Below are 72,089 nucleotides of genomic sequence, written 5' to 3'. Positions count from 1 at the left end.
CAAACAAATGCTGCACTACTCAAATGCACTATATGGAAAGTATATTATAGGCATATAACAACCCTGCTTCAATCACTTTTTTGGGGGGGCAACTGGTATATCACACCAGTAGAAATTATTTGTTCCAATGGCGTTTGTGACTTTGTGTAGTTGAGGTAACGCAGCCAAACCGCAAACAAATGCTGCAGAATACAAATGCACTATAATATACTTTCTATGTTAGAAAGTATATTATACGTATCACACCCCTCAGTATGTCACACCTATCGATAGCACACCTATACCAGTCCAAGGACTTTTGTGGCCCTATTAGCTAGCGTTTGGTGTCCCTAACAGGCTGTCCTTGCTCCACACAGCAACCTCTCCCTACACTGGCAAAAGACTGAATGTAAAATGGCAGCCAGATCAGGTTTATTTATAAGGTAGGTCCTGTACCACCTGATGGATGTGTCATGGGTCAAAGGTCTTCACAATGTAAAAGAAACCGCAAGGCCATCTTTACTTCTGAGATACCGCACCTGTTGGAACAACAAATTTCAACTGGTGTGATATACCAGTTGCCCCCCAAAAAAACTGATTGAGGCAGAGGTGTGATATACCTATAATATAATTTCTATATAGTGCATTTGTATTGTGCAGCAGTTGTGTGCGGTTCTGCTGAGATACCGCAGCTATACAGAGGGACAAATGCTATTGGAACAACCAATTTCAACTGGTATGATATACCAGTAGAGATGGTGTAACGGATCTCCTGGCACCCCGACCGGGTACCTCCGTTGATAAATGCTCCCAGTGCCTCCCGAGGACTCCAAGCACTCCGCTCGACACCGATACCACCACAGGAACCAGGAACAGGAACAGCTCTTACAAGAGCTAGGAGTAATAGCCAGGGGAGTATACAAGTATAGCAATCCCCACACACATGAGACGAGGCTCTATGTTGAGTGTAAAACAGGAACTCTTTATTGAGGGCTACCCGCTCGTATTTATGCAGGTCCCCATCTGGTGTACACGCCCCTAGGGGACCATAAGGAAGACTGTGACACAGGCCAGATACGTAGCACTCAGGATACACAGACACAACACATCCCCACAATGCATCATGGTTTCCTCCTCTCTGCCCTGGAGACACCCGATTAGCAATTCAATTATCACTCAGGAAATCACCAATACACATGTGGGAACAACAGGACAGGAATCACCACCCAAACACACAATGTCACACCCTCACAGCAAACACAGACATTTAACATATTCCCAGATAGCTCAAGTCTGAGTGCATAATATTAGGTGAATGGCACTCAGACAACATGAATACAATAAAATGAGCTATCGGGGTACCCTCACATAACATACAATACAATTACACAGACAGATGGTTCTGTCACACACCTCAAAACCCCACATGTCCCCATATGGCTTGGATCTGAGTGCTCAGATGCCACAAACACAGTCAAATCGCCATGGGGTTTAACCATCTCCGGACCGCTGTACGCACAGACGCGTCCTGGAGGTGGTTGATTCATTCCTCCTGGACGCGCCGGCGCGTCCTCTCGCGAGACGCGAGATTTCCTGTGAACGCGCGCACACAGGCGCGCGCGCTCACAGGAACGGAAGGTAAGAGAGTTGATCTCCAGCCTGCCAGCGGCGATCGTTCGCTGGCAGGCTGGAGATGTGTTTTTTTTAACCCCTAACAGGTATATTAGACGCTGTTTTGATAACAGCGTCTAATATACCTGCTACCTGGTCCTCTGGTGGTCCCATTTGTTTGGATCGACCACCAGAGGACACAGGTAGCTCAGTAAAGTCCCACCAAGCACCACTACACTACACTACACCCCCCCCCCCGTCACTTATTAACCCCTTATTAGCCCCTGATCACCCCTGATCACCCCATATAGACTCCCTGATCACCCCCCTGTCATTGATTACCCCCCTGTCATTGATCAACCCCCTGTAAAGCTCCATTCAGATGTCCGCATGATTTTTACGGATCCACTGATAGATGGATCGGATCCGCAAAACGCATCCGGACGTCTGAATGAAGCCTTACAGGGGCATGATCAATGACTGTGGTTATCACCCCATATAGACTCCCTGATCACCCCCCTGTCATTGATCACCCCCCTGTCATTGATTACCCCCCTGTAAAGCTCCATTCAGACGTCCGCATGATTTTTACGGATCCACTGATAGATGGATCGGATCCGCAAAACGCATCCGGACGTCTGAATGAAGCCTTACAGGGGCATGATCAATGACTGTGGTGATCACCCCATATAGACTCCCTGATCACCCCCCTGTAAAGCTCCATTCAGATGTCCGCATGATTTTTACGGATCCACTGATAGATGGATCGGATCCGCAAAACGCATCCGGACGTCTGAATGAAGCCTTACAGGGGCATGATCAATGACTGTGGTTATCACCCCATATAGACTCCCTGATCACCCCCCTGTCATTGATCACCCCCCTGTCATTGATTACCCCCCTGTAAAGCTCCATTCAGACGTCCGCATGATTTTTACGGATCCACTGATAGATGGATCGGATCCGCAAAACGCATCCGGACGTCTGAATGAAGCCTTACAGGGGCATGATCAATGACTGTGGTTATCACCCCATATAGACTCCCTGATCACCCCCCTGTCATTGATTACCCCCCTGTAAAGCTCCATTCAGACGTCCGCATGATTTTTACGGATCCACTGATAGATGGATCGGATCCGCAAAACGCATCCGGACGTCTGAATGAAGCCTTACAGGGGCATGATCAATGACTGTGGTGATCACCCCATATAGACTCCCTGATCACCCCCCTGTCATTGATTACCCCCCTGTCATTGATCACCCCCCTGTAAAGCTCCATTCAGACGTCCGCATGATTTTTACGGATCCACTGATAGATGGATCGGATCCGCAAAACGCATCCGGACGTCTGAATGAAGCCTTACACGGGCGTGATCAATGACTGTGGTTATCACCCCATATAGACTCCCTGATCACCCCCCTGTCATTGATCACCACCCCTGTCATTGATCACCCCCCCTGTCATTGATCACCCCCCCTGTCATTGATCACCCCCCTGTCATTGATCACCCCCCTGTCATTGATCACCCCCCTGTCATTGATCAACCCCCTGTCATTGATCACCCCCCCTGTCATTGATCACCCCCCCTGTCATTGATCACCCCCCTGTCATTGATCACCCCCCTGTAAGGCTCCATTCAGACATTTTTTTGGCCCAAGTTAGCGGAATTATTTTTTTTTTTTCTTACAAAGTCTCATATTCCACTAACTTGTGACAAAAAATTAAATCTCACATGAACTCACCATACCCCTCACGGAATCCAAATGCGTAAAATTTTTTAGACATTTATATTCCAGACTTCTTCTCACGCTTTAGGGCCCCTAGAATGCCAGGGCAGTATAAATACCCCACATGTGACCCCATTTCGGAAAGAAGACACCCCCAGGTATTCCGTGAGGGGCATATTGAGTCCATGAAAGATTGAAATTTTTGTCCCAAGTTAGCGGAACGGGAGACTTTGTGAGAAAAAAATAAAAAATATCAATTTCCGCTAACTTGTGCCAAAAAAAAAAAATTTCTATGAACTCGCCATGCCCCTCATTGAATACCTTGGGGTGTCTTCTTTCCAAAATGGGGTCACATGTGGGGTATTTATACTGCCCTGGCATTCTAGGGGCCCCAAAGCGTGAGAAGAAGTCTGGTATCCAAATGTCTAAAAATGCCCTCCTAAAAGGAATTTGGGCCCCTTTGCGCATCTAGGCTGCAAAAAAGTGTCACACATCTGGTATCGCCGTACTCAGGAGAAGTTGGGGAATGTGTTTTGGGGTGTCATTTTACATATACCCATGCTGGGTGAGATAAATATCTTGGTCAAATGCCAACTTTGTATAAAAAAATGGGAAAAGTTGTCTTTTGCCAAGATATTTCTCTCACCCAGCATGGGTATATGTAAAAAGACACCCCAAAACACATTCCCCAACTTCTCCCGAGTACGGAGATACCACATGTGTGGCACTTTTTTGCAGCCTAGGTGGGCAAAGGTGCCCATATTCCAAAGAGCACCTTTCGGATTTCACTGGTCATTTACCTACTTACCACACATTAGGGCCCCTGGAAAATGCCAGGGCAGTATAACTACCCCACAATTGACCCCATTTTGGAAAGAAGACAACCCAAGGTATTCCGTGAGGGGCATGGCGAGTTCCTAGAATTTTTTATTTTTTGTCACAAGTTAGTGGAAAATGATGATTTTTTTTATATATTTTTTTTTTTCATACAAAGTCTCATATTCCACTAACTTGTGACAAAAAATAAAAACTTCCATGAACTCACTATGCCCATCAGCGAATACCTTGGGGTCTCTTCTTTCCAAAATGGGGTCACTTGTGGGGTAGTTATACTGCCCTGGCATTCTAGGGGCCCAAATGTGTGGTAAGGAGTTTGAAATCAAATTCTGTAAAAAATGACGAGTGAAATCCGAAAGGTGCTCTTTGGAATATGGGCCCCTTTGCCCACCTAGGCTGCAAAAAAGTGTCACACATCTGGTATCTCCGTATTCAGGAGAAGTTGGGGAATGTGTTTTGGGGTGTCTTTTTACATATACCCATGCTGGGTGAGAGAAATATCTTGGCAAAAGACAACTTTTCCCATTTTTTTATACAAAGTTGGCATTTGACCAAGATATTTATCTCACCCAGCATGGGTATATGTAAAATGACACCCCAAAACACATTCCCCAACTTCTACTGAATACGGAGATACCAGATGTGTGACACTTTTTTGCAGCCTAGGTGGGCAAAGGGGCCCACATTCCAAAGAGCACCTTTCGGATTTCACTGGTCAGTTTTTACAGAATTTGATTTCAAACTCCTTACCACACATTTGGGCCCCTAGAATGCCAGGGCAGTATAACTACCCCACAAGTGACCCCATTTTGGAAAGAAGAGACCCCAAGGTATTTCGTGATGGGCATAGTGAGTTCATGGAAGTTTTTATTTTTTGTCACAAGTTAGTGGAATATGAGACTTTGTAAGGAAAAAAAAAAAAAAAAAAAAAAAAATCATCATTTTCCGCTAACTTGTGACAAAAAATAAAAAGTTCTATGAACTCACTATGCCCATCAGCGAATACCTTAGGGTGTGTACTTTCCGAAATGGGGTCATTTGTGGGGTGTTTGTACTGTCTGGGCATTGTAGAACCTCAGGAAACATGACAGGTGCTCAGAAAGTCAGAGCTGCTTCAAAAAGCGGAAATTCACATTTTTGTACCATAGTTTGTAAACGCTATAACTTTTACCCAAACCATTTTTTTTTTACCCAAACATTTTTTTTTTATCAAAGACATGTAGAACAATAAATTTAGAGCAAAATTTATATATGGATGTCATTTTTTTTGCAAAATTTGACAACTGAAAGTGAAAAATGTCATTTTTTTGCAAAAAAAATCGTTAAATTTCGATTAATAACAAAAAAAGTAAAAATGTCAGCAGCAATGAAATACCACCAAATGAAAGCTCTATTAGTGAGAAGAAAAGGAGGTAAAATTCATTTGGGTGGTAAGTTGCATGACCGAGCAATAAATGGTGAAAGTAGTGTAGGTCAGAAGTGTAAAAAGTGGCCTGGTCTTTCAGGGTGTTTAAGCACTGGGGGCTGAGGTGGTTAAGTTTTGCATGGGCTGATGAGAGGGCCCATAATCCTGGGTCAAGAGGCTGGCAACCAGGCCCCTCCAAAACCCAGTGGCGAGGTTATTTTCGCCACACATCTCCCCCTCCCAGGGAAGACTAACCAGATACCTGACCTCACGCCGGTCAGTACCTGAGTTAGTCTGGCAGCCCACCCACAACCAAATACTGGACCTGTTGAATTTGGTAGCCTGTCTCTGTCCAGTGATTCCACCAAGGTTATATTGGTAGCTGGTACTCCCGGTCTCTGTGTTGCTCCCTGGCTTGGAGTGGAGGTTGCTTTTATGGGCAGGGATCAGCGGTACTCTGCCCTGGTGCCAGCGTTACCATGGAAGAAGCCTGGTTGGAGCCTGGTTGTTGGAGGGGGAGACCGACTGTCTCCCCTTTGGATACCCAGCTCTGCTGCTGGAGGGGGAGACCGACTGTCCCTACCCCCTGTGCTGTAAGTGCAGAGACCACGGTCCCATCTGCACTGTTGTGGGGCTTACTGTCTCCCCCTGGTGCGTTAAGCTGCCACTGGGGAGAGGGGGTAACAAGCTCCTCTCCCATACATACTTCCAGCCACTGGGGAGGGCGACCGACCGTCTCTGCTCCCAATACAGTGTCCTGCTGCTGGGGAAAGGAGACTGGGCTCTCTATTCCCTGCTGGACACTCTGCTGCTGGGGGACAGGACCGACTGTCTCTGCCCCCTGTAACTCCGCCTGCCGCTGGGGAATGGAGACTGGGCTCCCAATTCCCAATAAATCACACGGCCGCTGGGGAATGGAGACTGGGCTCCCAATTCCCTGTAAATCACCCAGCCGCTGGGGAATGGAGACTGGGCTCCCAATTCCCTGCAATTCACACTGCCAATAGGGAGAGGGGGTAACAAGCTCCTCTCCCATACATACTTCCAGCCTCTGGGGAGGGAGACCGACTGTTTCCGCTCCCAATACAGTGTCCTGTTGCTGGGGAAAGGAGACTGGACTCTCTGTTCCCTGTAGGACACTCTGCCGCTGGGGGACAGGACTGACTGTCTCTGCCCCCTGTAACTCAGCCTGCCACTGGGGAATGGAGACTGGGCTCCCAATTCCCTGCAGGAGCAGTGGCGAGACCTCGGTCCCATCTCCACCGGCCACCTGGGGTTCTTCCCAGTAAACATACACAATATCCTCCCAGCTGAAGGGCTCTGGACCTGGGTATGACACTCTGCTCTCCTGCTGAGCCTTCTCACTGGAGTGGAACAGCTGCTGGTAGCCCTGTTCCAGTTCCATCTCCCGGGTCACCAGGTGGACCAAATCCTGCTCAATCTCATGAGTGTCGTCCCAGTCATACCTGCTCTCCCGCCACTCAAAGAGGTCCCTGAACCGGGCTTGTGTAGGGCTCCCAAACTCCAGCTCTGAAAAAGTCTCCCATAACAAGCCAGGACCATCAAACTCCTCTCCCTCTGGCTTGTCATGCTCAGCTGTCCTGGGTAGGTACTGTGCCCCATACCACCAGAGCGCCTGGTAGGCATCTTCCAGCCACAGCTACTGCCATGCTAGGAGTTCCAATTCCTTTACCCATTCCTCCCGGGGCTGCTCTCCCAGGAAGGGCATCCGCAGGGCTACTCGCTTCTGCAACCGCTGGTCTTCCGTGGGGAGTCTCTCGTCCCGCATATACTCCACAATACCCAGTACCTGGTACCATTTCTAAAAATTAATGAGGCATGGATCTCTGAGGAATTCAACACATGTGACGAGTCGACCACGTTTGATTGAATTTCCTCATGACAGCCCACAAATATCCCCCACCACCCATAACAAATCATGGTCCCTGTCTTAGGTATATACAGCGGCATAAAAGGCCTTTTATGTCTGTTGCATGCCTAATTTTTGGGGCCTGTACTGGCTGACAGTTACATTTTTATCCTGTGACCGCCTAATGTACCTCCAGCCACAGAATCCAAAGTTCTTTGCTGTCAGGTGAATGCCTATTGGCTAATTTTTGGGGCCTGTACTAGCCAACAGTTAAATTTTTATCCTGTGAACGCCTAATTTACCTCTTCCTAATGTACCTCCATTTACCTGCTGTTATGTGTCGGCCTTATACTACAGCGTTACCATTTAACTGTTGCTGCCTGAGGTGTTTAACTTTATTTTAGGTGTTGCCCCGGTCTGGTCGTGGACTATTCCTGGGAACACATTCTTGCTAAGAACCAGCTGTTGTCTGTTCCTGCTGAGTTTTGTGGAGTTTTGTGTAGGCCTTATACTCAACTGTTACCTTTACCTGCTGCTGCTGTCTGTCCTGATCCTGATGAGTTTGCCCTGGACTACTGTAACCTTATTGTTTAAAATTACACCAAAACATAACAATATTTAAAAAACAAAAGCACACGTTATAAACGAAAAACATTTTTATTAACAATTTAACAAAAATAACATGCCTTTATGGCAATTTTTTAAGTTGGTCCAGCAGTTCTAGCACCTCCTGCATCCCAGTGCGGTTCTGCTCCTCCAACTTTTGCACCCTGCGCAGAAATCTCATGCGCTGCGCCCTCATCTTGCGCTGCAGCGCCTTCAATTTCAGCTCCCGCTGCTCCCGGAGCTCCTTGATTGATTTTTGGTGCTCCTGTTGCAGCTTTTTTTTTATTTTGCCCTTTATATTCTTAATCACTGTTAGGAGGATAAAAAAATATATATAAAAATTGCTTGCAATTCAGATTAAGAGCAAATTAGTGCATTGTGTGAAGTATTGTTTATGTTGTCCCCTCATTGTTGCCCTTTTTAATGTTTATGTACATGTTATGGATACATAATCATATTGCTGTGTGCACATATTTATCTTCCTGGCGGGGGCTGGTAACCACCTCCTCCTCATTCTGGGCTGGGGCGGTGCTGGAGGATCCCGCTGTTTCTGCCTCCGTCTCCAGCACTTCACCAACCTCTGGTGGGGGTGGCGCATCGATATGATGGGAGGGTCTGGCCTGCTCTCCCTCCTCCTCAGAGACCTCCACCACCTCCAACTCCTCGGTGGAAGGCCTGCGGCGTACTGAGGGAAGGGGAACAGCTGTAATCACACAATGTTCAGAAATCATAATTTTAAATATCCCGAAATTTCAATATGGAGGGATATGCATGGGATTAGGATTATCCCAAAGGGGTCTTAGGCTGGTTTTGGCAGTAAATTATCTACCAATACAAGTGGTAAAGATGGCTAAAAATGGCCTGTTACTAGGTAGGATGAGGTAGCAGGGGATTTGTTAGGAAGGTGTCCTATAGTGTTCTGTTGCTGGGTTATTGAAGTTTAGAAGACCCCAGGAACAATTAGGACATTGGATAAGAGGTTATTGGGTGGTGTTATGGTTGGCATATAATTGCAGTGGCTGCCAGCGTTATGCTGTTTGCTAAGCTGCATTTTGAATATCTGCTGCCCACCCACCCTCATTTTTTTGTCACGGTCACTTTATTAGGCGGGGTAAAGTTGCTTGCCGATAGGTGGCGAGCGGACTAGATGTTTTTATGGTATTTTTTAAAAGCCTATGGCTGGTCTATTCAGTGGTTAATATGTTGTATGGAATTTATTCATTTGTTTAACTATTCTTTAACCCTTTCACCCCCGGAGGTTTATATATTTTTTTTGTGTTTTCGTTTTGCTCTTCCTGCCTTCCCAGAGCCATCACTTTTTTATTTGTCTGTTCACATTGCAATATGAGGGCTTTATTTCTGCGGGACAAGTTGTACTTTCCAACGCCACCATTTAATATTGCATATGATGTAGTGGGAAGTGGGAAAAAAAATTCCAAATGGGGTGAAATGAAAAAAAAAAATGCAAGAGTTTTAAGGGCTTTTTATTTATGAAGTTTGATGTACGATAAAACTGACCAGTTATTTTTATTCTACAAGTCAGTACGAATCCGGCGATACCTTTTTTTAGTTCTTATATTTTGGGAAAAGGGGTCTTATTTGAATATTTATAGATTTTTTTACTTTTTTTTTTTAAACGTTTTTTTTATAGTTCCCATAGGGAACTATAACAATCACCCATCTGATTGCTATTAATATAGACTCCAATGCACTTGCATTGGAATCTATGATGATTTTAGTACTTTCCTATTGAATCCTATTACAGGCAATGGCTCCATAGGAATTACTATGCAGCAGCCTCCTGTAATTCACTAAGACAGGGGCTGATTCACACATGCTCCGGCTCCTCCGATTCCACACGGGGAGCCGGAGCACAACCGAAAGTGAAAGCTTTTGGTTTTCAGCTCGCTCAGATGCCGTCGTCCACGGCATCTGAGGGGTTAAATGTACGCGATCGGCATTACTGCCGGTTGCAGACATGAGCCGTGGGTGTTTACTAAAAGAAGCAGACGGCCACCAACGGCTATGGCACCCGCAGCGGGCAGGAGCAGGCGCCATCTTTAAAGAATCGGCCTGATCAGGAAGGGGTTAATAACATTGGCCATGGCCTAATTTATCCATTTACATTATGTGTTCATGTTTCTTATTTTATTATTGGTTTATGAGGTAAAGATATTGGGGTGTGTGTATATATATATATATATATATATATATATATATATATATAAAAAAAAAGTAAAGTCCAGTGGGAGCACCAGCCAAAGTGTGGGTGCAGGTCCAACGAAGGGTAACGGCAATCCCCAATGGTATAGTAAAAGAAGAAGTGGGACTGCACTCCGGAGTAGTGATAAAAATAACCAGTAGTTTATTCACCCATAATATGGCAAATCTTGCGACGTTTCGGGTCTCACAAAAGCCTTCCTCAAGCATGGAAACAGTGAAAGTGAAGGCATATAAAGACATTTATGATCAAAAATCAGTGAATTAAAGCGGTCAGATCTGGGTGTGTCTGCACTCTGGATTATCTGGGGTATAAGCAACATTCAGAGAGAATAATCCTAAAACATAACATTTAATTTTTATGCTGAATAAAATCCTAAATATAGTGTGCAAAAAATCAGATACAGGGGATGAGTATAGGTATAGACCGCTATGTAAAGTGGTCCATGGTCATCCCAGTATCAAAAATAAAAGTGCACGGCGGCACTGAGTAGGTAACCAGTGTGTCCTACCGGTACCCAGGGAAGGTCGTCAGAAGCTCATCAAGAGAATGCCAAGAGTGTGCAAAGCAGTAATCAAAGCAAAAGGTGGCTACTTTGAAGAACCTAGAATATGACATATTTTCAGTTGTTTCACACTTGTTTGTTATGTATATAATTCCACATGTGTTAATTCATAGTTTTGATGCCTTCAGTGTAAATCTACAATTTTCATAGTCATGAAAATAAAGAAAACTCTTTGAATGAGAAGGTGTGTCCAAACTTTTGGTCTGTACTGTAGATTACATATGATGAGGAACAATTCAGATGAAACTTGATGGGATACTCTTTGTTGGTGAATGGATGTATAAAAGATCTAGATCTACAGATATGTTGACAGTTCACGCAACTGAGACATGGATAACATCCAAGACCCGGTTGTGTCAATGTCCGCTGTATACTGATTTTGTTAGGGCCTACATCTGCTCTGACCAAATGGTCTTTAAGATTTTGGTTTTTACGATATGATAGAAGGGGAGGGAGTTTAAATTCTGGTACATCCTTGATGGATCTGCTCAGAATACTCCAGTTGTCTTTAAGGTTACGTCCTATCTCCATACTACACTCAGAGTATGTGGACATAAATGGTATCCTTTGGTTTTTTTTGGAAGTAGTTGGTATTATTCCTGTATTGATGTGTAAGATTTTTTTCTTTTGTTCGTCTAACAATCTACGGGGATAACCCTGTTCCCTAAATTTGCCTGCCATCGTTTCTAGTGTAGCCACCAGCTCAGTGTGGTCCGAGACAATACGTTTCGTACGTAGGAATTGTGAATGTGGGAGGTGTTTAACTAGGCTGTGGGGATGGTTGCTTTCATAGCGCAAAATCGTGTTCCTATCTGTTGACTTAACGTATAAGCCTGTACCAATTGTGCCATCAACCAATTTGACATTAGTGTCCAAAAATGACAATTGTGTTTTTGAGTGGGATATGGTATATTGAAGATCAGAATCAATCTTATTAAGGTATGTATGAAACTCGCTTAGTTGTGATTCCGTACCAGACCACAGGAGGAAGACGTCATCTATGTATCGCCACCACCTGATGACATGTTAAAAGTGGTGGGATACATAGATAACCACCTCCGGACCGCCGAACGCAGCGACGCGTCCTGGAGGTGGTTGATTCATTCCTCCTGGACGCGCCGGCGCGTCCTCTCGCGAGACGCGAGATTTCGGTCACAGCCGGCCCGCGCATGCGCATCGCGGGCCGGCAAAAGTTCGAGGATTATTGCATCAGCAACCTGCCAGCCAATGATCGTTGCTGGCAGGTTGCTGATTTTTAAAAAACCGAATCACAAGCCATATAACAGATCATATTAGTAAATATGATCTGTTATATGGCTTCTCTGCTCCTCTGCTGGTCCTTTTCGTCGGTTGGATCCAGCAGAGGAGCAGACTGAACTGTGAGTACCCACCAAACACTGTCCTTAGCCCCAGATCACCTTCCATCACCCCCATCATCCAAATTAACCTCTTGATCGCCCCCTGTCAATCACTTAGTGAAAGACAAAAAGTGATCAGTGTAAACTGTCACTTTTTTTTTTCACTAGTATTGGCTGTTAGGTTTTAGGATTAGTTTAGGCCCCTTGGTTAGGTAGTTTAGGGATCAGTTAGCGCCCACCGCACCGCAGTCACTTTTATTCGCTGATTAGCGTATCGCTAATCAGCATTTGTACTTTTATAGTATCTGTAAGTGATCAAAACTGATCACGGTCAGATCTATAATTGTATTAGTGTCACCTTAGCTCGCCCTCCACCCAAAACGCAGTGTTTGCCCGATCAGGCCTGATCGGTCGCCCACACGTGCGTTCACCCACACCCGCCCCACCGCAGTGACAAAAAATATATATTTTTTTGATCACTGCACATTCACTTTACACGCACTGCGGCGATAAAAAAATCAGTTTTGATATTTTTTATCAACCGCAGCGGCCTCCGGTACTTGGCTAGCCTCCCCTTTGTAAGACAGGCTTGCTTTTTTTCTTGGGTAGTCTCAGGGAATACCCCTAAATTTAGTTGCCCAAATGTCAAACAGGGGGTATTCTTCTGAAGAGGCCTACAGGATTCTGACCCAGTCGGATGAGGAATGGGAACCCTTATCTGACGAATCTAGCGGGTCAGAATATGAACCTGTAGAAAGCAGTGGCTCTCTGACCCAAAGTTCGGACGAGGAGGTGGAGGTCCCTGATAGAACCAGGCGTACCCGGCCCCGTGTCGCTAGACCACAGGTTGCGCAGGATCCGCTTCAAGAGCAGCAGAGTGGGGCTGGCGCTGCCGGATCACATGGTGAGGCATACACCAGCAGCGCAGCCCTTCCTGGACCTAGTACCAGCACTGCCGTACAACATGGTGAAGTAGCGAGCACCAGAAGGGCAGTTGAAGCTGGTACGGTGGCACGTGCAGTAGTTACCCCGTCGCAGCCACCGCACAGACAGGCCCGTAGAGCCCCTAGAGTCCCTGAGGTGCTGGCAAACCCTGATTTACAGTCACCAACTTCAGCCGCACCTGTAGTTCCCCCTTTCACCGCCCAGTCTGGAGTTCGGGTTGAGACAGCTCAGATCGGTTCGGCCCTGGGATTTTTTGAGCTGTTCTTGACTGCGGAGCTCTTGGACTTAGTCGTGGCAGAAACAAATCGGTATGCCACACAATTTATAACCGCCAACCCGGGAAGCTTTTATGCCCAGCCTTTCCGGTGGAAACCAGTCCAAGTTTCCGAACTTAAATTTTTTCTGGGCCTTCTCCTCAACATGGGTCTAACTAAAAAGCATGAATTGCGGTCATATTGGTCCACGAACCCAATTCATCACATGCCCATGTTCTCTGCTGCTATGTCCAGGGCACGATTTGAGACCATCCTGCGTTTCCTGCATTTTAGCGACAACACCACCTCCCGTCCCAGAGGCCACCCAGCTTTTGACCGGCTCCACAAAATTCGGCCCCTGATAGACCATTTCAACCAGAAATTTGCAGATTTGTATACCCCAGAGAAAAACATCTGCGTAGATGAGTCCCTAATACATTTTACCGGGCGCCTTGGCTTCAAACAATACATCCCAAGCAAGCGTGCCCAGTATGGGGTCAAATTGTATAAGCTCTGTGAAAGGGCCACAGGCTATACCCACAAATTTCGGATCTATGAGGGAAAAGATCAGACCCTGGAGCCGGTCGGTTGCCCTGACTACCTGGGGAGCAGTGGGAAGACAGTTTGGGACTTGGTGTCACCCTTATTCGGCAAGGGGTACCATCTTTATGTGGACAATTTTTACACAAGTGTGGCCCTCTTTAGGCATTTGTTTCTAGAACAGATTTGCGCATGTGGCACCGCGCGAACTAGTCGCGTGGGCTTCCCCCAACGGCTCGTTACCACCCGTCTTGCAAGGGGGGAGAGGGCTGCCTTGTGTAACGAAGAACTGCTCGCGGTGAAATGGAGAGACAAGCGTGACGTTTACATGCTCTCCTCCATTCACGCAGACACGACAATCCAAATTGAAAGGGCAACCCGTGTCATTGAAAAGCCCCTCTGTGTCCACGACTATAATGCGCTCATGGGAGGGGTGGACTTCAATGACCAGATGTTGGCTCCCGATTTAGTTTCCCGACGCACCAGATGCTGGTATAAGAAGGTGTCTGTATATTTAATTCAATTGGCTCTGTATAATAGTTTTGTTCTCTACAGTGAGGCTGGGAGAACACGATCCTTCCTCAAATTTCAGGAAGAGATCATCGAGAACTTCCTGTATCCAGGAGGTTCCGTGGCCCCAACCACCAGTGTAGTTAGCCGTCTACACGAGCGACATTTCCCCAGTGTCGTTCCTGGTACCTCAACCCAACCGCCACCCTGAAAAAAATGTCGTGTCTGTAGCAGGAGTGGAATAAGGCGTGACACCCGCTATTTCTGTCCTGACTGTCCTGACCACCCTGCCCTATGCTTAGGAGAGTGTTTCCGGAAGTACCACAAACAGGTACACTTAGCATAGGGATTGCATCTCACAGGACAGGCACACAGGGCTATTAGGGCCCTTTTTCTCACAGCTGCTGCAAACCTCTCCTTTCACCTGGGATAAAGTGCATAACGTACTTCGCCACATCTTTGGGCGATTTGCGCTTTGCACATTGTCCCATGGGGAAGGAGAGGTTTGTTCTATAAAGGTAAAAAAAAAAAAAAAAATCACCGGTAAGTATAAAAGTTAACGTTAAGTTCAATAAAGTTTATATGTTATGTTCAAAAGTTATTATAAAGTTAATAAATTTATTGCGTTGCGGCCTGGTTTTTTCTTTTTTGTTTTGTTTTTTTTACCTTCCAGGTGGACCAACCGATCGACTAGCTGCAGCACTGATGTGCATTCGGACAGAAGCATTGCGCTGCTGTCAGATTACACACAAGTCGGTGTATGCGGCGCTGCAAGACGAGATTTCTCCTCTGCAGTAAAAGATACGTTTGCCGAGGCATATGAGCTGAGGAGGTGGCGGTGTTCATATACTTTGGCAAACACTTTGTATATAAAAAAAATAAAAAATCCCGGCAATGATTTATTCATTCACATCGATTGATGTGAATGGAGAAATCGGGTTTGCCAGGGCATACGAGCTAAGTGGGTATGGATGTTGGGCGGAGCTCCTATGTCCTGGCAGACGCCTTTCCCCTCCATTTTTTTTTTTAGCAGAGATTTTTTCATCCACATTGATCGATGAGAATGAAGAAATCTGTGCCGTTCATTTTTTCTTTCACCCCAGAGGCTGAACGGAAAAAAAAAATCTCATTACCCGTATGCTCAATATAAGGAGAATAGCAGAAACTCCTAATGCTGGGCATACATGTAATGATTGCGGAGACCCTCAAATGCCAGGGCAGTACAAACACCGCACAAATGACCCCATTTTGGAAAGAAGACACCCCAAGGTATTCGCTGAGGGGCATATTGAGTCCATGAAAGATTGACATTTTTGTCCCAAGTTAGCGGAAAGGGAGACTTTGTGCGAAAAAACAAAAAAAAAAAATCAATTTCCGCTAACTTGTGCCAAAAAAATAAAAATTCTAGGAACTCGCCATGCCTCTCATTGAATACCTTGGAGTGTCTTCTTTCCAAAATGGGGTCACATGTGGGGTATTTATACTGCCCTGGCATTTTAGGGGCCCCAAAGCGTGAGAAGAAGTCTGGTATCCAAATGTCTAAAAATGCCCTCCTAAAAGGAATGTGGGCCCCTTTGCGCATCTAGGCTGCAAAAAAGTGTCACACATGTGGTATCGCCGTACTCAGGAGAAGTTGGGGAATGTGTTTTGGGGTGTCATTTTACATATACCCATGCTGGGTGAGAGAAATATCTTGGTCAAATGCCAACTTTGTATAAAAAAATGGGAAAAGTTGTCTTTTACCAAGATATTTATCTCACCCAGCATGGGTATTTATAAAATGACACCCCAAAACACATTCCCCAACTTCTCCTGAGTACGGAGATACCACATGTGTGACACTTTTTTGCAGCCTAGGTGGGCAAAGGGGCCCACATTCCAAAGAGCACCTTTCGGATTTCACCGGCCATTTTTTACAGATTTTGAATTTAAACTCCTTACCACACATTTTGGCCCCTAGAATGCCAGGGCAGTATAACTACCCCACAAGTGACCCCATTTTGGAAAGAAGACACCCCAAGGTATTCCGTGAGGGGCATGGCGAGTTCCTAGAATTTATTATTTTTTGTCACAAGTTAGTGGAAAATGATGTTTTTTTTTTTTTTTTTTGTTTTCTTACAAAGTCTCATATTCCACTAACTTGTGACAAAAAATAAAAACTTCCATGAACTCACTATGCCCATCAGCGAATACCTTGGGGTCTATTCTTTCCAAAATGGGGTCACTTGTGGGGTAGTTATACTGCCCTGGCATTCTAGGGGCCCAAATGTGTGGTAAGGAGTTTGAAATCAAATTCTGTAAAAAATGGCCGGTGAAATCCGAAAGGTGCTCTTTGGAATGTGGGCCCCTTTGCCCACCTAGGCTGCAAAAAAGTGTCACACATGTGGTATCTCCGTACTCAGGAGAAGTTGGGGAATGTGTTTTGGGGTGTCATTTTACATATACCAATGCTGGGTGAGAGAAATATCTTGGCAAAAGACAACTTTTCCCATTTTTTTTATACAAAGTTGGCATTTGACCAAGATATTTCTCTCACCCAGCATGGGTATATGTAAAATGACACCCCAAAACACATTCCCCAACTTCTCCTGAGTACGGAGATACCACATGTGTGACACTTTTTTGCAGCCTAGGTGGGCAAAGGGGCCCACATTCCAAAGAGCACCTTTCGGATTTCACCGGCCATTTTTTACAGAATTTGATTTCAAACTCCTTACCACACATTTGGGCCCCTAGAATGCCAGGGCAGTATAACTACCCCACAAGTGACCCCATTTTGGAAAGAAGACACCCCAAGGTATTCGCTGATGGGCATAGTGAGTTCATAGAACTTTTTATTTTTTGTCACAAGTTAGTGGAATATGAGACTTTGTAAGAAAAAATAAATAAAAATCATCATTTTCCGCTAACTTGTGACAAAAAATAAAAAGTTCTATGAACTCACTATGCCCATCAGCGAATACCTTAGGGTGTCTACTTTCCAAAATGGGGTAATTTGTGGGGTGTTTGTACTGTCTGGCCATTGTAGAACCTCAGGAAACATGACAGGTGCTCAGAAAGTAAGAGCTGCTTCAAAAAGCGGAAATTCACATTTTTGTACCATAGTTTGTAAACGCTATAACTTTTACCCAAACCATTTTTTTTTTTTACCCAAACATTTTTTTTTTATCAAAGACGTGTAGAACCATAAATTTAGAGCAAAATTTATATATGGATGTCGTTTTTTTTGCAAAATTTTACAACTGAAAGTGAAAAATGTCATTTTTTGGCAAAAAAATCGTTAAATTTCGATTAATAACAAAAAAAGTAAAAATGTCAGCAGCAATGAAATACCACCAAATGAAAGCTCTATTAGTGAGAAGAAAAGGAGGTAAAATTCATTTGGGTGGTAAGTTGCATGACCGAGCAATAAACGGTGAAAGTAGGGTAGGTCAGAAGTGTAAAAAGTGGCCTGGTCTTTAAGGGTGTTTAAGCTATAGGGGCTGACTCTACCATTACAACAGCCATATCTTATTAAAGGACAGTTATGTGTCTGGAGTGACGCGTGAATAAAAGAACGCTGATGTCAACATTGGGCCGCATTGTCTCCAAAAGCTGAAGTTCAGGGATCCACATCCAATATTGTGAGAGTGTAAAATTCCTAAAAGGCAAAGAGAAATATATTTTAGTTTCTAGATATGTATTATATTGCAGTTACATATTGGTCTTTCACAATTCTCCTGCACCATTATACAGATATGAGAAAGACAGACCGCAAACATACAGTGGAATCAAAAGTGAGCCGCAATCCAGTCGCTCTCACCTAAACTCAACATTGAGACCTCTGGGGTGCAAGCAATCCAAATCATATATCCAGCGCAACTCTCTTTTCTTCAAAAGAGTTAGACGATCCCCTCCTCTTCTGGGAAGTCTAACCTGGTCAATGATCCAGCACCAAAGATCCCGCTCGGTATGCCCAAGGGATCCAAAGTGTCTGGATACTGGTAGATCAGTTCGTTTTTTCCTTATTGAATTTCTGTGATTATTTAACCTTACTTTCAATTCTGTGGATGTTTCCCCAACATATAGTAAGTTGCAGGGGCAGGCCAGCACATAGATTCAGATGAAACTTGATGGGATACTCTTTGTTGGTGAATGGATGTATAAAGATCTAGATCTACAGATATGTCGACAGTTCACGCAACTGAGACATGGATAACATCCAAGACCCGGTTGCGTCAATGTCCGCTGTATACTGATTTTCTTAGGGCCTACATCTGCTCTGACCAAATGGTCTTTAAGATTTTGGTTTTTACGATATGATAGAAGGGGAGGGAGTTTAAATTCTGGTACATCCTTGATGGATCTGCTCAGAATACTGCTCTAGAATACTCCAGTTTCTGGCTCCGACTCTGTTTTCAGCAGAATATCCATCTTCCTTAACAGGATACTAAGAGATTTTTCGATAGCCGGAAAATCATATATTAAAGACACAAGTGATTTGCAGCAACTAAGGGCAGTTGATGTCAGCAATATGCAGGCCATTACTCTCGCGTCCTTTGACGTAGTTTCTTTATACACGTCAATAGGGCATGAGAAGGGCATTTCGGCAGTCAATAAATATTTGGATGACTCGCCTATAACACAAAATGCAAAATGCTTCATAAATACCTTGCTGAGATTGATCCTTGAAAATAATTATTTTCTGTCTCAAGACACCTTTTTTAATCAGAAACGTGGCGTTGCGATGGGGTCCAATGTGGCCCCAATGTATGCAAACATTTATATGCGCCACATGGAGGAGGACTTTATCTATGTATCCCACCACTTTCAACATGTCATCAGGTGGTGGCGATACATAGATGACGTCTTCCTCCTGTGGTCTGGTACGGAATCACAACTAAGCGAGTTTCATACATACCTTAATGAGATTGATTCTGATCTTCAATATACCATATCCCACTCGAAAACACAATTGTCATTTTTGGACACTAATGTCAAATTGGTTGCTGGCACAATTGGTACAGGCTTATACGTTAAGTCAACAGATAGGAACACGATTTTGAGCTATGAAAGCATCCATCCCCGCAGCCTAGTTAAACACCTCCCACATTCACAATTTCTATGTACGAAACGTATTGTCTCGGACCGCACTGAGCTGGTGGCTACACTAGAAACGATGGCAGGCAAATTTAGGGAACGGGGTTATCCCCGTAGACTGTTAGACGAACAAAAGAAAAAATCTTACACATCAATACAGAAATAATACCAACTACTTCCAAAAAAAACCAAAGGATACCATTTATGTCCACATACTCTGAGTGTAGTATGGAGATAGGACGTATCCTTAAAGACAACTGGAGTATTCTGAGCAGATCCATCAAGGATGTACCAGAATTTAAACTCCCTCCCCTTCTATCATATCGTAAAAAACAAAATCTTAAAGACCATTTGGTCAGAGCAGATGTAGGCCCTAAGAAAATCAGTATACAGCGGACATTGACGCAACCGGGTCTTGGATGTTATCCATGTCTCATTTGCGTGAACTGTCGACATATCTGTAGATCTAGATCTTTTATACATCCATTCACCAACAAAGAGTATCCCATCAAGTTTCATCTGAATTGTTCCTCATCATATGTAATCTATGTGCTGGCCTGCCCCTGCAACTTACTATATGTTGGGGAAACATCCACAGAATTGAAAGTAAGGTTAAATAATCACAGAAATTCAATAAGGAAAAAACGAACTGATCTACCAGTATCCAGACACTTTGGATCCCTTGGGCATACCGAGCGGGATCTTAGGTGCTGGATCATTGACCAGGTTAGACTTCCCAGAAGAGGAGGGGATCGTCTAACTCTTTTGAAGAAAAGAGAGTTGCGCTGGATATATGATTTGGATTGCTTGCACCCCAGAGGTCTCAATGTTGAGTTTAGGTGAGAGCGACTGGATTCGCGGCTCACTTTTGATTCCACTGTATGTTTGCGGTCTGTCTTTCTCATATCTGTATAATGGTGCAAGAGAATTGTGAAAGACCAATATGTAACTGCAATATAATACATATCTAGAAACTAAAATATATTTCCCTTTGCCTTTTAGGAATTTTACACTCTCACAATATTGGATGTGGATCCCTGAACTTCGGCTTTTGGAGACAATGTGGCCCAATGTGGACATCAGCGTTCTTTTATTCACGCGTCACTCCAGACACATAACTGTCCTTTAATAAGATATGGCTGTTGTAATGGTAGAGGGATCATCCCCCTATGACTGCTAAATTACCGGCAAATGGGCTTTGACTGTCGGCGGGTATCATGGAAATGTTCCCCTCTGACATTCGCAGCCCGCTGGTCCGGTGTCCCGCTCGAAAGATCGGGATCCCGGCCCAGTTGCTGGGACATGTAGGAGATCCCTACTGCGGTCTTATACCTTGCTTAATAATTACTCTGTCCAGACAACAGTTAGGCATAAAACATGTACGGAACTACAGGGCATGCTACCCTTAAGTAAAATGGCGGTTTTGTGTTGAACACATAGAACGCATGCGCAAGACCTTTGCACTATGACTCATATGATGATGTCAGTGTGGTCATGCGCAATGAAGAGTTGGAGACGCGCAACGAACGCGATGGTATATGCGGGCCCCATTGTTACCTAAGGTCTTATTTCTGTGATCCATATTCACTATATTCTTATTTATATAATCGTGAACTTAATTGAAACAAAATATTGTACACACCTTGCTCCACACTAAAGGGATGGTATCCCAAAGTTGTGGATTATGTCACTTTATGCACATGCACTTTACTTATTCACTTGTATCAGATGTATGTAATTTGAATTGATTGTAACCACACCCTGATGGGTTGGACATCTTGTAAATGTCTTTATATGCCTTCACTTTCACTGTTTCCATGCTTGAGGAAGGCTTTTTATTTGCCATATTATGGGTGAATAAACTACTGGTTATTTTTATCACTACTCCGGAGTGCAGTCCCACTTCTTCTTTTACTATATATATATATATATATATATGGAAAACACAAATAGTGCAGCAGCACAGTCAGATAAGGTGTACCGGGTGCAAATCCCCACAGAGGTCGGCTCTTTCTCCACGAAGTATATCAGATGAATGAAGAGGCAGCACTTCCAGTATAGCGTAAACGGGTGAGGACCCCAAATTTATTAAAGCGACGTTTCGGCCTGCTCAATGAGGCATTTCTCAGCTTGAGAAAGGCCTCATTGAGCAGGCCGAAACTTCGCTTTAATAAACTTGGGGTCCTCACCCGTTTACGCTATACTGGAAGTGCTGCCTCTTCATTCATCTGATATATATATATATATATATATATAGAAGAATAAACACACCGCAGCACATCCGTATGGTGAAAAATGGTGGGATCCTTTATTCACCCAAGCAGCGACGTTTCGGTCCGCTTGCTGGGACCATTCTCAAGCAATGCATCAAATACAATTGTGGGTTTTTATATAGTCATCTCAAATTAACATACATAAGTGATACTTAAACAAAATAGTGAAAATAAAGTACAGTACATTTTAAGTGAATAGATCCGGACATCATATCGGAGAGACAATGCAATCAAATACATGAATACATATACCTCAAATATATGGAGCCATCGGTACATAAAATATATACTTATTGCACTCAAGTGATAATCAATAGTGAATAATTGTCACCTGTATATGTGACATCGTAGGAGGGCCAGGCATGGAGTCAGGCAAGCTCAGATTACTGGTGGATGCAGGATTCCGTGCTGTGTCTCGTGGATACGGCGTCCCGGAACTAGACTTGCGCATGTCCATGACGTCACTGGAAGAGCGGTCACGTGTTCACTAGTAATGTATCACATGACCCCCGCGTCATAGACAACATAGATGGAGCGCTTCAATGCCGGTACAAAATAATGTGTAAGGCCAAATATAATTCAGTATAATCTACCCAGGGTGCAAAGTCGGGTGATGTGCTATCTTGCGATGCACTATCATTCGAGCTGTGCAGACGGGGGAGGAGGGGACAGCAACAGCTGATGCCCTAACACTCCCTACATTAACCCTTGACGGGCAGAAAGCTTCCAAAGTTGGCAATGTTGAATAGAAAAAAACGCATACAAAAAGCGCATCAATGTGAATACAAAAGTAAATGCAATGTAGTCCGGGATGGACCGCACGTATCCAAAGCATCTGTCCTCCTGCTGAGCTGGGCCCTTCCATCCATAGGTCCTATATGTGAAATAAAATAGTGAATTAAAAATGTGAATTAAAAAATATATTATCCAAATATATTTGAAACAAAAACATGACAAATTTCTCATCACTGGAACCGACAAGGACACAAAAATGTATGATCATATGAATAGCCATGGTTTGTACTCCACATTTAAGCCACCCGGCTTAATGGTTTGTAATTTAAAGATCCACTCGGATTCACGTTTTTTGAGCATCTTTATACGGTTACCTCCTGTGCGTGGCAATGGGACATGGTCTATGATCATAAACTTTAGATCACTTTCCCCATGCCCCATATTCGCAAAATGGTGGGAGACTGGCAAATCCTTTCGTTTTTTTCGTATTGAAAAACGATGTTGATTAAAACGGGATTTGAAGTCGCATGTAGTCTCACCTACATACAAAAGCTTGCAGGGACACCATAAAACGTATATAACGTAACAGGAATCGCAAGTTAAATAAAATTTAAGTGGGTATGAAACTCCAGTGTTTGGATGGGTAAAATCACGTCCCTGCACCTTGTACTTACAATTTACGCAGTGAAGGCACGTATGACTGCCGCACTTTTTAGGAGCTAGAAATGACTGATGTACACCCTTTTGTGAGCCTATGTCATTTTTGACTAGTTTATCTTTAAGAATGCTAGCTCTCTTATATGACATTATAGGTCTGTTACAAAGTTCAGGGATATTTTTGTGTTCAGTGCCTAAAATTGGCCAGTGTTTATTAATAATTTTACCTACATGTGTACTGGCTTCACAAAAGGTAGATACGAAGGGTATTTTTTGAGATTGATCCCTCTTAGTGCCATGAAATAAATCCCTTCTTTCTCTCTGGTTGATGCGGCTCAATTGTTGTTGTAGGACAGATGCTGGATAACGTCTCTGTCTAAAAGATTGTATCATTCTTTCTAAAGTGTTGTCGAGTGTATTTGTGTCACTCACTATCCTCTTGACTCTAGTAAATTGGCTATACGGCAGTGACCGCACCATCGTCCGGGGATGAGCACTGTCATACCTCAGGACGGTGTTGCGGTCAGTGGGCTTCGTATAAACCTCAGTTTTTAACAATGTGCCAATGCGTTGAACACTAACATCCAGAAAATGCAACTCGCTAGTGGAAAATTCCAAAGTGAATTGTATATCCGGAATCAAGCTGTTCAAGTATGTGTGAAACGTATGTAACTCGGCAATTGTGCCCGTCCAGATGACAAAAATATCGTCTATGTATCTCCACCACCTCAGCACATGGCTGAAGTGGTGGGACACATAGACGTGTTGTTTCTCCAAATGAGAGACGACCATGTTGGCGTACGTGGGGGCCACATTCGTCCCCATGGCCGTCCCCCTAACTTGCACCAAAAAGGAAATAATTATTATACAAAATCAACCGTAGCAAGGCAAGAAAAAAAGTTTGGGCCTCAATAGAGTAGTTAGAATTTGCCAAAGCCGATTCTACAACTGTTAAACCAATGTTGTGCTGTATTGAGGTATACAGACTGACGATGTCGAAGGAGGCCAATATGGCGTCCTCCGGCATCGTCACATCTGCTAACCTACTGAGAAAATCCGTAGTATCCTTAATGTAAGATTTAGATTTAACTACATAATCTCAGAGAATTTTGTCTAAAAAGATGGATGTGTTACTTAAAAGACTTGAACCACGGCCAGAAACAATAGGTCTGCCGGGTGGGCACTGTATAATTTGTGGATCTTAGGTAACAAATAAAATAAAGGAGTAACTGGAAAATCTATAAGCAAAAACTCGTTCAGCTGTTCATCTATCAGGCCTATTTGTGTGTATGTATGTATCAACAACTTTAATTCACGTTGGATGTCGAATTTGGGATCCCTTTGGAGTTTGACATACACTGCAGGGTCAGACAATTGACGGGCTGCTTCTGCCATGTACATAGAAGTATCCATGACCACTACCGCACCACCCTTATCAGCTGATTTGATGGTGAGGGAGTGGTCATGGATTAACTGATTCAATGCCTGCATTTCTTGTTTGGTCATATTCGGATGCTGGATGCGGTGACAGAGCCCTGATTGTTTAAGCTCCTGTATATCTCGCAGCACTGCATCCGAAAATATGTCAAAAGCTTTAGAAGATATTTGGGGGGAAAAAATCCTTTTTAAGTTTTAACCCCCAATCAGATAAACGTAACTCATGCATAGGTTTAACAACAGAACTGTGAGTATCCTGAAAATGAATTTTCAGTTTTATAAGCCTAAAAAAGTATAATAAGTCAGCCTCCAACTCAAACCAGTTAATGGCACTAGCAGGACAAAAACTTAAACCCTTCTCTAGTAATTGTAGTTGTACAGGTGTCAGAATGTGTGAAGATATATTTACCATAGTCTGTTCAGTCAGGCATTGGTCTTCCGCAAGGATTTCTGACTCCTTGTTTTTATGGTATCGGTGTCTGTTCCGACCGCCCCTTCTTGTGGCTTTCTTGCAGTAGTTATAGGAAGTCCTAAAAAAGTAGCTGTTGTTGGTATTAGAATCATCCTTTTTCTTTGGTCTTTTTGCACCTTGATTTTGATTAAATCGATTGACGTCAGTCCAGTTGTATACGTGTCCCGTAGAGTAATCCAATGTGTCGCGTTGCCATTTTGCTCTTTTTGTTTCCTGGATCTCATTTTTTAATTTATTCAGGTGGGGCTGGAAATTTTTGATGTAATCATCAAAGTCCTGTGTGGACAAAATGGCCTTTAATGTGGCTTCCTCCTCTGTTTTGTTATTTATTGTAGAAAGCAAATCTTTGCGCATAAATTCTATGTTGAGTAACATTAAATCCAACGCATATTTGTTGGAAATGTGCTCATATTTAGCGCGGAACTCCAAGTCATGTGAATGCATAGATGATCTCGGCTGTGTGCGCATCCCTCTGGGTATGCGGTTAGTTTTGACATATTCTACCAGAGTTGTAGAATGTAATTCTAGAGTTAAACATTTTTTTGCATCACGTTCATACCTCTTTTTAATGTCCAATATTGAAGGGACCGAGAGGAAGTCCACATTACCCCCACATGATTCCACAATCCTATCCTTGTCGGCCTCAGTATATGAGAAAGTGGAAGGTGAAAACTGGTTTAACAGCGGATCCATCTTGCTTGATAGCGTAATAGATCTCTATTATGATGAATAGGAGAGGGGATCAAAAGATCCCATGTACGAGGTCTCTATGGTAGCTGTGTTGTAAAAAAAAAGTTAAATAAAGTTTTTTAAAAAAGTAAAAAAACACCAATATATTAAAAGTTTGAATCACCCCACCTTTCCCAATTTTACATATAAAAATACATAAACAAAAAAAAAATAAACATATTGGGTATCGCTGTGTCTGAAAATGTCTGAACTATTAAAATATTTTGAAATAATTCTTGTGCAGTAAATGCAGTAAAATTGAAAAACATGCAATTTGCCTTTTTTTTTTCATTTTGTCCCCCAAAAAATTTAATAACGGTGATCAAAACGTAGTATATACTACAAAAATGGCATCAATGAAAACTAAAGTTCGTTATGCAAAAAAACATGCCCTTATAAAGCTCTATAGTTATGGCTGTCAGAATATAGCGATGCAAAGAGAAAATTTTGATTTTTATAAAGGTTTTAATTGTTTTAAAAGTAGTAAAACAAAAAACAAACTGTTCAAGTTTGTTATCGCCGCATTCATATTGAGCTACAAAATAATAATGTCAGGTCATTTTTAGTGCATAGTGAACACTGTGATGTCAAAACCCCAGAAACCTTGGTGGAATTCATTTTATTTTATTTTTTCCTTTTTTCTAATACAAGACATGGTAAATTAAATGGTGGCATTAAAAATAGCATCTTGTCTCACAAAAAATAAGCTCTCATATAGCTATGTGAACGGAAAAATAAAAAAGTTATGGCTTTTGGAACATGAAAAATCAAAAATGTAAAAATGAAAATAGGCCTGCTCTTGAAGGGGTTAGGGGTTTTATATAACAGCTTCCAGCAAATACTCATTATTGGGTTCTGTTTCCACAAAATACTGATAGAGAGTATTGGTATACCGGCTTCCACCAAATATTGATTGAGGCCTGTGATACACCGGCTTCTACCAAATATTGATTAAGGGGTTTGATTTACCGACTTCCAGCAATTACTCATTATTGAGTTCTATATACCTGTTTCCACAAAATATTGATAGAGAGGATTGATATACCGTCTTCCGCAAAATATTGATTGAGGCCTGCAATATACCTGCTTCCACAAATACTGCTCTTCTATAGGGACTTTGTCACTGGGTAATTTTGAAAATGACAGGCGGAGGAAGAGGCTATCCATTCTACAGGGGTGGTAGGGGTCGAGTAGGTGCACATGGCCGGAGCCTAAGTGGGAAGTTGCAGAAGGGGTGTGCAATTATGACAAAGGACACACCAGAGTTGGTTGAGTCGCTCACTCAGCCTTCCGCTTCTGTACCCTCCTCATCCTCTGTATCAGCACCCTCCTCAATCTCTGCTGTGTGCACCCCCAAAGACACCACCACCACCATAGCCCCTCCACTCGAGTCAGAGGAATTATTTTCCCATCCATTCCCAGACCTTACCAATGCACAGCCATTCTTGGCATCAAATGAGGAAGAGGAGGTAGCAACGACCGCCACCCAGCGGTCTGACGACAGTACCCGGATCAGCCCAAGGAGGGTGGTCCCCGCTGTTGCTGCCTACTCTAAGATCTCTAATGTCAGTGGTGGTGAAGGTGACGATGATGACGTGTCAATAGACGTCACGTGGGTGCCCACAAGAGAGGAAGAGGAGGGGAGTTCAGAGGGAGAGACTGAGCAGCAGATGGGAAGGAGAAGGAGGAGAAGCAGGCAGAACTCGCAGTGAACAGGAGGCAAAAAGCAAATGTATCTGGAGCGAGCCATCCACCATGCATGGTCACATCTTGTGCTCCCAGGACACCGGCACATGGCTCTGCAGTGTGGGCTTTTTTTTAACATGTCCGCTGCTGACAATAGTGTTGCCATCTGCAGCCTGTGCTGTCAATGCATAATCGAGGTAAGGCCAACACTCACCTAGGGACGACCGCCTTAAGAAGGCACCTGGCCTCCCATCAACGAGTGGGAACAACACCGTCCGAACCCACAAAGCCACACTCCTGGTGCTTCACGTCCTGCCTCTTCTCCTCTCAACTCCCATTTGTTCTCCACTCCTCCTTCCACCATGCCATCGTCGCTTTCATCTGGCAGAAGGCAGGCTTCCGTGGCCCAAATGTTCGAACGTAAAAAGTTGATAACGCCGGATAACTATCTTGCCCAATGGCTGACCACCAGCTTGTTGGAACGCTAGCCCGCCAACTACTGCAATATAAACCGGTGGACTCTGAGGCCTTTAGAAAATTTGTAGCCATTGGCACAACGCAATGGAAGGTCCCCGGAAGGCAATATATCTCCCAGAAGGGCATCCCAGAGCTATATGGCCATATTCAGCGGTAAGTGAATGTATCTCTGGCACACAGTGTTGGTGCCAAGATACATCTGACCACAGATACGTGGTCTAGCAAACACAGGCAGGGAAGGTACATAACTTTTACGGCCCAATGGGTGAACCTTCTGACGTCTGTCAAGCATGCAACCCGTGGCACCCGTGTGGATTTGGTGTTACTGCCACAGATTGCATGCAGGCCTGCCTCTTCTTCTTCTCCTCCTACTCCATCCTCCGTCTCCTCCTCGGGTGACTCCTCCTTTTCCACTGCTACTGCCTCTTCCTCTGCACCCCCCCAGCTCCCCAGAAACTATTCAACGTGCCAGGTGAGATGTTGCCATGCTGTGCTGCGGCTGTTGTGCTGGAAGCCAAGAGCCACACTGGTCCTGCACTCCTTTGAGCTCTGCGGTCACAGGCCGATCAGTGGCTAACCCCGCTCAATTTGACAGTTGGTAAAGTGGTGTGCGACAACGGTGCCAATCTGCTGAGCGCACTGAAACAGGGCAAAATGACACACGTGCTATGCATGGCACACATCCTGAACTTAGTCGTGCAGTGATTCCTTGCCAAATACCCTGGGGTACAGGACGTCTTGCGACAGGCCAGGAAAATCTCTCGCCATTTTAGAAGATCTTACACAGCCATGGCTCGCCTTGCTGACATTGAGCGGCGACACCACTTGCCCGTCAGACGTCTGATTTGTGACTGCCTGACGCACTGTAACTCCACCTTGTATATGCTTGATAGGCTGCTTCAGCATAAACGTGCCGTTAACGACTTCCTGTACGAACTCTGCGGCAGGACAGGTTCTGGGAGCTTGTTTTTTTTTCACCGCGCCATTGGCTGCTCATGTGCAACGCATGCAGACTTCTGCAGCCATTTGATGAGATCACCAAACTGGTCAGTCGCAGCCAGGGCGCCATCAGTGACATTGTACCTTGCGCCATCTTTCTGGAGCGTGTTTGCGTCGTGTCATTGATCAAGCCGTCGAGGAGCAGGAGCAGGAAGATGAGTAAGTCGCAATGCTGATTGAATTCCCAGGGGGGGCTACTCCATCTGAGACAAGTCAGCAGGAGTGTGAAGAGGAGTCAGAGGAGGATGGTGCCTGGGGGGAGGAGGAGGAGTAGGAGCAAGAAGAGCAAGCTTTAAACTTTTCTGGGATCCCTGGTGTTGTCCGTGGATGGGGGGAGGAGACCGAGGACGACATTCTCCTAGGCGATGAGCGGGAGCCAGGCCGCTCCACCGCTTCCAGTTTAGTGCAAATGGGGACCTTCATGCTCCAGTTTTTGAAGAGGGACCCCTGTATAAAAAGGTACTGGATGGCAACGTACTTAGACCCCCGGTACAAACACAAAATGGCGTACATGTTACCAGCATCACAGAGGGCTGTCAGAATGCAGCATTTCCAGGCCTTGCTACGAGAGATGCTGCATTTTGCTGTTGTGGGCGCTGGCAGAGGAATTTCCACCCACAGGGAAACAGTTGCGGGTACCAATCCTACCGCGCATGCAAGAAGAGGGTGGTTTGAAAATGTGTTGGTCACTTCGGATATGAGATCATTCTTGCAACCAACCCATCGACAACCGCCCTCCGGATCCAGCCTCAGGGAACGCCTAGGCCGACAGGTGTCTGACTACATCGGGTTAACAGCCGATGTGGACGCTCTAAGAAGCAAGGAACCCCTTGACTACTGGGTGTGCAGGCTTGACCTGTGGCCAGACCTGGCACAATTTGCCATGGAACTCTTGGCTTGCCCCTCGTCCAGTGTCCTGTCCGATAGGATGTTCAGCGCAGCAGGGGGATCGTGACCGATAAGCGCACTCGCCTAGCTCACGACAGTGTGGACTACCTCACATTTATAAAAATGAATGAGGCAGGGATCTCAGAGGATTTCAACACCTGTGACGACCACGTTTAATTGAATTTTACCTTTTATCATTGTTTTTTTTTCAAGAGGGGGGATTTTGTTAGCCATGTTTTTAATCCAATTTAATATTTTTAGTTATTTTAAACATATGTATTTGACATGTATTTGTACTGGTCTGCAGTAAAATTGATATCCAATGACCGCCTAATATACCTCCAGCCACATAATCATTTGATGTTTTCTTTCCAGTGAATGCCTAATGTTTGGGGCCTATACTCCACTCGCCTGCAGTAAAATTGATATACAATGACCGTCTAATATACCTTCAGCCACATAATGACTTGATCTTTTCTGTACAGTGAATGCATAATTTTTGGGGCCTATAATCTAACTGGCCAACAGTAAAATTGTTATACGGTGACCGCCTAATGTACCTCCAGCCACATAATCACTTGTTCTTTTCTGTACCGTAAATGAATAATTTTTGGGACCTGTAGTAAAATTGATATTCATTGAGCGTCTAATATACCACCAGCCACATAATCAGTTGTTCTTTTCTGAACGGTGAATGAATAATTTTTTGGGCCTGTAATCCACTGGCCTGCAATAAAATTGATATCCACTGACTGTCTAATATACCTCCAGCCACATAATCACTTCATGTTTTCTGCCCGGTGAATGCCTAATTTTTGGTGCCTGTACTCCAGTGGCCTAAAATAAAAATTATCTAGGCTCCAGCAGGGCACATTTTTGAGAGTTTCCCTTTAAGACGCATAAAAATGGCCCCTGATTAAAATACATATTTTTTGTGGGAATTTTTGCCATTGATCCCTCTGGTATGTCACTGTCCATGTTGTGGGATGATTTATGCACTTTTAGTAAGTATTTGGTGGCTGCAAATATGACCTGAAGGTTTTTCAGTTTCGCCTGCCATTAAAGTGAACATTTGATCGCGTTCACGAATCGTCCTGGCCGATGTTCGTCCATCACTACTCTTTACTATGACACATAAATTTAGCTCTAGAGGACTCCCATTTCTTTTGATCATTTTTGAGTTGTTTCTACGCCTGGATTGGAGTCCAACTGTGATAAATTTAGCTGATTGGACATGATTTGGAAAGACAAAGCCCTATCTATATAAGGTCTCACAACGACAATACATATCAGAGCAAAAAACAAACCATGAGAAGGAAAGAAATGCCTGTAGAGTTTAGATTGTGTGGAGGCACAGATCTAGAAGGTAGAAAAAACTTCTGCTGCACTGAAAGTTCTCAACAGCACAGTGACCTCCATAATTCTTAAATGGAAGAAGTTTGGAAACCTGCCCGCTGCACCAAATTAAGTAATCAGGGGAGAAGGGCCTTGGTAAGAGAGGTGACCAGGAACCCAATGGTCACTCTGGCTGAGCTTCAAAGATCCTGTGTGTAGATGGTAGAAATTTCTATAAAGTCAACCATCACTGCAGCACTTCACTAATCTGGAATTTATGGCAGAGTTGCCAGAAAGAAGCCTTCTCTCAGAAGATACATGAAAAGTTGTCTGGACTTTTCAAAAAAAAAAAAAAAAAAAGCACTTAAAAGACTCAGACTGTGAGAAACATGATGCCCTAGTTTAATAAAACCAAGATTGAACTTTTTTTTGCTTTAATTCTAAGAGTCATATCTGGAAGAAACCAGCCACTGCACATCACATGCCCAATACCATCCCAACAGTGAAGCAAGATGGTGGGGGTACTTTTCAGTGACTGGGACAGGGTGACTGGTCAGGGTTGAGGGAAAGATGAATGAAGCAAAGTACATGGATATTCTTAATGAATACCTGATCCAGAGTGCTCTGGACCTAAGTCTGGGCTGAAAGTTCACCTTCCAACAAGACAGTAACCCTAAGCACACTTTCAATACAACCCAGGAGTGGCTTTGGGACAACTCTGTAAATGTCCTTTAGTGGCCCAGCCAGAGCCCTGACATCTCAGGAGAGACCTGAAAATGGCTGTCTGCCATGGTCCCCTTCCAACCTGACAAAGCTTCAGAGGATCTGCAGAGAAGAATGGCAGAATATCCCCAAATCCAGGTGTGCAAACCTTGTGACATTATACTCAAGAAGACTGTAGGCTGTAATGGCTGCCAAAAGTCCTTCAACTACGTCCTGAATAAAGAATGTAAAATATGTATGAAACAAACAAACAAAATGCAAAAAAAGGGAAAGGGTCTTAAGACTTTCCGAATGAACTGTACATACTGTTAGTTTTACTTAATTTAGTAATGCTGCATTGTCTTTAAAATTCTGTAATTTATGAACCATGCAGTTTCACAAATGGTCACGAGGTGGCAATATTGCACAATATATGTATATGGATGCCCAAACACAGGAGAAATAATGGTTAGTGTCGTGAATGTCAGAAGCCACAGAAATACCTGAAAGAAACTTCTGCCAATAATAATAGTAGTCATCATCTGTGGCTACTGGATCTAACATTAAATTCATTAGTCTGGCTAGTAAAAATGGTAATATTGATAAAACATACATAGTTCACTTAAAGGGATTTTCCAAGAGTAAAATATTTGTTACCTATTCTTAGGATAGGTTATCCTCATCTGAAAAAAGAATGTGTCAAAACAGCCATGTTTTGTCACCTTGGCTTACAAACAATGTAAAAGCGAGTGATCAAAAAGTACTATGTAACCCAAAATTGAATCTAATGAAAACATCAACTCATCCCACAAAAAATTAGCCCCCACACAAGATGATTGGAAGAAAACTAAAACAAACATGATTTTTTTCTCAAAAATGCTTTGTGTAAAAGTGGCAAAACGTAAAAAAAATAACATAAAATAGGTATCCCTGTGATTGTACCGACCATCAGAATAAAGATAACATGTCATTTTTCCGTACAGTGTTTCACTGCAATAACAAAACCCAAAAAGCAAATGGCAGAGTTGTCGTTGCCGCCTTTTCTTCATCCTACTTCCCAAAAAGCTAAATAAAAAGCAAGCAAAAAGTCGTATGTACCCCAAAATAGAACAAATATTAAAGCTCCGTTGAGAAAAAAATAAAATGTATAACTGTCAGAAAATGGCTTTACTGGTCTCCAGAGGCTGATCAATAGCAATATGGCCTGTAAACCATTCCACCAAAATCTGCCCTCCAAAAGTCATATGGTGCTCCTTCTCTTTTGATCCCTGCCGCGTGCCCAAATAGCAAGTTACAATTACATATGGGGTGTTGCTATGTTCAAGAGATAATGCTTAACAAAATTTGTGGTGCTTTTTTTCATGTTGCCCCCTGTGAAAATGAAAAATGGGGAGCTCATGCAACATTTTATTGGAAGAAATGAAAATTTTCATTTTCACAGCCCAGTGTTTCTAAATTCTATTAAAAGCCTGTGGAGTCAAAGTGGTCAGTACACCCCTCAATAAATTTCTAGAGGGGTGTCGTTTCCATAATGGGGTCACTTGGGGGATTCTACTGTAGGGGTACCTTAGTGTGCCTTCAAATGTAGCATGGGGACTCCCCTGCATAACGGAAACGGGATGGATCCGTTTTGCAGCCCATAGACTTCTAATATGATGGAATGAATAACGGATTGCCTCTAAAGGCATTCCGTTATGCATTCCATCATAGATTTGCGTTATTGTCCGTGGTAATGAAATTCATAACGCAATTCACCTTTTACCAGTAAACAAAATCGCAAACGAATTTCAAAATATGAAATTCGCTCATCTCTACTCACAATCACTGATGTAAATTACTGACCAAAACATTGACATGTGAATAAGGCTTTAAAAGCACAGAGACATTCAAATTTAGAAAATAGTGAATTTTTCAAAATTTTCTGTAAATTTGGGATTTTTTTCATCAATAAAAGTAAAACATATCGACTCAAATTTACCTTTAAAATAAAGTACACTGTGTCACGAGAAAACAATCTCAGAATTTCTTGGATAAGTACACATAAAAGCATTTTAAAGTTATTACCACATAAAGTTGGCTCTGTCAGGAAGGTGAAAAATGGCTGTGTCCTGAAAGGGTTAAAGACAAAAGAGTTTTGATACTAAGTGACTACAGTATATATAGTCGTAGTTGCACTCGTGGTGCACTCTGCATATCTCCACAAACCACTGACACTGGTCTCCCCTCAGCTCCCAACTGCCCCTCTCAGTGGTAACAGCAGACCTCCTAACGGTCACTCTTTTGGATGGAGAGTCCCTATTTTTGACCCAAGTCCCTTTTCCATCTTTGCTTCTTAAATGTCCCTCATTTTGATCTGAAGTATAGATTAACATTATTACAATTACAATATTGATCCAGAAAGTGTTTGTCTGGTTCCTATATGTATATTAGACCCCACCTTGTATATTATTTAATTGTTTGATGCTATTTAGATTTTAGAAATTTCTATATTCAGATAATTTTTGCCCTATTGTGTATAAATATGCCGGGAAAATAGATCTTTCACACAATGAACCATTAGTGTCCTTCTTTATGGTCAAATAGTTTTTATTGAACCAGTCTGCGTGCACAATAATGCACCAAGTGCGGATACATGAATCAGCAAGAACAAAGGCAAATAGAAATCCAATCTATTCAATCTAGTCAATTTTTATTTTAAAACAGGACAACAGAATAGACATCACAGGGACATAAACAATAGGAAAGTTTAAAGGAGAAGGTCAGGGGAATATAACATAACCAGCAGCCACTTAGAATGACTGATAGGGAAAGAAAGAGAGTCAGCTGCCTGTGCCTTCCTCTAAGGTATTAAGCTCATAAATCCTGTTGATCATATTGTGTTATCCGTCACCCAACTGGCATACCTAGGAGAGGCCCTAAAATCCAACCATGACCTCTACCATTTGATGAAGTGTCTTTGGCTCTAAGTTCCTCCATTCTCATGATCTGATTCCGGGCCTCGACCCAGTCAAGCCTGCTTGGAGGGGCGGTGGATTTCCACATTCTATGAATTATCCTACACGTTGCCATAGGAAGAACCCAAAAAGACCCTTGGGAATCCTCGCAAGCTCACCTGGGAATATAGACAGTAGAGCCATAGCAGGTGTGAGAGCCACAGAGTCCCCGAATAGGTTGTTATAGAGAGAGGAAACATCATTCCATACAGGGGGTCAGGGCTGGGCAAGAACACACACACACACACACACACACATATATATATTTGTAACATGGAGCCCGGTGCAGCTCCACATCTCCAGCAAATATGAGAGGTTTGCGGAAAGATCCATTGAAGTCGTACAGGTGTCATGTACCAGCGGGAGAGGATCTTATAATTAGTTTCTTGGAACCTACATGAAATGGACATTTTGTGAGTAAAATCAAAGGCCATATTTCATTGGTCCTTTGTAAAAGAGTTCTTCAACTCTTCCTCCCAAGCTTTCAGAAAAGCCGAAGTACTCGTCTCACTCTCTCCTTCCCTTAGAATTCCATATAACACTGAGATCCCATGAGCAGGAGTGGTAGATGAGAAGCATAACTTTTCAAATGAAGTAAGTGTGAACTGTGTGAGGGATTATAAGGGAAGAGAGAAAATAAAGCTCCTTAATTGTAGATACCCAAACCATGTGCCTGGTGAAGCACTCCCATTTGGTAGGAGGTCAGATAAAGGGCAAAGGGTACTAACCTTTGTTACATCTCGTAGTCTGGCAATGGAGTCAGGAGGGGAGGAGAAGAGTCGTTTCTCTAATAATGTGGCGTTGAAAAGTAGATTTCCTACTAGGGGAAGAATTGGACCTGGTGTGGTAATAAGTCCAGATCCCAAGGCAAAAGAAACCTCACCCGGCACCCAGAAGATCCCTTGGGTTTGGACTGTATCTCTTTCGCGTTCCATCCGGACTAGAGATGAGTGAATCGAAGTTTACGATGTGGAATCCGATCAGAAATTCAGGAACAATTCGATTCGCACCAAATCTGAAATTCCTAACACTTTGTGGTAACGAATCACATTTTTTCCTAAAATCGCTGCTGCACGTGTTAGGACATGGAGCAAGGAACTCTGGGAACGAGGGATCACCCACAATGCCATGCATTGCACCAATCAGCAGCCGGCCAGCCCTGTGATGTCACAGCTCTATAGAAAGTCTCAACCATCTTGGATTCAGCCATTTTTCCATTGTACTTAGTGCAGGGAGAGAAGTCAGGAGGCTCTAGGGACAGTGGTAGAAAAGACTTTAAAACTTTTATTTTCAGGGAAAGCATAGGGAGGAATCATTCCACAATATTGAAGCAGAACAGGGTTCAGTAGAGGAGTTTACAGCCTGGGTAATAGTAACAATCCTATCAGGGGCGTAGCTATAGGAGGTGCAGAGGTAGCAGTTGCTACTGGGCCCAGGAGCCTGAGGGGGCCCAAAGACCCTTGTGCCACATAAGACACTGGCATTATAGAAAGTGCATACTGGTTAATTTACACCTCTGGCTGGAGGGAAGTGGTTAGGTTAAGAATTTGCCATTAGGGGGCGCCCTTTCAATGTTTGCCTCAGGCAGCAGGAAGGATATGTGCTCCCCTGTCCTTTGCCAACAAGGACTGATGGACGGGGGCCCAAGCTGAACTCTTGCACCAGGGCCCATGAGCTTTTAGCTACGCCCCTGAATCCTATTACACCTTGCTGCACTGACTGGGGATCCTAATTACCATTATACAGCTCTGTAATTCCAGCAAACCGTTCTTGTTATTGGGGTGCAAGTGCTGTTTTATACAGCCATTAACAGGGTTTATTTTCAAAGAAATAGTTCTATGTCTTATTTGCCCTTGTGTGGTGCAGTTATATGTTCTAAAGCAGGGATGCTCAACCTGCGGCTCTCCAGCTGTTGTAAAACTACAACTCCCACCATGCCCTTCTGTAGGCTGATAGCTGTAGGCTGTCTGGGAATGATGGGAGTTGTAGTTTTGAAACAGCTGGAGGGCCGCAGGTTGAGCATGCCTGTTCTAAAGCATTTTTTGGCTTCCCACTTCCTGACTGGGCCACTATTTTGCCTTTCGGCCTGGCTCACATCATCATTTATTTGACCCTTCTTCTGATCTGTGAGAAGGAAGGAAACATGAGACGCACAACGGATCCTGTCTATGTAACAGCTGTAAGGCCTGCATGACATGGTCCCTATTTTGCATCAGAATTGGCTTATGATTTGGTAGCCAAAAGCAGGAGTGGGTACAAAACACAGAAGACATGCAAATATTACATTCACGTGTCATCTCTGTTTTGGATCCACTCCTGTTTTTTTTTTGGCTTAAGCAATACTGATGGAGTAATGACCAAATGCTGACCGAGTGAAGGCGGATGCTCCACAGACAGGATCCGTTTTTTGAGGGTTATTGTTCTGACAGATCAGAGGAAGGGAATCAGTGATGTCAATACAAACTTACTGCTGACACCCACTCCACTCCACCCCCTTGGGATCTGTGTCTTGAACCTACAACTCTTTCATAAAAACTTAGAAGTCAATCGCTTAAGTTTACTCAGAAAGGACCTGGGGAGGGCAAGGGGTAGTCTTTGGAAAAGATATAGAGGCTTAGGAAGAACATTTACCCTCTCAAACTACAAAAGGGGCAACTGATCCCATTTACAAAGATCTGACTCGAGCTCCAAGACCATAGGTGTATAATTGAGCAAAAAAGCCTTTGAGGGATCATCGGGCAAATGAATGCCCAGGTATTTTACAGAGTTGGTCTGCTATCGAAAGACCTCACTCAGGTGTTTTACCTCAGAGATAAGAAGGGTGATATTGAGCATTTCAAACTTATGTACAGTAACCTTAAAATTACTCAGTCTTCTATAAGTCTGAAACTCCCGGAGAATAGTGGACAGACCTATCCTAAGTGAAGGGATAAAAAGTAGGAGATCGTCAGCACCTCGTTATGCACCATCCCTTCCCCCTCTCATCCCTTGACAGAAAGTTATGTCTTAGAGCATTGCCCAGAGACTCCATCACCAGAATGTACAGGAAAGGAGAAAGAGGGCAGCCCTGTCTAGTCCCATTCTCTATGAGGAATGAGGCAGACAAGGACCCATTGACTCTAATTTGAGCTGAGGTGTTATGATAAAGTGCAAGGATCCATTCCCGCATCCTAAGCCCCAATTGACATAAAGTAGCTTCCAAGTACCTCAAGCTAACACAAACTAATGCCTTTTCTGCATCTACTTTTAAAAGGCAAAGTGGCAAGTTGGAACACTTTGTTGCTGAGATAAGGAACATAATTTTGATGATATCCCTAGCCTCGCTACCTGGAACAAATCCCACCTGTTCCAAATGAATTAAGCCAGGGATGAGTGGCTGGAGGCGGAGAGATATCATCTTAGCATACAGTTTAACATTGACGTTGATTAATGAGATAGGGAGGTAGTTCCCACAGAAGAAGGGGTCCTTCTCCGGTTTAGGAATCTCTATTATGTGAGCTCCCACAGACTGCGGTGGAAAGGGACACCCTTTAGAGATGTCATTAAAAGCCTCAAGTAATAATGGGTAGAGTGAAGTCCTAAGCAGCTTATAAAATCTCTGTGTAACCATCTAGGCCTGGGATTTTACCTACTTTCAGGCCTTTTAATGACCGCCTCCAATTCATCTGGAGAAAAGTCCTATTCTAAAGTGACCGAGGTGGAGTCTAGAATTCTTGGAGGACCAAGATAACAGACAATATCTTCATGTGGAGGGTCATGTGTTTGGTTAGGATCACTGTTTATAGAGTAAAGATCATGAATTGTCCTGAACTCTTCTAATATGTCCGTAGGACCATGGACCAAGCCACCTGCTGAGGAATTAAGGGCAAACAGCTGAGTCTGGGGGGAGCTTAGGATGGAGAACTCAGGCCAACCACTTTCCACACTTATCTCCTTATTCATAATATCCCTTGCGTATCTTATTTCTAATACAGAGCGATTTTTCCAAGATGACTACTATTTGATGTCTAATAGAGGAAAGTTCAGCACACAGGGAGGAGGAGGGAGAGGATTTATTTAAGGTTTCCTTCCATCCTAATGTCAAGAATAAATCTCTAAGCTTAGCTGAATGCTCTTTTTTCAGTCAACAGCCATGGAAGATCAAGACAGCTCTCAAGACACATTAGAGAGCTTCCCATTTCACCGTAGTGCTGGAGGGTCGTATATATATATATATATATATATATATATATATATATATTCCCATATAGTTGTTTCCAACTCTACCATGCATAGTGGGTCCTTCAGGAAGTTGTCATTAAGACGCCAGGTGAAAGAAGGGGAGGACGTGCCAGAGCTAGAGAAAGCACCTATAACTGGTGCATGTTCTGACCGTACAATCTGGCTTATAGAGCTCCTTGGGGAAGAGTCCAGCAGAGCTTGGTATAAAAATAAGTAGTCTATACGTCCATAGCTATTGTGAGAGGAGGAGTGAAATGTGTAGCCTCTATGTTTCAGGTGAAGTCTCCAAAGGTCTTCCAAGGACATCAAAGTCAACATCCTTTTGAGAGCTCTCAATGACAAAAGAGATATAGAGGTCCTACCTGAGGAGGAATTTATTAAAGGGTCAAGACAAAGATTGAAGTCGTTCCCAGGATGATGTTGGTTCATTCTGCAAACCTCGCCAAATCCTGTAGAACTCAAATACCAAAGTGCACCTGATCCTGATTAGGGAAGTAAACAGAAGCAATTGTTTTTACGACATTGGCAATAGACACTTTAAGAAATAAAAACCTGTCTCCGGAATCTGCCTCTGAGGCTATAACATCATACTTGACAGATTTATGGAAAGTGATCGATACCCTACAGGCTTGATGGTCAGGGTGGGAAGAGTTATGCCAGTTAGGGTAATAATAAGAGTGACATTTGGGAATAGAAGAGGCCTTAAAATGAGTCTCCTGCACCATGGCCACCACAACTCCCCTCCTATGCAGATTATATAAGATTTGGCTTCATTTTTCAGTTTCGTTAAGATCACAGACATTAAAAGAGCAGAATGTCAAGGTGGCGATGATGCCGGAAAGCCCCCAGTGAAAACGAAAATAACATTGAGAAAGTAAAAGGCCCCCCCTGCGCTCCTATTGTTTGGATGTGTAAATCTACCTTTATAGGAAGATCCCGCTGCTTGCTGTCTATCAAGGAGCTATTGTTCTCCTTAGGTAAGTATATGAAAAATGGTATATCACCCGTGGGTGATGTGAGACAAAAAGCGCTGGTATACACAGTCAAAACAGCTAATCCTTTAAATTGGTACTGACAGTACCAGCCTGAATAACTGGGAGGCTGGTTCTGAAAGTGAGGGTGGATTTGTATAATTGTTGGGATCTAGGCATATAATCGGATGACAGGAGCATAAAAAGTATTACAAGTTTGTTCTGGAAGTTAGAAGAAAGACTAGTATTGATAAAAATGTTGCCGTAACTACCTTATCTTTCATCCAAAATGGTCCTTTGGTTAGTGATCCAATGTGACACTCACTGTTGGTGGGTTGCCGTGGTATTCTTCTATTGATGCTGTTCTTTTAAATCGCGGCGTCCTCCTAGCTCACCTAACAGCAGCAGCGCGGCCCCGGCCGGAAGCACGCGCGGCGCGAGGGAGCTTGATAGGCCCCGAAATGCGTAGGTAGTTTTTTGTCCTACGGAGGCCCCTGTACTGTGAACGGAGGCCCCTGTACTCTGGCAACCGACTCTCATGCTCCCTCGCGCCGTGCGTGCTTCCAGCCGGGGCCGCGCTGCTGCTGTTAGGTGAGCTAGGAGGACGCCGCGATTTAAAAGAACAGCATCAATAGAAGAATACCACGGCAACCCACCAACAGTGAGTGTCACATTGGATCACCAACCAAAGGACCATTTTGGATGACAGATAAGGTAGTTACGGCAAAATTCTTATCAATACTAGTCTTGCTTCTAACTTCCAGAACAAACACTTGTAATACTTTTTATGCTCCTGTCATCCGATTATATGCCTAGATCCCAACAATTATACAAATCCACCCTCACTTTCAGAACCAGCCGCGCAGTTATTTAGGCTGGTACTGTCAGTACCAATTTAAAGGATTAGCTGTTTTGACTGTGTATACCAGCACTTTTTGTCTCACATCACCCACGGGTGATATACCATTTTTCATAAAATAACATTGAGCTGCCAGTACCAGAAAGGCGAAACACGAGGAGATCACAAGAGGAAGGGCAAGACCACAAAAGACAAGACAATAACATCCATATTAAGGAAATCACAGAAAGGCATATGCCTGAACTACTAAGTGACTACAGGCACCAACAACACTAGTGTCATAATCCCTTGTAGGGGGGAGAAGAAGTCAAGGACGGAGGTGGCATCCCACACCACCTCAAGAAATGAAGACCAAAGGGTCTAATATTGACATTAATAAACAGGGTACTAAAAAACTCCAAACCGATACAAAGAAGGCAAGTTAGCAGCGAGTCCTGTGTATTGAATTTAGTTGAGGGGGCACTGTAGATGATGAGAAGACCAGGAAGTTGAGAAGTCCCTTGACTCAGCCGAGGGGTCCATGTGCAGATTGGCGTTGCTTCTTCATAGTTCTCTGGGGTTTTATGTCGAACCATCTTCCACTGTTCTCTAGGTGGGGCTTGGGAAGGAGGATGCTGTGTAGGCCACTCCAGTAGAGACACTGGGGACAGGTCAAAGGTTCCCAGTATTTTGGGGAGGTCCTCAGGGGATCTGAAGACCACAGATTTTCTATCTTTACATGCTACAGTATAGGTTGAAAGGGGAACATCTATACAAAATGTTATTTTCCCTGAGGACCATGAAAAATGGTTTCAAAGCTTTCCGTAAAAGGAGAGTTCATCTTGCTAGATCCGGGAGAATCAGTAAATGTTTGTTCTGATATGAGAGGGGAATCAGACCCCCAAACCTTGTTCAGTATAGCATCTTTCTCCTTGAAGAAGTGGATCCTACATATGACATCTCTGGGCCTTGTCGGGTCAGAGAGCTTTGGACCCAGGGCTTTATATATGAGATCGATCTCGATCTTTTGCGTGGGAGGATATTGAAGTAGATTACCAAATAAAGATTGGACAAACTCCTCTAACTGGGACCCCTAAATCTATTCACTCAGGCCCCTGATATGGAGATTATTTCTCGTATTTCTGTTCTCAATATCATCTAAATGATTCTGGAGCTCAGAAATTTGCAAAGAATGAGCATGTAACATGTTAGCATGAGTACCCAGCATGTCTTGTATCTTTTCCTGCGCGTCCTCCAACTCAGCCACTCTGCCTTCAATGTGCTGTATATCTTTATGGATGGAATCCATATCTTTTTATGTGAAGCCTCAAAATACTGCAATAAGGCATCGTTCTCCATTTAGGCATGGCCCTAATATGAGCCTTCCAGTCCCAGCTGTCATCATTCCTCGGTTTGTTGTTCTTTTTCCCAGAAGCGTGGGGTGGAGAGGACTCCTGGGGGGAAGAGGACCATGATGGTCGTAAGCCACTCTGAAGAAAAGTGGACACTTGCCGCTGAAGGAGTGGACTGTCAATGAGGACAAGTGGATCCCCAGGGTTGCTTCCTACCTGTCTCGGAGGTGAGGTCCCCTGTGGATGCCCTGAGTTGCTGATGGAGCACTAGCTTGTGTGTCTGCATTGTTCGGCGCCATCTTGGGAAGTGCTTCGCAGGATGGCTGGGAGGAAGATGAAGAGAAAAACTTCTCTTTGGAGGCGCACTCTGGCTCTGGCTCAACATCGGATGCTGTTCTGGTCTTTCGCCTGGTGATCTTCTTGGTTTGCCTGGAGTGGCTGTCTGGAGTTGAGTAGTGTGGGGGCTCTAAGGTACAGCATCTTACTCCGCCATCAGCAAGCCACGTCCCCCATTAGTGTACCTCTTTGACCATCTAAAAAGTTGGGAGGTATGGTAACAGTCCCAGTTGCTCTTCTGTAGCTGTGCTGTCTCTGGTCTCAGTCTTCTTATCTCTCTCTCTCTAGAAGCTATTCTCGTTGATGACTCTCCTCTCATAACTCTCCATAACAGTCCCTCACAGCCCTACATCCTGTCAGCACTATGCTCCACCCCCTCCTGTCTAGCACTTTCTACAATGTCTGACACAGGCTGTCGCAAATTGCAATGTAGTCATTCAACATAGGGAGACGTATAACTTAAATCCAACCTCAGTTACATATCAAATATAGTAAACAATGGAATGTAGGTTATATAAATAATAGGGCAAGCTACAATATATACTACAGACATGTTTAACCCTCTTACACTCACTGTGTGTTTTTTTCATTATTTTTATTTTATTTTATATTTTTAGCTATGTTATTTTATCTTGTTTCTAGATGATATTTCCCCAAGGGGGTCACAAAGACATTCACACAGCTGAGATATTGCTGCTGTCTCTGTTCACAACATTGCGTTCCTTAGAGATGCTTAGTCTGTGAGATGACTGAAGTAGTTATAAAATGCTTCTATGCACTTCTCTGGGATCCCAGGTCTCTCTCTCAGCGAGTCATCTGACCTGCTCCTACTAGAATGCAGGAGCTTTAAATCTGAGGTCCAGGCCCAAGAACCATGCATTTACAGCGCGTGCTCACAAGACATGACACAAAAAGACAGTACATGGTGGCATACATTCAATTTACCATTAGTATATATATTAATAACAGTTTGTTAATAAAAGACAACAACTTGAAGTTATTAAATACATATTTATATTTTAGTGGATTAAATTAGAGGCCGCGATGCATATCATGTTACTTAACTAATATAACCAAATGTTTCATAAATTATTTAATGTTTAACTATATTAGATATGTAAATAAATAAATATCTCCACTCAAATGAGCGCCTCACTCCATCGATATGCAGGATAGGTCATCCGACACCCATCCTAGGTCGTCCTACACCCGGCACCCCCGGCGATCAGCTGTATGAGAAGACGGCACATGCACACGCCGTATCTCTTCCTGCTCTCTGCTGCTTTGCCATAGACAGCAGTGGTGAACAGGAAGAGAGACGTGAGGCGGCACGTGAGTACTGCGCGTGCTGTCTCCTAATGCAGATGAGAGGCGGGGGTGCTGGGTGTCGGACCCCCGCCGATATGATATTGATAACCTACCCTGAGGAAAGGTCATCAATATTAAAAGCCTATATGAGCCATAGTGCTACGTGACTCTGCTGCTACGTGTGCTCAGGCAGTGAGCAGATTTGTCTTTGAATTTCCCAATGAGCTATTTCCTTACCTGCTAATCATTTCCTACAGCATTCATCAGGGGAAGCAAGCAGTTGTTCTTGCAAGCCGCACACACAAACGGCAGTAAGCTCTCTCCGTTCATAATGCAAATTATATTAGCACTTGCATCAAACAAGTAAATTGTCAGGGTAATTTGTGCCGCATACATATAATAACCATCCTTCAGTTGTCATGAATATTCTATTACCTGTGTGTAGAGAGATGATTTTACACCACAAGGAAAGCCAAATGGAAAATAAATAGACATTTTTCCATCTCCTTATTTCACTTTAAAGAGCAACATATCCCCCCAACCTATAACCTTCAACCAGGTTCCCCCTAAGACTTATTTCGATATGTGAGGCGATTCCCTGATAATATTTTTGTCCCTGGAGGTTTTAGTAATCTGGATGCTACAATAATGCAGTGAGTTCCTGGGAACTTGTGGTCGGCTTGTTTACGAACAGCAGGCAATCTAATGAAGACAAGCTGCAGGCGGTGGGACAGAGGAGCAGGGGTGCACCGAGCCTTTCTGCTGCCTGAAACGGTGCCCCAACCCCCAATGCCAATTTCTTAACCTAATCCCTTCCCTCCAGCCCTACTGTTAAAGACATACTTTAAAAATATTACATACATAGCTCCAAAACATACAGGGTAATACAGTGCCACATACTGTGCCCACTGTGCTTCCCAATACTATACTGCAGAAACAGATAATCCCCCTTCTGCTGCCCCTACCTGATACTGCCTGAGGCAATCGCCTCACCTCGCCTCATTGATGGTGCACCTCTGCAGAGGAGCATTCTTAACTAATGATGAGGTAGATAGTGTGTGTTAAGGCCCACCACAGACTCCCTCTTGGTCCGGTAGATAAGATGTAGTCACAGTCAAAACTCTGCCCTGGTGGAGCTAAAAAACAACTCAGCAACAAACACTAGGAGAAATACGGTAAATGGTAAGTAATTTTTACCTATGGATATTGACATCATCTTTGAGCTCAGGACTGGACATCCACTTTAAATTCCTGTGCTCTGTATGGGCCATTCATGCAGGATTTTCTGACACCTGAATTTGGCACGATCTCAGACCCTATGTGATGCCAATTACCTCTGCTATTAGGAAGAATAAAATAATGCAGACATGTACTTTTACCACATGAGATTAAAGGGGTTATCCAATGATTAATGTAAAAAAGGAAAATCCCATATGATATAGAACATGACTGCCTCTTTCAAACAAGCCAGCCCTGTATCTCCATGGATCCAAAGACCATTCAGATTTATTTCAAGCTTGGAGCATAGGGGGCATGTCCTTTCCCATGGGGCATGTCCTTTCTACTTCAGTTGGTGGCAGTTGAAGGATTGAACTGAGCATGTGCATCCATCTCAGTTTAGCTGGACAGAGAAATTAGAAAAGGAGCAAACAGCAGGTGGCGCTATAGAGAAAGATTTCAGTGAATAAGTCAATGGCTATAGTAAACATTTAATTACATGCAATCACAAAAGTATTCAGATCCAGGTGCTGGTTTGAAAAATGTAGAATATTTTTTGCAGGACAATCCTTATAAGTAAAGCCAATATAGTCCCTGTTGAGCAACATTATATAACCTATATATAATTAAAATATAGACTTATACCACATAAAAACATTTATGAAGTTTGTTAATACATTATTTAGGCCTCATGCACATCACCACTTTTACCATCCATGTGTCATCTGTATATTTTGTGGACAGAGAACTGACCCATTCATTACTATTGGGCTGGGCACATGTCGAAGTTTTTTTCGGATCCTTTTTTTTCCGTTCCACAAATGATTTTCCTATTTCGGTCTATTTTTTGGAGAGGAATAGTCCTTTCTGTTGATGGGAGTGAGAAAAACAAATAAAGCACACAGAAAGTATCCATAGTTTGCAGACAGTATAAGGCTTCTTGCACGTGCTTAAAATACAGATACGTTCGTGTGCGTGAGGCTTTGCGGTGAGTATTGTACTCCAAAATTGCATTCACAATTCTACAAGCCTCACAGCTAAAATCACCTTGCAATCCCTGCTCCGAGAAAATTGTGTTTTTACTACAACACAATGTAAGGATTTACCAAATACACATGTATCTTCTAGTTTTCATCTGCTGCTGGATACTGACTCATCTGGTTTAATATCGTTGACCACAGGACTCTGTAATCCCTCATACTATGTAGCACTGATCATACTGTACAGGACCGCCGATATGTCTTTCAGAATTACATTTGTTGTACTCAAAAGTGTATAAGGGAAACGAACGTGTAATCTCCTTACAGAAACCTTTCATCTCAAATTTATCTGGGATTGCCTTCTCCTTTGGAGAATATCATATGCTAGAGAATACAATAACATTTCTAACTCTCGAAATTATTTTTCCTATACTCGAGGGGAGCTGTACAATTATGTATCCAGTTCGCTCCCAGCACTTTGTACAAAAGTTAGTTGCAAGTGAGGCATTACTTTATTAAGTTTCCCAATATGTCAGCTTTTTTGTGGGTTCTAAAATTAGATTTTGGAGTGAATCTCCAACTTTTAACACCATGTCATTTTTTGGTTTATAATTGTTTCCTGATTGAAATCAAAATATATCTTACTAGCAATCGGGGCTCCATTTTAATAATGTAGAGCTCCAAATCCCCTGCATAGATATAGATTTAAAACATAGCATTCAGTCTGCTTTCAGCCACCACTAGAGGGAGTGTACTGCATACTGCTTTATTACAAAGTTCAATGGGAGTGTAATAATATTACAGGCTATAGCTACTAAAGAGAGGTTGTTGATCCAGGGAGTTATTCTGATTGCCTTTTTGGAGTCAGGAAGGAATTTTTGCCTTCCTCTGGATCAACTGGATGGACAAATGTCTTTTTTCGGCCTTATATACTATGTTACTATGTAATGTACAGTATAAACAGTAAGCTCCTACACTCCCTCTAGTGGTGAGTGCTAGTATCCAGAATTTTATCATTTATGTATTGATCTATACAGGGGATTTAGGGCTCTGAGAAACATATTTAAAAAAAATTCTTAGTGTATAATTTTTAACTAATTTCAACTAGAAGAGGCAAAATTAGGTTTAAGAGTGGACATTGACTTGAAATTTGGTAAAGAGCATGAGTAAAAATCACACCATGATATATTGCAAAGGGTATAAATTATTCATATAACTTTTGTCTTGTCCTGTTATTCATGCTTTCCTACCGTAGTAACATTCGCATCCTCCGAAATTCTACTTCCTTCAGAGAATAAGCGGATAGCAAATGCTAAACATTCATAATCAAGACAGAATATTCCCAGTATCACGTAAATCTGTACCGAGACTGAAAATGAGCAAGATGCAAGCTATGCCTATCCTAAATCTTGTCACCTGCAGTAAAATAATAATGAGGATGCATTTGTATGCATGCTCTTGTATACACATTGGGAATAGTAATACCACTACCACCAATAGCTACATAAATAACAAGTTAATGGCAGAAAATTTTACATTTTCTAACTTGGTTAAAACTTTAACATACAAATCACTAAACACGATGATGTATAACAATATCCACATATAAGAGCAAAATTATATCATATGATGCAAATTTAGGGTAACTTTCCCCCCCCTGACTGTTGGGTAATCTAAAAGAACGGCTCAACCCCTAACACTGTAGCGTGTTTTACATTGGGGGAGCAGCCCCACCGCATGTGGACCGCAGCAAACGACTATCCCCAGCAAAAAATGCATACGGTGGAGGATGTCGGCGCGGGCCACATGCACCACAAGGGCATCCTACACAAAACGGAGCATTGTGCGGATGTAAATACAATCATATAAATCACAGAAAAAATGCACCAAACGGATATGCCACTGGCTAGTCATAAATGCAGATATTAAAAGCTGAGACTTTCGCCAATATATTCCTGTCAGGAAAATATCGGAGCCCATCATTGCACCACGTCACGGTCACTCAGCATGGCAAAGGGTCCTACCACTACGCTACCTATGGTGTGAACACGGTCTGAAGGTGATGTAATCCAGCTCCGATATTTTCCTGACAGGAATATATTGGCGAAAGTCTCAGCTTTTAATATCTGCATTTATGACTAGTCAGTGGCATATCCGTTTGGTGCATTTTTTCTGTGATTTATATGATTGTATTTACATCCGCACAATGCTCCGTTTTGTGTAGGATGCCCTTGTGGTGCATGTGGCCCGCGCCGACATCCTCCATTGTATGCATTTTTTGCTGGGGATAGTCGTTTGCTGCGGTCCACATGCGGTGGGGCTGCTCCCCCAATGTAAAACACGCTACAGTGTTAGGGGTTGAGCCGCTCCTCCAGTATTGCCACTATATTTCTGTGTTTTTGTCTTGTTTCATATGTAGTGTATGTGCCTTCACCTGGCATTCAAACACTCTTTTGCACCTGGTGACCTCCATCACAGGGTCTGATATGGGTGTGGCTTGCAGTTTTGGCTTTGTTCACACTGCACTAGTTGTCCTGCTAGGCGTTTGTGTGGAAGCCTGGCTGCGAGCTGGATTACATCACCTTCAGACCGTGTTCACACCATAGGTAGCGTAGTGGTAGGACCCTTTGCCATGCTGAGTGACCGTGACGTGGTGCAATGATGGGCTCCGATATTTTCCTGACAGGAATATATTGGCGAAAGTCTCAGCTTTTAATATCTGCATTTATGACTAGCCAGTGGCATATCCGTTTGGTGCATTTTTTCTGTGATTTATAATCTAAAAGAAGTACAGTAAATCTAACGACATTTAAATTTGCTAGTGTTATTATGGTTCCTAGTAGTGTTGGGCGAGCATGCTCAGCCGAACACCAGTTCGGCTCAAGCATCGCTATGATTGGCCGAATATTGCGTGTGCTCGAGTAAGCTACTTTCACACTTGCGTTAGGAGCGGATCCGTCTGATGTCTGCACAGACGGATCCGCTCCTATAATGCAAACGCTTGCATCCGTTCAGAACGGAGCCGTTTGCATAAACATGAAAAAAAAAAATAATAATTTTTTTTTTTTTTTGTTCATGATAATGCAAACGGATCCGTTTTGACTTTACATTGAAAGTCAATGGGGGACGGATCCGTTTGAAAATTGAGCCATACTGTGTCATCTTCAAACGGATCCGTCCCCATTGACTTACATTGTAAGTCTGGACGGATCCGTTTGCCTCCGCACGGCCAGGCGGACACCCGAACGCTGCAAGCTGCGTTCAGGTGTCCGCCTGCTGAGCGGAGCGGAGGCTGAACGGAGCCAGACATGCATTCTGAGCGGATCCGCCTCCACTCAGAATGCATTAGGGCTGGACGGATCCGTTCGGGGCCGCTTGTGAGAGCCTTTAAACGGAACTCACAAGCGGAGCCCCGAACGCTAGTGTGAAAGTGTCACGGAACCATGAACCAGACGTACAACAAGGGACAAGTGAAAATAAGAAGGCTTTATTGAAAATAAAGCTGTAAAGCAAAAGTCCAAACGGATGGCGAAACCGAAGCAGAGTCTTTGCGAAGCCAGAGGTCAGGAACCAGAAGGGTAGTCAGACGAAGCCAGGATCAGGAACCAGCAGGGTAGTCAGACGAAGCCAGGATCAGGAACCAGCAGGGTAGTCGGACGAAACCAGGATCAGGAACCAGCAGGGTAGTCGGACGAAACCAGGATCAGGAACCAGAAGCAGCAGCAGTCTAGAAGCATGTGAACACAGGAGGACCAAGCAAGGAACTGAAGCCACAGACCTCCTATATATATGAGCTAGGCATCCAGCTCCTCCCAGTGGGAAGGAGGAGCCGCAGGGTGGGAGGCTACAAGAAACCCAGAAACCAAGATGGCCGCCAGCACATGTCAAACGAAGGAGAACAGCAAGAAGGTAAGACCATGACAGTACCTCCCCCTCAAGGGCCCCTCCTCCGCGGAGTAAAGAACGGTTTCTGAGGGAAGCGTGCGTGGAAGGCTCGGAGCAAGAAAGGAGCATGGACATCTGCGGAGGGAACCCAGGAACGCTCCTCTGGACCATAACCACGCCAATGGACCAAAAACTGCACCCGACCGCGGACCAGGCGTGAGTCCAGGATATTGCTCACCTCATACTCCTCACGATTACCCACTTGGACCGGACGAGGCCGAGGAACCGAGGAAGTGAAACGATTACACACCAGTGGCTTCAACAGGGAGACATGAAACACGTTGGAGATCCGCATGCCAGGAGGAAGCGCAAGGGCATAGGCTACCGGGTTTACCCTGCGAAGCACTCGGAAGGGACCAACAAAGCGAGGCGCCAGCTTGGGAGTGGGCACTCGAAGGTTGAGGTTGCGGGTGGACAACCATACACGGTCTCCGACCTGGTAGGAAGGAGCAGGCGCTCGTCTGCGATCAGCCTGGAGTCTCTGGCGCTGCGCAGAGACCTCAAGGGACTTCTGGATCAGTACCCAAGAAGCACGTAGGACGGAAAGGTGATCCTCCACAGCCGGAATATCCTGGGGAGAGAATACCTCCGGTAACACGGCAGGTTGGAACCCATAATTGGCCATGAAGGGAGACGTCCCAGAGGAAGAGTTCACTGCCGTGTTCCTGGCAAACTCAGCCCAAGGCAGGAGGTCAACCCAATTGTCTTGGTGATCGGAGACATAGCAACGAAGGAATTGCTCCAAGGCCTGATTGGATCGTTCTGCGGCCCCATTGGACTGAGGGTGGTAGGCCGAGGAGAAGGAGAGATGAATCCCCAACTGGGAGCAAAAGGCGCGCCAGAACCTGGACACAAACTGACTCCCCCGATCCGACACAATCTCCTTGGGCAAACCGTGCAACCGGAAGACCTCCCTGGCAAAAATCGTGGCCAACTCTTGTGCAGAGGGTAACTTCTTGAGAGGAACACAGTGGCACATTTTGGAAAACCGATCCACAATCATGAGAATGACCGTATGGCCTCGGGATGCAGGGAGGTCCACAATGAAATCCATCCCCAGGTGTGACCATGGGCGCTCCCCGGTGGCTATGGGTTGCAGAAGGCCCAACGGAAGGTGCCGAGGGGACTTACTCTGGGCACAAACGGAGCATGCCGCTACATATGCGGCGATGTCGGAACGTAGGGAAGGCCACCAGAACAGACGTGAAACAGCCCAGGACAGCTGATTCTTTCCAGGATGCCCCGCGGTCTTGGAGTTATGGTAGGTTCGCAACAACCGAGTGCGCAACTCCTCAGGCACAAAACATCTGCCGTTGGGTCTCCCAGAGGGAGCACCAGATTGAGCCGCCAAAATCTGCTCACCCAGGGGAGAGGTCAGGCTGGTGCGAATGGCGGCCAAGATCTGATTCGGAGGTATGACCGAAGTCGGAATCGACTCCTCCCTGGACAGCTCGGAGTACTGCCGTGATAAGGCATCCGCCCTGATGTTCTTGGAACCGGGTAGGTAGGAGACCACGTAATTAAAACGTGACAAGAACAGAGCCCATCTGGCCTGACGTGGTGACAATCTCTTGGCCTCAGAAAGGTAGGTCAGATTCTTGTGGTCCGTCAGGATGAGGACCGGAACCACCGAACCCTCGAGCAAGTGCCTCCATTCTTTAAGGGCCTGCACGATGGCCAATAACTCCCTGTCACCAATCTGATAGTTGCACTCCGCGGAAGACAGTTTCCGGGAGTAAAACCCACAAGGAAGCAGAGGACCCTCTGGTGTTCTACGCTGAGACAGAAGGGCGCCTACTCCCGTCTCAGACGCGTCCACCTCGAGGACAAAGGGCAACCCAGGGTTGGGATGCGACAGAATCGGAGCCGACACAAAGGCGGACTTTAGAGCCTCAAAAGCTCGGATGGCCTCGAGCGGCCAGACCTGGGAATTACTGCCCTTCCTGGTCAGATCCGTGAGAGGCTTGGCTAGCATGGAAAAGTCCCTGATGAACTTCCGATAATAATTGGCGAAGCCCAAAAAGCGCTGCAGGGAACGAAGACCACTGGGCTGGGGCCACTGTAAGACAGCCGAAACCTTCTCAGGATCCATGGAGAACCCCTCAGCGGAAATGATGTAACCTAAGAAGGTTACCTGGGATCGGTGAAATTCGCATTTCTCAAGCTTACCGAACAGCTTGTTCTCTCGTAACCGTTGCAACACTCGTCTGACATCCAGAATGTGGGCCTCCATGGATTCAGAATATGCCAAGATGTCATCCAAATAGACCACCACACACTGCTGCAACAGGTCACGGAAAACATCGTTGATGAATTCCTGAAAGACTGCGGGCGCATTGCACAACCCAAAGGGCATAACCAAGGATTCATAATGACCGGTCCTGGTGTTAAACGCGGTCTTCCACTCATCGCCCGCCTTGATCCTTACCAGGTTATATGCCGCCCTCAGGTCGAGTTTGGTAAAGACCGTGGCCCCTTTAAGGCGATCGAACAGCTCGGAAATCAAGGGTATCGGGTAAGCGTTCTTGATCGTGATGCGATTGAGACCCCTGTAATCGATGCAAGGCCTCAACTCACCGCCCTTCTTTTTCACAAAGAAAAATCCAGCCCCTGCCGGGGACGAGGATTTGCGAATGTGTCCGCGTGAAAGCGCCTCCCTCACGTACTCCTCCATGGCCACATTCTCCGCTACCGACAGTGGATAGACTTTGCCACGAGGAGGAACGGCACCAGATTGTAACTCTATGGCACAATCGTATGCGCGGTGCGGAGGTAGGGCAACCGCGCGCACCTTATCGAATACATCCCGGTACTCCTCGTATTCAGGAGGCAACAGAGAGTCCGAGGAAGTACACAGCAACTTGACAGACCCATGGATGCAACTAGCCCCACACTGTGGTGACCACTAGAGGATCTCGGCCGATCTCCAATCGAAAGTCGGATTATGCTTCCGGAGCCAGGGGTACCCCAAGACCACCGAGTAGTGTGGAGACGAAATAACCTGGAGGCAGACTCTCTGTGAACGGCACCAATGGCTATCCCCACTGGAAGGGTCTCATGAGTCACGTGTGGCGGCAGAAGGGGTCTGCCGTCTATCGCCTCAAGAGCCAGTGGGGAACCTCGAGCCTGCAGAGGAATGGAATTGGCGGCAGCGAACACATTATCAATGAACAAACCACCGGCACCAGAGTCCACCAACGCCTGGGTCGTCACCGAGCCCCCGACCCAGGAGAGGACAACAGTGATCAGTGGTTTGTCAACACGGGAAACCGGGGACGAGGAGACTCCACCCAAGATCTGCCCCCGACAGGATCTCAGGTGCGAGCGTTTCCCGGACGGTTCGGACATGCCAACCGAAAATGCCCACCGAGACCACAGTACATGCATCGGCCCTCGCATCTCCGGAGTACCCTCTCCCCCTCGGACAGGCGAGCAAACCCCAGCTGCATGGGTTCACCCCCAGACAAGTCATCCCCAGGAGGCGTGGGAGGAGAGGGAGGCACGGGTGGGACAACAAACGTAGGCGCCAATCTGTTAGAAAACCTCCGCAGGCTCTCCTTAGAGGAAGGTCTCTCCCTGAGTCTGGTGTCAATCAAAATCAGGAAAGAAATAAGAGACTCGAGCTCCACTGGTACGTCCTTAGCTGCACCCTAATCCTTCAAGGCATCCGAGAGACCATGAGAGAAAGCAGCGACCAGAGCCTCATTATTCCAGCCCACCTCTGCTGCCAGGGTACGAAACTCAATGGCGTATTCAGCTACGGATCGTGAACCCTGTCTGATGGACATAAGGAGCTTCGCAGCAGAGGCAGCACGAGCCGGCACATCGAATACCTTCCGAAGAGAAGCAACAAAACCGGAAAACTCGGCAACCACCGGATTGTTGTTCTCCCATAAAGGGCTGGCCCAGGCCAAGGCCTTGTCCGAGAGCAGCGAGATCAAGAAGCCCACCTTTGATCTCTCAGTGGGAAAGGCATGTGGCAGCAACTCGAAATAAATGCCCACCTGGTTAAGGAAACCTCGGCACTGAGTTGGCTCTCCCCCAAAGCGCTGTGGAAGAGGGGCAGAACCGGTCATACCCCGAAACACCGCAGGTGCAACAACAGGTGTCGGGGTAGACTCTGGCGCAACAACCGGAGCGGCAGTAGGAGCGGACCCAGGAGCGACAACCGACCCATCGGCAGCGGGAGCGAAATGAGCCGTGCGTTCAAGCAGGGTTTGCAACGCCACAGCGAACCGACCCAACAGGTGATCCTGCTGATCAAGTCTGGCAACCAGCGTGGGTAGCGAGGATGGCCCTGTACCGTCAGAATTCATGGCTTGGTCCTAATGTCACGGAACCATGAACCAGACGTACAACAAGGGATAAGTGAAAATAAGAAGGCTTTATTGAAAATAAAGCTGTAAAGCAAAAGTCCAAACGAATGGCGAAACCGAAGCAGAGTCTTTGCGAAGCCAGAGGTCAGGAACCAGAAGGGTAGTCAGACGAAGCCAGGATCAGGAACCAGCAGGGTAGTCAGACGAAGCCAGGATCAGGAACCAGCAGGGTAGTCGGACGAAACCAGGATCAGGAACCAGCAGGGTAGTCGGACGAAACCAGGATCAGGAACCAGAAGCAGCAGCAGTCTAGAAGCATGTGAACACAGGAGGACCAAGCAAGGAACTGAAGCCACAGACCTCCTATATATATGAGCTAGGCATCCAGCTCCTCCCAGTGGGAAGGAGGAGCCGCAGGGTGGGAGGCTACAAGAAACCCAGAAACCAAGATGGCCGCCAGCACATGTCAAACGAAGGAGAACAGCAAGAAGGTAAGACCATGACAGAAAGTAGCCTAAGTGTATTTAAATCTAATTTAGCCTCTACTTCTGAAAAGTTTCTGGCAGGATTCAAACTCACAACCTTCTACATTACAGCCAAGAATGTTAAACACTACACTATAGAGCTGCATGGCCAGTTACAAAAAAATAATAATAATAATTATATGAGACTTCTGCTGTATAGGAATACTTACTTGTAGTAAATTTTCATATACAGCAGCAGAAGTCTCATATATATATTTTTTTTATGAACTGACCGTACAGCTCTATAGTGTAGTGGTCACAGGGGCCTGATAGGAAACCCAATGCTATTTAAAGAGCTTAGTGGTGAACTAACAAAACCATTAACAGATTTATTTAACCAATCACTGGTAACAGGAGTCGTCCCAAAAGATTGGAAATTAGCAAATGTTGTGCCCATTCACAAGAAAGGTAGTAGGGAGGAATCGGGCACCTATAGGCCAGTAAGCCTGTCATCAATAGTGGGGAAATTAATGGAAACCCTACTTAAGGAGAGGATTGTGGAACATCTAAAATCCCATGGATTGAAAGATGAAAAACAGCATGGGTTTACTTCAGGGAGATCATGTCAAACTAATCTTATTGATTTTTTTGATTGGATGACTAAAATAATAGATGGCGGAGGTGCAGTAGACATCGCTTATCTAGACTTTAGTAAGGCTTTTAATACTGTACCACATAGAAGGCTTATCAATAAATTGCAGTCTTTGAGCTTGGACTCCCATATTGTTGAATGGATTAGGCAGTGGCTGAGGGACAGATAACAGAAGGTTGTAGTTATTGGAGTATATTTAGACCATGGTCTTGTTACTAGTGGGGTACCTCAGGGATCTGTTTGGGACCGATATTGTTTAATATCTTTATCAGCGAAATTGCAGAAGGCCTCGATGGTAAGGTGTGTCTTTTGCTGATGCCACAAAGATTTGTAACAGGGTTGATGTTCCTGTAGGGATACACCAAATGGAAAAGGATTTTGGAAAACTAGAGGAATGGTCAAAAATCTGGCAACTAAAATTTTATGTTGATAAGTGCAAGATAATGCACCTGGGGCGTAAAAACCCAAGAGCAGAATATAAAATCAGTGATACAATCCTAACCTCAGTATCTGAGGAAAGGGATTTAGGGGTCATTATTTCAGAAGACTTAAAGGTAGGGAGACAATGTCATAGAGCAGCAGGAAATGCTAGCAGAATGCTTGGGTGTATAGGGAGAGGCATTACCAGTTTGGATACTTTGGAGAGAGTTCAGAGAAGAGCAACTAAACTAGTACATGGATTGCAGGATAAAACTTACCAGGAAAGATTAAAGGACCTTAACATGTATAGCTTGGAAGAAAGACGAGACAGAGGGGATATGATAGAAACTTTTAAATACATAAAGGGAATCAACAAGTTAAAAGAGGAGAAAATATTTAAAAGAAGAAAAACTGCTAGAAGAGGACATAGTTTTAAATTAGAGGGGAAAAGGTTTAAAAGTAATATCAGGAAGTATTACTTTACTGAGAGAGTAATGTAGTAGGTTGTGAGTTCAAATCCCATCAGAAACTTTTCAGAAATAGAGGCTAAATTAAAATTCATATTTTTTTTTTAGTAATTGTAAAAAATGTGTGATTACTAAATATAAATATATATATATATATATATATATATATATATATTATAAATAAATTATTGTGGGGGGTTAGCTCTTCTTCGGGGGTCATTCACACAAGTATCTTTGCCAGACACCAAGTTTAAGGTCCAAACATCGCTTTTATTTGGCACCTCAGCAAAACAAACATAATACAAAACAAACACCTGCCCGGATGGGTTCTAACTAAACATATGGTAGAATCCCTGACTCATTTATAGAGTGCTGTTCAGACACAGTGTCAGGTCCGGCTTTCTCAGCCAACAGTATACCAGCCCCCCAGGCTGTAACACGGTCAGTCCAGGCTATGTCCCAGCATCGTGGTTTCTGAGCCTGGCCTGGCTGGAACCACACACCCAGAGCCTCAGCCGGTCTCTGTTTTCAACCACGCCCCCAACTGACAGTCTGGGATGGGCTTTTACTGCCCAGTAATGATCCCAGGTGATTACATCTGGGGATCCCTCATGTTAGGGAAAACCTGCCCTGGAATGGGAGGGGTAGATTAGCAGCTCCCTCTACCAACCTAGCTCCCAATCCAAGTAAAATCCAGCTCTTAAACACTAAACAAAATAGATCCAGCAACTATGCCTTGCTGAAGCCAGCACCACTCTGGAACTTTACTTATCTCACCCAGTTGAGGAACCTGGGTGAGATATACCCCTCTTCCGGGATCCTTATTCACTTTAGCGTTCACATCACCACAATATATATATACAGTTGCAAGAAAAAGTATGTGAACCCTTTGGAATGATATGGATTTCTGCACAAATTGGTCATACAATGTGATCTGATCTTCATCTAAGTCACAACAATAGACAATCACAGTCTGCTTAAACTAATAACACATAAATAATTAAATGTTACCATGTTTTTATTGAACACACCATGTAAACATTCACAGTACAGGTGGAAAAAGTATGTGAACCCTTGGATTTAATAACTGGTTGAACCTCCTTTGGCAGCAATAACTTCAACCAAACGTTTCCTATAGTTGCAGATCAGATGTGCACAACGGTCAGGAGTAATTCTTGACCATTCCTCTTTACAGAACTGTTTCAGTTCAGCAATGTTCTTGGGATGTCTGGTGTGAATCGCTTTCTTGAGGTCATGTAAAAGCATCTTAATCGGGTTGAGGTCAGGACTCTGACTGGGCCACTCCAGAAGGCGTATTTTCTTCTGTTTAAGCCATTCTGTTGTTGATTTACTTCTATGCTTTGGGTCGTTGTCCTGTTGCAACACCCATCTTCTGTTGAGCTTCAGCTGGTGGACAGATGGCCTTAAGTTCTCCTGCAAAATGTCTTAATAAACTTGGGAATTCATTTTTTTTTCGATGATAGCAATCTGTCCATGTCCTGACGCAGCAAAGCAGCCCCAAACCATGATGCCCCCACCACCATACTTCACAGTTGGGATGAGGTTTTGATGTTGGTGTGCTGCCTCTTTATCTCCACACATAGTGTTGTGTGTTTCTTCCAAACAACTAAACTTTGGTTTCATCTGTCCACTGAATATTTTGCCAGTACTGCTGTGAAACATCCAGGTGCTCTTGTGCAAACTGTAAACGTGCAGAAATGTTTTTTTTCGGACAGCAGTGGCTTCCTCTGTGGTATCCTCCCATGAAATTCATTCTTGTTTAGTGTTTTACGTATCGTAGATTCGCTAACAGGGATGTTAGAATATGCCAGAGACTTTTGTAAGTCTTTAGCTGACACTCTAGGATTCTTCTTCACCTCATTGAGCAGTCTGCGCTGTGGTCTTGCAGTCATCTTTACAGGACGGCCACTCCTAGGGAGAGTAGAAGCAGTGCTGAACTTTCTCCATTTATAGACAATTTGTCTTACCGTGGACTGGTGAACAGCAAGGTTTTTGGAGATACTTTTATAACCCTTTCCCGCTTTATGCAAGTCAACAATTCTTAATCGTAGGTCTTCTGAGAGCTCTTTTGTGCGAGGCATCATTCACATCAGTAATATAAAAAGAATGGGCACTCTTATAGCTGGACCACACAGTTAGTAAAGCGACACTGATTTATTAATAGCAATATATGAACAATGATCACCAAACATAAAAATTATATGCCCTATATAAAACTTGATTCTTAAAATGATAAAATTAGTAAAGATTGATAATACAATACAATCATCAATCCACTGATATAGCTAATGAAATGAGAAGGTCAGGAGGCCTGTTGTCCCGGCCATTCACATCAGGCAATGCTTCTTGTGAAAAGCAAACCCAGAACTGGTGTGTGTTTTTTTACAGGGCAGGGCAGCTGTAACCAACACCTACAATCTCATCTCATTGATTGGACTCCAGTTGGCTGGCATCTCACTCTAATTAGCTATTGGAGAGGTCATTAGTCTAGAGGTTCACATACTTTTTCCACCTGCACTGTGAATGTTTAAATGGTGTGTTCAATAAAAACATGGTAACATTTAATTATTTGTGTGTTATTAGTTTAAGCAGACTGTGATTGTCTATTGCTGTGACTTAGATGAAGATCAGATCACATATTTATATCACCAATTTGTGCAGAAATCCATATCATTCCAAAGGGTTCACATACTTTTTCTTGCAACTGTATCTCATATATATAAAAATGAGTTTCTGTCTGTCTAGACGTCTGTCTGGACGTTCTTTATGCAAGACCAAACGACTGGACCGATCTTCACCAAATTTGGCACACAGGTACATCAGGTGTCCGGGAAGATTTTAGACTGGGTCTCAGCTCTCTAGGACGTACCATTCCTGAGATATTCCCAAAAAATAAGCCCCCCATACAAGCCTGCAAGTCTTTCTCTTCAAATCCCAACTGCTATAAACACAGTTTTACTACAGGTTTCCATAACAACCCAGCCATTTTTGTGGAGGTCACTGTTATTAAATGGGTGGGCACTGTGGAGGTCACTGTTATTAAATGGGCGGGCACTGTGGAGGTCCCTGTTAAAGGGGCTGTCACTGTGAAAGTCACTGTTAAAGGGGCGGTCACTGTGAAAGTCACTGTTAAAGGGGCGGTCACTGTGAAAGGGATGGTCACTGTGAAAGTCACTGTTAAAGGGGCGTTCACTGTGAAAGTTACTGTTAAAAGGGGAGGTCACTGTGAAAGTCACTGTTAAAGGGACGGTCACTGTGAAAGTCACTGTTAAAGGGGCGGTCACTGTGAAAGTCACTGTTAAAAGGGGAGGTCACTGTGAAAGTCACTGTTAAAGGGGCAGGCACTGATAAAGGGGCTGTCACTGTTAAAGGGACGGTCACTGTGAAAGTCACTGTTAAAGGGGCAGGCACTGTGGAGGTCACTGTTAAAGGGGCAGGCACTGTTAAAGGGGCAGCCAGTTAAAGGGGCAGGCACTGTTAAAGAGGTGGGCACTGTGAATATCATTGTTAAAGGGGCGGTCACTGTGAAAGTCACTGTTAAAGGGGCGGTCACTGTGAAAGTCGCTGTTAAAGGGGCAGTCACCGTGAAAGTCACTGTTAAATGGGCGGTCACTGTGAAAGTCACTTTTAAAGGGGTAGTCACTGTGAAAGTCACTGTTAATGGGGCGGTCACTGTGAAAGTCACTGTTAAAGGGGTGGTCACTGTGAAAATTACTTTTAAAGGGGTGGGCACTGTGTAGGTCACTGTTAAAAGGGCGGGCACTGTGGAGGTCTCTGTTAAAGGGGCGGGCCTTGTGGAAGTCACTGTTAAAGGGGCAGGCACTGTGAAAGTCACTTTTATTGGGGCGGTCACTGTGAAAGTCACTGTTAAAGGGGTGGCCACTGTTAAAGGAGCGGTCACTGTGAAAGTCACTGTTAAAGGAGCGGTCTCTGTGAAAGTCACTGTTAAAGGGGAGGTCACTGTGAAAGTCGCTGTTAAAAGGGCGGTCACTGTTAAAGGGGCGGTCACTGTGAAAGTCACTGTTAAAGGGGTGGTCACTGTTAAAGGGGCCATCACTGTGAAAGTCACTGTTAATGGGGCGGTCACTGTTAAAGCCACTTTTAAAGGGGTAGTCACTGTGAAAGTCACTGTTAATGGGGCGGTCACTGTAAAAGTCACTGTTAAAGGGGTGGTCACTGTGAAAATTACTTTTAAAGGGGTGGGCACTGTGGAGGTCTCTGTTAAAGGGGTGGGCACTGTGGAGGTCTCTGTTAAGGGGCGGGCATTGTGGAAGTCACTGTTAAAGGGGCAGGCACTACGAAGGTTACTGTTAAATGGGCGGCCACTATGAAGCTCACTATAAAATGGGTGGTCAATGCTAAAGGGGCAGGCACTGTTAAAGGGGCGGTCACTGTGAAAGTCACTGTTAAATGGGCGGTCACTGTTAAAGGGGAGGTCACTGTGAAAGTCGCTGTTAAAAGGGCGGTCACTGTTAAAGGGGCGGTCACTGTGAAAGTCACTGTTAAAGGGGTGGTCACTGTAAAAGTCCCTGTTGAAGGGGCCATCACTGTGAAAGTCACTGTTAATGGGGCGGTCACTGTGAAAGCCACTGCTAATGGGGCGGTCACTGTGAAAGTCACTGTTAAAGGGGTGGTCACTGTGAAAATTACTTTTAAAGGGGTGGGCACTGTGGAGGTCTCTGTTAAAGGGGTGGGCACTGTGGAGGTCTCTGTTAAGGGGCGGGCATTGTGGAAGTCACTGTTAAAGGGGCGGTCAATGTCAAAAGTCACAGTTAAAGGGGCAGTCACCGTGAAAGTCACTGTTAAATGGGCGTTCACTGTGAAAGTCACTTTTAAAGGGGTAGTCACTGTGAAAGTCACTGTTAATGGGGCGGTCACTGTGAAAGTCACTGTTAAAGGGGTGGTCACTGAGAAAATTACTTTTAAAGGGGTGGGCACTGTGGAGGTCTCTGTTAAAGGGGTGGGCACTGTGGAGGTCTCTGTTAAGGGGCGGGCATTGTGGAAGTCACTGTTAAAGGGGCAGGCACTACGAAGGTTACTGTTAAATGGGCGGCCACTATGAAGCTCACTATAAAATGGGTGGTCAATGCTAAAGGGGCAGGCACTGTTAAAGGGGCGGTCACTGTGAAAGTCACTGTTAAAGGGGCGGTCACTGTTAAAGGGGCAGTCACTGTGAAAGTCACTGTTAAATTGGCGGTCACTGTGAAAGTCACTGTTAAATGGGCGGTCACTGTGAAAGTCACTGTTAAAGGGGCGGTCACTGTGAAAGTCACTGTTAATGGGGCGGTCAGTGTGAAAGCCACTTAAAGGGGCGGTCATTGCGAAAGTCACTGTTAATGAAGCGGCCACTGTGAAAGTCACAGTTATATGGGGGGTCACTGTTAAAGGGGCGGTCACTGTGAAAGTCACTGTTAAAGGGGCAGTCACTGTGAAAGTCACTGTTAAAGGGGTGGTCACTGTGAAAATTACTTTTAAAGGGGTGGGCACTGTGGAGGTCTCTGTTAAAGGGGCAGGCACTGTGAAAGTCACTGTTAAAGGGGTGGGCACTGTGAAAGTCATTGTTAAAGGGGCAGTCACTGTGAAAGTCACTGTTTAAGGGGCAGTCACTGTAAAAGTCACTTAAAGGGGCGGTCATTGTGAAAGTCACTGTTAAAGGGGTGGTCACTGTGAATGTCACTGTTAAAGGGGCGTTCACTGTTAAAAGGGCGGTCACTGTAAAAGTCACTGTTAAAGGGGTGGTCACTGTGAAAATTACTTTTAAAGGGGTGGGCATTGTGGAGGTCTCTCTTAAAGGGGCGGGCATTGCGTAAGTCACTGTTAAAGGGGCAGGCACTATGAAGGTCACTGTTAAAGGGGCGGCCACTATGAAGCTCACTATTAAAGGGGCGGGCATTGCGTAAGTCACTGTTAAAGGGGCGGGCACTGTGGAGGTCACTGTTAAAGGGGCAGGCACTGTTAAAGGGGTAGGCACTGTGAATATCATTGTTAAAGGGGCGGGCACTGTGGAGGTCAATGTTAAAGGGGCAGGCACTGTGGAGGTCATTGTTAAAGGGGCAGGTACTGTAGAGGTCACTGTTTTGGGGGGAACTGTCAATATCTTTTTAAGACACACAGAAACATAAAATGAAATAGATTAAATATACTCGTGCAAAACCAGGTCCTTCTGCTAGTATATTATATATTCTAAATATATAATACTATATGTAAATATATTATGGCTTAAAACGTATATATATGTTTCAATCTAATTTAGCCTCTATTTCTGAAAAGTTTCTGACGGGATTCAAACTCACAACCTTCTACATTACTGCCCAGAATGTTAGCCACTACACTGTAGAGCTGCATGGCCACATATAAAAAAAAAAATAAAAAAAAAAAAAAAAAAAAAATATATATATATATATATATATATATATATAAGACTTCTGCTGTATAAGAATACTTACTACTATTAAGTATTCCTATACAGCAGAAGTTATATATATATATATATTTTTTTTTTTTTTTTTTTTTTATATGTGGCCATGCAGCTCTACAGTGTAGTGGTTAACATTCTGGGCAGTAATGTAGAAGGTTGTGAGTTTGAATCCTGCAAGAAACTTTTCAGAAATAGAGGCTAAATTTGATTTAAATACACTGCTCAAAAAAATAAAGGGAACACTTAAACAACACAATGTAACTCCAAGTCAATCACACTTCTGTGAAATCAAACTGTCCACTTAGGAAGCAACACTGAGTGACAATCAATTTCACATGCTGTTGTGCAAATGGGATAGACAACAGGTGGAAATTATAGGCAATTAGCAAGACACCCCCAATAAAGGAGTGGTTCTGCAGGTGGTAACCACAGACCACTTCTCAGTTCCTATGCTTCCTGGCTGATGTTTTGGTCACTTTTGAATGCTGGCGGTGCTTTCACTCTAGTGGTAGCATGAGACGGAGTCTACAACCCACACAAGTGGCTCAGGTAGTGCAGCTTATCCAGGATGGCACATCAATGCGAGCTGTGGCAAGAAGGTTTGCTGTGTCTGTCAGCGTAGTGTCCAGAGCATGGAGGCGCTACCAGGAGACAGGCCAGTACATCAGGAGACGTGGAGGAGGCCGTAGGAGGGCAACAACCCAGCAGCAGGACCGCTACCTCCGCCTTTGTGCAAGGAGGAACAGGAGGAGCACTGCCAGAGCCCTGCAAAATGACCTCCAGCAGGCCACAAATGTACATGTGTCTGCTCAAACGGTCAGAAACAGACTCCATGAGGGTGATATGAGGGCCTGACGTCCACAGGTGGGGGTTGGGCTTACAGCCCAACACCGTGCAGGACGTTTGGCATTTGCCAGAGAACACCAAGATTGGCAAATTCGCCACTGGCGCCCTGTGCTCTTCACAGATGAAAGCAGGTTCACACTGAGCACATGTGACAGACGTGACAGAGTCTGGAGACGCCGTGGAGAACGTTCTGCTGCCTGCAACATCCTCCAGCATGACCAGTTTGGGATTGGGTCAGTAATGGTGTGGGGTGGCATTTCTTTGGAGGGCCGCACAAGCCTCCATGTGCTCGCCAGAGGTAGCCTGACTGCCCTTAGGTACCGAGATGAGATCCTAGACCCCTTGTGAGACCATATGCTGGTGCGGTTGGCCCTGGGTTCCTCCTAATGCAAGACAATGCTAGACCTCATGTGGCTGGAGTGTGTCAGCAGTTCCTGCAAGACGAAGGCATTGATGCTATGGACTGGCCCGCCCGTTCCCCAGACCTGAATCCAATTGAGCACATCTGGGACATCATGTCTCGCTCTATCCACCAACGTCACGTTGCACCACAGACTGTCCAGGAGTTGGCAGATGCTTTAGTCCAGGTCTGGGAGGAGATCCCTAAGGAGACCGTCCGCCACCTCATCAGGAGCATGCACAGGCGTTGTAGGGAGGTCATACAGGCACGTGGAGGCCACACACACTACTGAGCCTCATTTTGACTTGTTTTAAGGACATTACATCAAAGTTGGATCAGCCTGTAGTGTGTTTTTCCACTTTAATTTTGAGTGTGACTCCAAATCCAGACCTCCATGGGTTGAAAAATTTGATTTCCATTTTTTAATTTTTGTATGATTTTGTTGTCAGCACATTCAACTATGTAAAGAACAAAGTATTTCAGAAGAATATTTAATTAACTCAGATCTAGGATGTGTTATTTTTGTGTTCCCTTTATTTTTTTGAGCAGTGTACATATGGTGTCCCCAAGCACTGACTCCATATATGGACATAGCTATATATGGAGTCAGAGCATGGACTCCTAAACCGAACTAGAGTACCGACACCCTCCCCTCTTCAGAGCAGGGGGTGCCTGGTTTAATGCTCGGGTTCTCCCATTGACTTCCATTGTGCTTGGGTGCTCTGTAGAGCACCCGAGCGTCGGGAAGTGTTCTACTCGAGCACCAGACCACACTCGAGCACCAGACCACACGAGCATTTTAATGCTCGACCAACACTAGTTGCTAGACCTAAAAACAAAATCTGTTACAGGTCCTTCACCTTCATGAGCCTTTTATGACATTAGTGTCTTCTTTTGTGCCATAGAGCCTTTGAGTCTTCTCAGGCACAAGAACCTGAGTGTGATGGCAACCTCTGCACCCCTATAGGTCTACCCCTAACCTGTAATATATTAGTTGCCCATAATGTCTATAAATATATATAATGTACACCAAACAGTAAATATAGGCACTCACGTATTTCCACCAAAGAGGCAAATTGACTCTAATATAACCCACCAAAATACTCACAAGCCTCCAGTTTACAAATAATTAGTACATTATTGAATATGATACATACACAATGTAAAATTCATAAAAAAAGAATAGCAGCAAATATCAACCCAAAGGAGGATATGGAGGGGGCAGCAGAGTCCGTCCTCCACACTCAATAAACACCTAAGGCAATGGCTCTCACCATAATGAAAAAAAACAAAAAATAGGATAGCCCCAATTACTGACTATTCATAGTCCATTCTGGGCAGCGGTGCTCACGATGTTAGGCCCCGGCCTCAGGGGCGACACAATCACAAAAGTAGGTATAGGAAGAAACTGCGGCACTCCAATTTTCAAACCAATCGTATATTTATTAACTCCGAACCAAAGCAACGTTTCGACTTTACAAGTCTTTTTCAAGCTATACATACATAGTGCAAGTGAACACAATTTATACACCCATTTCCACAGGGATTGGTTAAACAATTATCACAAAAGAAGGTCAACCCCTCCCCCTCCTCAGTGTGCTCATAGTGACATCATCATATACTTGAAAGTAGAAAATTGTGAAATCCAGCTCACCCGTATCAATCCTGTAGATAGGTGCACGGAACAGACCCAATCATCATATACTCATCACATCGTGTATTTATCCCATTAGTGCATACTTATATCATTAACAGACACATTAGAGCTGTACCACATAGTACTCTACAGGACCACGCGGGGAAGACTGGCTCTCCTAAACCCTATCGCGCTTGCGAGGCTTCTATTTATTGAAAGGCGGCCGAGGGAACAGCTACTTCCGCTCACCTGACCAGAAACGGAGATCGTCGTCAGGACACTGAGACCAGCATCAGTCAGCTGATCTATCACGCACACACATGCAAGCGTTTTAGTACCATAGTAACCCACCGGTCTTCTCCCAAACCACCGCAAATTCATTCCAAATACATTGGAGATCTATTTAATCGCATGAGTATATTCAGAGTGCTCCGCCTTCCTCGCCCAGTCCATTAACACAAAAAAAGTGGAATGTATATATATATATATATATATATATATATACACACACACATTAATATACATATTCAACAGCGGATAACCCTCTTACAGTCAAGGACCGGCCAAATATTCAGGCTCATCAAAATAATGAAGCATGCATCTATAATGGCCCCGCCGGATATGCAAGGGGGTGTAACATAAACAAAGTTTAAATATTGACCATCATGTAAACCCTATCCTCTAAAATGCGTAGCATAAACGGCATACATTATCATAAATAAGGAGACTTCTGGATGTATAACCCCAAACCATGGGGTGGGGGAATTTTATAGGGCCTATCTATATACCCAAGGATCAACATATAGGATCCAATTTTTGATCAACATTCGCACCTGGGGACAAACATGAGAAAACCAACATTCGCACCTGGGGACAAACATGAGAAAATCTCCTCATAGGGGAGTGGCCCAGGTCCTACGGATTCAAACAAAAGAAGGCCAAGTCACTAGTAACCCATATATACAGGACCTTCCATTATTTTTATCAAGCCCTTTATAAACACTGAAACCCTCAAAAGCCTGCGCTAACTGATGCCTTCCTTTCCAAAGCCAACCTCCCTAAACTTACCTCTGACGCTCTTCTACAGCTCAATAAGGAGGTATCAGCTGAAGAAGTTGAGATGACCCTTAAAAACCTGAAATAAGGAAAGGCCTCTGGGCCTGATTGCACTCTACTTTAAGAAATTCTCCCCAATCCTCACTCCGCACATACGAACCTACTGTAACCACCTCCTACAGGGTAATGCAATGTCAGATGAATTCCTTGACGCTCATATAACAGTTATCCCCAAGCCTAACAACAATCCTTTGTCCCCAGCTAATTATAGACCGATATCTTTATTAAACCTTGATGCAAAGATCTTTCCATCAATTTTAGCTAGCAGACTAAACCTTCTACTTCCACTTTTGATCCATCCCGATCAAGTTGGATTTATCCCTCAAAGAGAAGCCCCTGACAATGTTCGCAAAATTCTCAATGTAATCTCATGGTCACATCAACGTCCTCTAACCTTACTTTCACTAGACATAGAAAAAGCCTTTGATTGTCTCTCTTGGGAATATATGCTATCAGTCCTTAAAATTATGGGATTTCATGGCCCCTTTGTCCAAGCGTTAGCGACTCTCTACTCACACCCTACAGCCTTTCTAAAATTACCATCTACCTCCCCTCTCCTGTTAATATTGGGTTGCCCCTTGTCCCCAGCCCTCTTTGCCCTCGAGATTGAGTCGTTAGCTGCCCTTATACGGCAAGATCCTAATATCACTGGCATTACGATTGGGTCCCAGGAACTAAAAGTGAACTTATTTGCGGACGATATGCTCCTTACAATCACCAACCCAGCTATTTCCTTTCCCAACCTCAACGTCCTCCTACAGGAGTTCTCTATGGCTTCTGCCCTGAAAATTAACCCCCCTAAGTCTGAGGTCCTTCATTGTAACACCCCTGCCAATACTGTCGCCCTGGAATTTGGTTTCCGCACCTGTCCTTATAAACTGTCCTACCTGGGAATACTCCTCACAACTGTTCAATTTGTACAAAGTGAACTATATTCCCCTCCTCAAAGAGATTAGGTCTGACCTGGCCAAATGGGACTCGCCTCTACTGTCTTGGTTAGGTAGAATCCATTCCATTAAGATGGTAATATTGCCGCATCTATTGTATCTATTCAGAACCTTACCCATCCCGGTTCCCCTAGTGGATCTACACGGACTACATAGAGACCTCTCCTCTTTCATCCGGGTGCATCGAAGGCAGAGGATTAAACTAGAAGTTATGTTTCTTCACAAGCGATCAGGTGGCCTTTCAGTCCCCAATTTCATCAAATATTACAAAGCAGCTCGCTTAGCACAGCTTCTTTTGGTCCATGGTCGTCGACGCCCCCCGATATGGGTTGCCTTGGAAACGTACATGATTGCCCCATTTTCCTGGCCTGCATTGATTTGGGATACAAATCCTATCCCTACTGACCTGAAATCTAAGGCCCTATTGCCTTTCTACGCTATCCAACTATGGCGATCAGTCTGTTTTAAGGCTGGCCTCCAATCCAAGCCTGCTCCCCTCACTCCTCTACTGACTAACCCGGCCTTCCCATCTGGGATGGACTTGAGTGGGTTCTCATGGTGGTCCGCCAACCGCTTGACAAAATTGCATGACTTCGTTATTGCTGGTAAATTATCCTCTGCAGATCAGTTAAGGTCTAAATACTCCATTCCTTCATGTGAAAGCTATAGACTGATCCAGATATTGTCCTTTTGACGGTCCATTGTGGGGACTATCTCATCCATTTCTTGCTCTCCTTTTGAACGTTTTATCTTATATTCTTTTAGAAGAGTGGGACTGATATCTCTCCTTTATTGTTGGTTAAATACCCCATCCAGTGATATCAAGCTGATTTTTATGTTAAAGTGGGAGGAGGACATCCACTGCTCAATGTCTTTAGCTAGATGGCATAAGTGTTGTAAAACCATTACCAGGGGCAGTTGGCAAATATCCCTGGTGGAAACCTCTCTTAAGGTCCTCCACAGGGCCTATTTAGTACCCGAAAGGCTACATCACCTATATCCATCTGTTTCACATCTTTGTTTCTGAGGCTGTAACGCTTTAGGATCAATGTACCATATATGGTGGGCATGCCCTGTAGCAAGTTCGTTTTGGTCAGAAGTTTGCGCAGTCTTGTCGGACGTTTTAAGCACCAATTTCCATAAGACCCCATTGGTCTGTCTCCTTGGAGATAAGCCTGTAAGCATAATATACGCCCCATTTAAATTGGCCCAACTCTTTCTGCTTGCAGCGCGCATTAATATAGCTGCCAAATGGCGATCCAACGCCCTCTGTCTCTCAGAGGTTGTGCAGCAGATGGATAGAATGGCCATATCCGAAAAAATCGCAGCCACTATAGAGGATAAGATGGAATCATACTTGAAACTCTGGCAGCCGTGGCTGACCTCCTCCCACACTTCCCATAGGATACCCTACTTGTCATTATAAAGCTGGTTAGAGGTTTATGACTCCCCAAAATATGTACTCCGGGATCCCTGGGGTACATTTTGCCTACAGCACCTGCCCCCTCCATGTGGCTAAGAATTCCAAAAAGCCTTACTTTTAACAGGATACCATGTTCTTGTTACCTGTTTGTGAATCTATTGATTTTATTGTCATTATTCTTAGTATTTTTCTGTTCTCTTACTCACCAATTCATGGTTGCTTGAGACTACATGCTTATCATATGCTTATCATTAACCGCCTCCTGCGCGAGGTGCAATTCTGCAATATTGCTTTTGGTTGTGTAACCATACATTTTGTTATTCCTTAAAAAAATTTACTTTTGGAACTAGAAGGATAATGGTGGTGTCACACACAAATTTTTGTGTCTGTTTTTGATGCCTTTTTTCCCAGTCAAAGCTAGAAGTGGATTCAGCAGAAAAGAGAAGTAGTAGTCCTTCATTTGTATCCATAAGACATGCCATAAAGGTCAGATAGTTGCGAGTTCCACCTCTGTGGTGGAAATCCACATTCACTCTTGTGGATGTTCCAACAATAGTCAAGTCAAGCATGCTTGGCTATTGTTGAAACTCCCATAGAAGTGAATGGAGAAAGGCATGAATGAGCAGGATACTATCCATTCACAGCAGCCATGAAATGGGAGTTGGCTCTTGAGATAGGCGCTGATATCAGAGGCGGAACCTATACTTATCTGACAGAAATTGGCATATTCCTTTAAGATTACATTCTATGAACAATTAGACAACCCTAACCCATCCAGATAAGGTGAAGCTTCAAAGTAAAAATATAATTGTATGTCTTTGTGATATTCTAGCACCTTAATACATTGTACAAATATGTCCAGGGACTGATGTCTGGAAGAGAATCTCAATTACATGGGTTTCAAGATGTATTCCTTCTATTTTGGGAACATATGGTCACTGTGCACTACCATGGCCTTTATAGCCTCTATAAAAGATGGAGTTCAGTTATCAGGAGGCTGCAGGGGAGACAAGGTCACGGCTTGCATTAGAGATGTATCAGATAGTGATAATGTAATTTATAGAAGGCAATTCATTGTACTGATGCTCCAGATTCACAAATAATTTACAGTATATCTCTCCTTATCAAAGAGAAGAACCATACATGTATTTTGTCATAAATGATGGGGTGATGGTTCAAGGAGAATTATACTTCACTGTTTTGGCCCTGATGAAATAGACACATACAGTATATATGATTGCTAGGTGGCTGAAATAAAATATCATCAGATACCTTTACTTTTATTAATTTACTCTGAATACAACTGCAGGAGATCATGAGGCAGCACATCCAAGTACAGGTAAGGTAATCACTAGAGATGAGCGAAGTTTTGGAAAATTCAATTCAGTCGCTTCGGTGAATTTTACAAAAAAATTTGCTTTGTGATGTGCTTCGTAGTGGGTGCAATGACAGGGAGCTGGGATAGTGCCGCTCCTCATCATTGTACCTCTCAGATGCTGCATTTATTCATACTAATACGGTGTAAAATATTAACAGAAAAAAAAGTTAAATCATACTTACCGCATCCATTTGCTCACTACAGGATGGCCGTCATACGTCACCACCCAAGGGGATTTCGGCCGAGATCTTCAATCAAGATGGAGTCGCCCAGCCCATCGTGAGCAAATGAAGGAGGTAAGTATGATTTATTTTTATTTTTTTACACTATTTCAGATTAAATTGATTCGCTACCATGGAGCACAAGGAAATTCGGCTATTCGGCGAATCAAATTTATCCCGTAATTCGGATTGAATTCTGCTTTGTTGGATCGCTCATCTCTAGTAATCACAAGCTGCATTATGGTGTACCTGGGAGGTATCTGTATATACAACAAAATGGGTACCCTAAGAGACATCTGTGACAAGCCCTATGGGGAGCATTTCTGTGGCAGGCTGTCATGAGCAACAGGGGTTGCTTCAAGTTCACCTAGTTACTAACTTTGTTTGGACAATATCTATGCATCTGAATCTGGGTTTGGGCATCATCTAACCTTGCCTGGTTGATTTGGGTGGAGTGCAATGGTTCAGTCTATTTATATCGAATCCTCTCTTCAGCCTGGGCTTGGTACACTGTTTCTTATATGCATTTTCTCTCAGATTCTGATACTCTTATATTTTTCTAGTTCAGTGTATGTTTTATGTTTACTGATATGTGTTGTTCCACTAAGTCTAGTGTATTTTTTGGAATCTGTATCTCCACATAGCTTAGTGTGTGGTTTTGTTTGGAATTTGTTGCTGTTCTTTTGCACGGTTCTGACCAGGGGCGTAGCTAGAAATGCATGGGCCCCATAGCAAAAAAAATTCATGGCCCCCCCATCTCCCACCCCCACATATCTATCGGGCCTCCCACCACCCCTTCCAGAGCTCCCACCCGAACACCCATCCTAGATCTCCCACCGCCATGAGCTGCGCTGGAGCTCTGCCCCATCCCCATTATAGTCAATGGGGACGAAGCAGCGGTCCAGCGAAATAACGGCAGGATGGATCCGACAGGCTGAACAGACTGAGGTACACTGGCAGTCACAACAGAAACAGCTGTAGCCGTAGGCACAGGCACAGAGGCAGGACTGGAGACAGTGGAGTGGACGCCGGAGTGGAGTGGAGACCACTGACCAGTTGAGGAGGAGGCAGCAGACTGGAGAAGGGTCGGACTCGGACCGGTCACTGGTCCCACCACAGCGCAGGCAGACTGAGCTGAGGCACAGGCTGGCAGCAGTGAGACAGGCCCGGGCGGGCCCCCAGTGGCGTAGGGCCCCATAGCCACTGCTATGGTTGCTATGGCGATCCCTACGCCACTGGTTCTGACTATTGCTGATTAGAATTCAGAAAGCATTAGTTCAGTATTTCTCCATTTCTGTTCACTG

The sequence above is a fragment of the Bufo bufo genome, chromosome 1 (genome assembly GCF_905171765.1).
Source record: "Bufo bufo chromosome 1, aBufBuf1.1, whole genome shotgun sequence".
In the NCBI taxonomy this organism is placed as follows: Eukaryota; Metazoa; Chordata; class Amphibia; order Anura; family Bufonidae; genus Bufo; species Bufo bufo.
Note: the sequence above shows the minus strand (reverse complement) of the source record.